This window comes from Chelon labrosus (assembly GCF_963514085.1).
Source record: "Chelon labrosus genome assembly, chromosome: 11".
In the NCBI taxonomy this organism is placed as follows: Eukaryota; Metazoa; Chordata; class Actinopteri; order Mugiliformes; family Mugilidae; genus Chelon; species Chelon labrosus.
The window spans coordinates 1,425,020-1,497,108 of NC_140344.1; the positions used below are offsets into that span (position 1 = coordinate 1,425,020).

A 72,089-nucleotide genomic window follows, 5' to 3' on the forward strand; every position below is an offset into this window, starting at 1 on the left:
CAAACCAGTGCTGTAATGATCTAGACAAGATGAAATGCAGATGCATATGCTAGGAAATGAAGGTATCCAAATTATTAAGATAAGAAAATGAAACCATGCCAGACCAGTACAATTTGGTTAGTCACGTTTTAGGTAATGATACAATGCAGTATAGTCCAGTTGATTGTTGACCTGTGAAATACACATCACACCACTCAGGTTATTTAATTTAAACCCTTAAATATCAGGCAGCTGGATGCAAGGTATAGTCCACTCCTAATCCATGTTTACGTGGATTCATCATGATGTGATTCCAGACCAGACTTCTGTTCCAAGGTAATCCATTCCTTTCTGACCCCTTCTATCTACTAGTATTCGAGTAATGATCAAGTTCTACTCAGAATACATTTATTCCTTTCTTCTTGTGTCCATTTTCATCCCAGTACGTCCAGATAGACTGGTGTAGCTTTCATCAGAGTAAAGAGGATCTTCTGAATGTCCTTAATGTTAAGGCGCTGTTGTGGCTCCCTCTGCCAGCAGCCCAGCATCATATCATACACTTCCTTGGGACAGAGCCTGGGGCGCTCCAGTACCCTGCCCTGAGTAATACACTCTATTACCTGGAAAGACACAGAAATAAGTAGATAAACAAAACATTGCCTTGTTCCAACATTGTCTCCTGTCAAGTTCAGTGCAATGACTGTCGCAGAGTGCTGTGACATTTGGGTGACAACTGACATATGGAGTGATGACTTGCAAAACAGACAGATGAAGTGGCCATGGTGCTGTAGACATCACACAAAATGTTTCATACATTTGCTCACCTATTCAGTCTCGGAACACATTGTTAAGAGTACAGATGATCGTGAAAAAGCCATGGCCACTTCAGGCAGCTGTGTATTTAAAATGTTTTTCAATATTGAATTGGGTGTTTTGCAGAAATGTTGACTTGCTACCGACTGAGATCTATAGCTTGGAATTGTATTGATTTAAAATCTTCATTACACAACAAAGATTTAAATAATTCTTTTATTGTAACTCATTTAGTTCTGTCCCAATTCAATCCAAGTTTAAGGACGTGAAAACTGGTCAAATGGAAAGTCTACTTCCTGGAGTTTTCTTGGTATTGGTTGGTGATAACAAAGGTCAGTCCATACTCATAGAATATGTAAATGATAGTGTACCTCATTGTTGGCGAGCTGGAACCACGGCTGTTTGCCGTAAGTGAAGATCTCCCAAAGAATAACTCCAAAGCTCCAAACATCACTCTCCGTAGTGAACTTTCTGTACATGATGCTCTCTGGAGGCATCCAGCGTATAGGCAGCATGGTGTGACCTCCCACCTACACACATACATAGACACACACACAGACAGAGGTCTAAATTCTGAACATTCATCATCTTCTGTAACTGCTTGTCCTGTAAAGGATCACAGAGGGGCCGGAGCCTATCCCAGCTGTCATCGGGCAAGAGGCGGGGTACACCCTGTATAGGTCGCCAGTCTATCGCAGGGCAAAATTCTGAACATTAAATCAAAATTATAAATATCTTACAAACTAAGATCTGCACTTCTAAGGTCTTAATACACCCAGGTTTATGATTTGGACTTGACTTTGGAATTTATAATGCAAAATTCTAGTATATGACTCCACATTAGAATGGGTCAAAGGTTTTGATTATTATTGGTCCACATATAAAATATCTGTCATCAGAGACCTTCGGACAAACAAATAAACAAAAAATAATATCAAAACAATTATATGACAGTATATGTCTATCTTTAGAGTTATGGTTATATATCTAACTTATATATAATTTCAATATACAATTAATGGTTTTGATACTGATTCATGCCGAAATCAGGATTAACACAAAAAGCATACAGCATAATATATATACAATAATTATATATAATATTATTCATGTCTTTAGTTTTGCCTTTGGTACATTTTCAGGAAAATGCATGTATGAAAACAAAGCTTATGCGATCAGTCTTTTGATTTTGATAAGACCTTCATTCCTTAATCTCCTTGTACACAAATTTTTATATCCAATATAGCAGTTGTTTTCTGAAAATACTACAAATTTTTTTATTTTTAATTTTTTTCTGAACGCAGCAGTGAAATGCTTCGTTCAGCAACAACCAAATAAGGAAGGTTTCCCACCCCAAATCCTCCAACAGAACTTGTATAACTAGTTTTTCTATTTTGCACTGGATGCAAATCCAAGAACACATGTCAAGTACAGCTGGTGGTAAAAATACTTTAACTGTAACAGTCATTTATTTGATCTAGTAACTTATAACAAGAATAATCATTTGATATATGAAGCTCATTTCTAAAAACCCAGATGACTGAGAGTGTATAGATCATGGGTCAGTAACTTTAACAGGTGGGAGTCATCCTAATCATGAGAATAAATAGAAAACTACGCTGATCAGGCATAACATTATGACTACCTTCCTATTATTGTGTAGGTCTCCCTTGTGCCTCCAAAACAATTGTGACTCATCAGAGAATGGACATGGGCCTTCTGAGGGTGTCCTGTGGTGTCTGGCAACAGAATGTTATTAGTGGGGGCCTTTGGGTCCTATGGGTTGAGTTGAGGGGCCTCTGTGGATCATCCCACAGTTACTTGATCAGTTTGGGATCTAGTGAATTTGGAGGCCAGGTCAACACCTTGTGCTGTTCTTCATGTTTGTTTTTTTAGTTGTTCCTAAACCGTTTTTGTGTGTGTGTCAGGCTGCATCCTGCTGGGGATGGTGTGAGGTTGCTGCACTCACTCCCTCAACTGCCAGATCTTTGTTTATTTATTTGAATATTTTGTTTTATTTAGAATATTTCTTTGTGTTAACTAAATATGGATCCTGTTTAGTTTAATACATTCACTTAAGTTAATATATTTTCCTTCATGTGTTTGTTTCATTGGTGTTTGTTCTCTCTTTTGGAGGTTTTCCTGTCAGATCTGGTGTTTAAGAAGTGCGCACTTGAACGCCACATAGCCACCAGGTGTTTCCAATATAGACTGCACCATCTAGAATTCAGGGCAGAGAGGGGGATTACTTATTTTGTATTTTCTTTTGTTAAGCCTAATGACATTAATATAAGATTAAAATATTGTTTTGAAGTTAATGTATTTAGAATGTTTTCATTTAAAAACCTTTGTTTACATTTGTAGTTTCTTGGTTTGGTTGTTTTCATTTCTACCTTTGTACCTTAAAGATGGTTTAGTCAAAAGATATTTAAGATCATGTGTTGAGGCATTCACTTCCTTTTTGTGTGTGGGCTTGGGAACCTGGGATCATTGACATCTAGAATCACTGCTGCCAGCTTGTAATTTCCTTTTTTTTGTATTAAAGCTATCAGAGCCCTGAGTTCTGCTGTTTTGTGGTCATCGTTTTGGGGAACTTGTGAGTGCCTTTCGAAACACTCAAGGTCACCTTACAAAACAACATTTGTCACACAGTAGTCAATGTTATTTACTTCTCCTGTCAGTGGTTTTAATGTTTTGGATGATCAATGTACATATGCATTTGCAAAATATAGCAAGAACATGGAAAATCAATCAATGCATTATGTAAATAGCTCTGTAAACTGATTTGAGGCTTCTACAGACAATAACAGGTCACAGTATATGTCCTGCTGACCCGCTCTATACACACTGGGGCATCAGATGTGTATTGATCCGTCTCTGAAAATAACTAAAAGAAACTGAAAAAAGCTATTTTTTGCTGTTTATCTGACCATAGCAGTTCACTTTGAAAAAAAATGTGGCGCATACAAAGAATTGTACTTTTGAAGTCATCTGATAAAGGCATACCAGAAAATAAAGCAAGAGTAGTTATGTGTGAACAAGCTTACCCTGTAATAATCTGTGCTGTAAATGTCTCTGGACATGCCGAAGTCTCCTATTTTCACCAGAATGCCATTTCCCACCAAGCAGTTCCTGGTTGCCAGATCACGGTGCACAAAGTGTTGAGATGCCAGGTAGATCATTCCAGCAGCAATCTGACTTGCTATGTGAAGCATCTGGGACAGACCCAGCTCACCATTGGTCTGCAAAGGCTGCCCATCCACAAGGATCATGGCGTCTGGCCCATGGGCTCTGAGGAGACAGTTTCAGAGTCTGTTAGAAAGTCAGGGCATACAGCTGATATTATGCCAGAACTTAAATGGAAACTGAACAGTAAATATCATCCGAAGCACATAAAGTCACATGTTTAAACAGTGTGTGGGGGGGGGGGGGCAATCCCAGCTGTCATTGGGCGAGAGGCAGGGTACACCCTGGACAGGTCTCCAGTCTATCACAGGGCTAACACAGAGAGACAGAGAACCATTCATACTCACATGCACACCTATGGACAATTTAGACTCACCAGTTAACCTAACGAGCATTCGCAGGGAGAACTCAAAAGTCTCAGTTGGCCCATGGATTCGTACACAGAACCTTCTTGCTGTGAGGCACTGTTAACACCACTAACTAACTTAATCACTTAATACTTCTACTTGAAGTGGTAGAAGATGTGAAGGATCATCACCTGTTCTGCTGAACTGACCTGAGAAACTTATTGAGATCCCCGTGCTTCATGTACTCAAACACCATGATGAGAGGGTCTCCGTCCACACACACGCCGTAGAACTTCACTATGTGTTCATGTTGGAGGTTGGTCAGCAGCTCAGCTTCACGCTGGAAATCCTTCCTGGCTGCAAGCGTGGGGTCCTTCAGAGCCTGGAAAGAGAGTGAGTGAGAGAGAGCATTTCTTTTTATTTCATTATCTAATTATTTCCATAATTATCCAACTAATTATGGTCAGTTCAAAAGTTACAGTTTGGCAGTCATGGTGACAGTCCTCCCGCCTGTATACATCTGCAGTTGTACCCTAGTACTTGCTATGCAAATATTGCTCCCTCATGTAGGTGTCCTAAAGTTATATACTAATTATCTATCTTGACATTGACAAAAAAGGAAAGACACATAAAACAGGTTTAGTTCATCATGGACAGGTTAATGTTCTTAAAAATGTTAATGTTCTTTAAAATTCTGATGTTTCTTGCTTTGGAAATATTGTATTCAAAATGTTAGTTTTCTTGCAATATTTAATTGAATCACAAGAATTAGAATACCAAACGTATGCTCTCTCTTCCTGTTGACTCTCTGGTAGCCCACAGTAGATACAGTGAACACAATGTTTTCTCTGCCTACAGTCATTATCCTTATCACTTATCTACCTTAACACTACAGTATGCTCAGATATCTTTCTAAACACACAAGTTCTTGGGGTTCAAATAAGAGTGAAATGCAACTCAAGGATACAGCATGTCAAATTTCGCAAATGATAATAATGGTTTGAAACCCTCTGATTACTGTTAATAGCTTAAAAACACTACTGCTGCCATAGCTACTCCTGTGTTTATCTTTCTCATTTATCTTCTCTACTCACTCACACAGTTACATAAAGTATTTGCTTTTGCTATCCTTTTTTAGTTAGCAAAAGTAATGCTGACAATGAAAAACCATAAAATGTTTAATTACTCTCTAATTAGATACAGATATCAGGATATGTTTTGTAGATGGTCTGGTACATTAGGCACTTCACAGTCACAGTGACACATCTACAAATTCGTTCACACAAACACATTCACACACCAAAGTGTGACCGGGAGCAATGTGGGGTTCAGTGTCTTGCTTAAAGACACTTCATGTGGTCCATATACTGGGGATCGAACCGCTAACCCTCTGGTTCATGGATGACCCACTTTACATACATTTTTTGATTTCTCCACATCTAAAAGTCATCTTACACCACCCTCCCATTTTTGTGTCCTCTGGAAATAAAGAATTTTAATGACCCTTAAGCTTTATTATGAATGTATGCCTCAACCTGACAATCCACAAACTGAATTAAACATTGTGTGCATCATGCAGGCTCTGCAGTGCCCCATGAAAAGACAATTGACATTGTTTCAATAAGCTTCTGCAGTGTCGCAAGATTTATTTCCATCCAGTGTTGCATTCATTTTTCACCAAGATCTTGTATTGATGATGGGAGAGTCTGACCACTCCACAAAGCCTTCTCCAGCACATCCCAAAGATTCTCAATGGGTTAAGGTCTGGACTCTGTGGTGGCCAATCCATGTGTGAAAATGATGTCTCATGCTCCCTGAACCACTCTTTCACTATTTGAGCCAAATGAATCCTGGTATCGTCATCTTGGAATATGCCCGTGCCATCAGGGAAGAAAAAATCCATTGATAGAATAACCTGGTCATTCAGTATATTCAGGTAGTCAGCTGACCGCATTCTTTGGGCACATAATGTTGCTGAACCTAGACCTGAGCAACTGCAGCAACCCCAGATCATAGCACTGCCCCCACAGGCTTGTACAGTAGACACTAGGCATGATGGGTGCATCACTTCATCTGCCTCTCTTCTTACCCTGATGCCCCCATCAATCTGGAACAGCGTAAATCTGGACTCATCAGACCACATGGCCTTATTCCATTGCTCAAGAGTCCAATCTTTATGCTCCTTAGCAAACTGAAGCCTTTTTTTCCAGTTAGCCTCACTGATTAGTGGTTTTCTTAAGGCTTTTTTTCCGACCATTTACCCATCCAACACATGTTCTTATATAAATGTCAACCTTATATAAATTCCAACTGTCCAACGCATTTAATAATGCTAAATAATGCTTAAATCCAGGTGCCAACTTTTCTTTTTGGCCAGGCAGTGTATAATGGATTCTGTAATATCTTATATATGAAATGTGTGTGCGTGTGCGTGTGTGCGTGTGCGCGTGTGCGTGTGTGTGTGCGCTTTCCTCTATGCTCATCAGGGTGGCAGCACAAAGACACGTACAGTCTCTTACCTTAACAGCTACCAGCATTTTGTCCTTGGTAGGACTCAGGTTGTAGCATTCTGCCAAGAAGACCTTGCCAAAGGCTCCCTCTCCGAGCTCCCTCTTCAGAATTATATCTCGTCGTTTGATATGCTGAACATCTGAGAGAGACAGAGAAATACAGGAAATGGCTGACTGGCTGGCTGAGTGGTTTCTGTGAGTGGTGAACTTTAAACCTAATTAAAGGTATATAGGGGAGGTTGCCAGATGCTAAGCTGAAGCCACATTGAGCATGCATTCAGTTAGAGGCCCAGGAAAGGGTACATAAAGGAGATTATGACCAATGGCTACAGGTTTGCAGGCAAGAGAAACAACAGCTTGAATTAGAGGCCATGGAATTTAGGGTCAAAAGTTACCCCATACAGTTGGGAACACAGCACCTTTACAGACGATTAGTAGTTTGGATGTCAACAAAAAAATTGCCTCAGTGAGAGTCAGAGATAGTTTGCTTTGCTCAATATTCTTTAATTTTCATTCAACTGCCATTTATTCATCCATGCATATTAAAGTTCATGTATTCAAAACACTTTTGTTACAGTGCAGCCTCTACTACTTCTTAAAAAGTCATATCAAAAGCACAGAAAGATGATCAAAAGCAAAGCAAAATCCTTTATAAATTGTACATGTGAAGCTTTAATTATCTTATCAGTAGTTTACCATTTTGTTAGATGAAAGTACCCCAATGTAGAGGAAAACAATGATCTTAATGTATGCTCATTACATACTGCACTGTTCATAAAGTCCTAACTATTTTATTCCCCAAAGGTGAATTCTTCCTTCTTCATTGTGGATAATGTTTACATCCCACCCCGACTGGGGGTGCACTGCAAGCCTGTCTGGCTGTTTAGATAAGCGGTCTGGAATAAAAGGTCGAGTCGAGGTCAAGTGGTTGTTGTTGTCATTCCGATCCTATACAACAGATGCAGTACAAAGTAAAATGAAAAAACTCCAGGACTGCAGTGCAGCATAGGACTACACACAGCCAGGACAGAGGAACACAGAACAACACAGGGATGTGTCCTCTCCTCTCCCCACTGCTCTTCCCTCTACTACACCAACAACATCCAAAGACTGAGGTGGTTGAAGGTAACACTACGGTCGTTGGACTTATCTAAGATGGCAATGAATCTGTACATTAGTGGGAGGTTGAATGGTTGGTGCTCTGGTGCGGCCAGGTGAACATATTTTATACTTTTAAAACTTTTAAAATGCTTTAAATGTCATTTCAAAAGCACATAATAGCCACTGAAAAGCCTCTAACCCCTAGTATATCACATCAATGGCCCTGCTACACTATGGCTCAGCCCACTTGCAAAGCCACAGCAACTACTGTAACTGCTGTAATTCCAAGGCAAATAGTCAGCCTTTTCTAATTTGCTATTTAAATCTTATAATTGGCTTCTTCTTTCCAAATGAAATTCTAAGTTCACTACTTTGTTTGTCATAGTTTAATTGAACAGGTATACAGTACCAGAGATTTCTTATATGTTGTAAGGAAGGATGTTTACATTTGATTTTTAAATGAAGAACTGTCAAAATACACTGAGTAGCACATCAACACATGTATTTATAATAACTAAATAAACACTCACATGTGGTAGGTTTGCTGCAGTTGTGTCCATGTTTGAAGTACTGTGGATTCTCTATAACAGGGATCCTGCTTAATCCAATAACCACTGCGTCCGGCCCCGATTCCAGTGTACACGGGGTGATAATCCCATGATTCACATGATGAAGGGGACTGGCAGAGTCTTCCTCACCACTTATCACTGCTACTGGACCTGGGAAAGAGAGGCACATTTAGACTGGACTAATCTCTCTTTATTGTCAGAGACACAGGCTGATTAGATAATTGTTTTTTCAATTCACAATTCAGACACTTCTACCATATAGATCACACTGAAAGGCAGGGATGGGTTGCAGGAATGAATATAATGCAGGGAGAATGGAAGGAATGACAGTATGATAGTTGGTTGAGTGATAAACAATGGATCCCAGCAATCAATAAGCAAACCACCAGACAAGAATCATCTCAGACACACTCTCAGATTCCCAGTCAGTAAATCATGTTTTCAATAAAGTTCAATAAACCTTTCTAATAAAGTTATTATTCAGTCGGTGACTCACCAAGACTACAGCATACTTGCCCATTGTATCATTCAGTCAACTAATTGTGATCCTATTTAAAACCTATTAGAGATTTGCATTGTTCTAAAGGCTTACTATTAAATCAAAATGTAACACAAGTGGAAAGAAGCTTTGTCATTAATGACTAATTTGTTTACAGCATACAAGAAACTGGTCTAACATAATCCACTTCAATTATATTTGATTCACGGTGCAGAATACAACACAATCAGAGAGGAGAAAGATGTTTAGGTATTGAGAAAAGTTCAGAGAGAGAGTTAAGAGAGGGTGTTTAAAAATAGAAGAAGAGCTTCAGAACCAGAGCAGAGGACTGGTGAAGAGGGAACCAGGGCATAATTTGTGCTTTCTGTGCTGTGCCACCTATTTATGAAGATCTGGTATCTCTTGTGGTGAAAATAATAATAATAAAAAACATAAAATAACAATATACTGTATATTTTAATGCACATACCAATTCCCAAGCGACCCAGATGTTTAATGAATAAAGTCTTTCTGGACTTCTAGATCTAAAAAGTTCAAATGATCAAAATAATTACAAGCAACTATTGTATATTCCTTTCTCTTTTTTTCTGCTGTATCTGTTCTGGTGGTGTTCTAATTGAATTCGACCCTTGATCACTTTCACACTCCTATAATACAGTTGTTAGATTGAATGGTGTATATGTGCAACCCCCCTGTCTGGAGACTCTGCTCTTGGGTGTCAACACACCAGCTGAAAACTTCTGAAATGGGGTCATCAGTATTCTTGGGTAGAACCAAACACACTGACACACTGTTAATATTTCTGACACAGTTGACTTTTACAGCTGACAGTGACAGACACGCGATGAGAGAGGAAAAAGAATAAAAAACATCAACCTTGGAAACCATGAATAAAGCGATAAAGAAAGATGTGGAGGAAAGAAACAGGCAGTGTGAGTAAATGGAAGGCTGGGTCTCAGCAGGAAAAGACATTGACAACAATTATATGTACTCTATATCCCTTCTTAAACTGAATACAAATAACAAAGGTTCAATCATGCATTCTTAACCTTTCAGTCAAAAATAAGCTGATGTCTGTGATCTGTGTGATGAGTAGATTTACCCATGAAGCTATAGCAAATCTGTGAGGTTTTGAGTCCAACTTTGCAGAACCTTTTCACATGAATGATTGATTGATATTTGATGAAAATGATCAGATGATTGACGGATTCAGTAAACTTACTAACCATAAGGCCCCTTTGTCCTGTTAAAAACTGTGCAAATTGAAGAAAAATGGACAGGAAATGGTTTCTCTTTAGTTACTCTTTATAACAGACTTGTTGGATGTTTGTTGTATGCTGTGAATATCAAAAGATATTAAGTAAATTGCAAGACATGGAAAAATTCTTGTGTCACCGAAACAGTGTGGCTTTTTAGTTTAACCCGCTAGCAACAACATTTTTGTCAAAAACAAAACTCTCTCTTAAAAGGGACACTGTCCTCTAACACAGAAAGACATACCTTATAACAGAACGTGAACATGCCCTAACTACCAGTCATGCTGAATTATGTGCCTAGAGTTTGGTATGCAAGATTATTTTTTTGCGTTAAGAACTGTCACCAGTGTGCCATATTAAGTAGTTTGTTGAAGCACACAATAAGAGAATACTAAAGCGTACACTGACTCGGCTAATATAGAGATGTTGGGAATAAAATAGCCCATAAGCTACAAGATGTCACCTTCTGCATGAGTCTGGGGCTCACCAGGTGTAAAAATCTGTGACTGAGGTCACAGGTTAAATGTAAGTTAATGAGAGCAGATTGTTGCAATTTGCATCCCAAACCAATTTATGTTTGGACTTAATTCAGCAGAGGCCAAAGCACAAACTGCAAATATTTACTAAGTAATCAGTCAAGCTAGCAGAGCTACCGTATAAGAATGTTACTATGCCATATCTGTTGTAAGCACCAAAATACATAGAACAAGCCGAGCTATGATGATTTGATTCACTTCTATCTCACTCTGCAGAGACAGATTTAGGTATGAGCCACATGGGCAGCCAACCAGGGCGGCATATTATCAGGATTTGGCAACTCCAAAATAAAAAAAATTTAAAAAGCGAAAAAAACTAATGTATTTAATTTGTTTGGATTGTTTTTCTATTACCCTGCAGGCTGCATTAATTTGATATGATTTTACTTTGTCTGTTGAAGAGGGGGACCAACTTTTGGACATTACACCACAAAACACAGTCAAATGAACTACATATTCATTCATTCAGTATCCTGTTAATATAGGACCGTAATTTCACTGAGCGAATTTTATGGTTTGTTATCAATACTTAAGTTAATACAAAAGCATTGCACACCATCAAGGTGAATTGGTTTAGTCCAGACTGTTGACTGATGGGTAATGTAGTGATTCTCCACTGACACATTAACACCATGGAGTAGAAGAGGTCAAAGTCATCAGGTGCCCAGGTTTGGAAAAAAAGAGAAAAGAAGAGGAGGAAAAGAAGGTGCAAGAGATAAAGATTTGGACTTAAACCTTGTAAACAATGGTCTGACATACTTGCTCTTAACTAACCTCCATTCTAATAAACCATTTCAAGGTCTGTGGAGCTGTAACACTGTTAACAGTACAAACACCGCACCTCCCTCCAATACTTATTGTGAATCCATTACCATGACAATAACCCAAAAGTAGTAAAAGTCATAACTTAATAGATTTGAATAGATATGATATTCTGCCTATGCCTGTGTGTTGACATTATGGAAAACTATTTGATAGTTTTTGATTTTGGATATACATTTTAAAGTCAAGCCTAATTGCAATATTCACTGTGTAATCATTTCTACATTCTAACATTAAAAAGAATGATCTAATCTGAGGTGCTCTTAATTTGCAATTTCTTGGGCTGGTAACTAATGAATTTATCCTCTGCAGCAGCATAGTTGAGTGGTTCTTTTGTTTACTACATAATTATATATGTGTGTTCCTTCATGGTTTTGATGTCTCAATATTAATCTACAACGCAGAAAATGATAAAACAAACAAAAAACATTGAATGAGAAGGTGTGTGACATTTTTCCAGTCATGTATCTATTGTATCCACTGTTGTATATACGCAGTGAGATAAACACATTATAATTTAAATGCTCCAACTCTGTAGGTTTCAACAGTCGCAGGTTTCAACAGTCAAATCCAAATGGCAGCTTTTGTAGAAGTAAAATTGTGTTTACCTTTTCCTAATACAGTTCTGTCCTCAGTGTGAACATTCCAAAATGCACCAATGTCTGCTTTCATGTCCGGAATCATAGCACACTCCTCTGGTGGGACTCAAATACCGGTCGTTCCAAAGTAAGTAAGTGAAGAAACTCCAACGTTAAAATAGCTGTAAGTACCTATGCCGATCAGTAGCCAGGAGTACTATATGTACTGGAGGACTCCTGTACTTCTGCTCATGAAGTTAGGAGAGTTGTACAAAAAAAAACAAAAGTCCATATCTATCTAACATGCAGCAAGGAACACTCTTCAGATTTCCTTTAAAACTGTGCCTTTTTGTCAGTCTTTTCAAAATGCTGTCTATGACTATGAATTCATAATATCCCATACTGTACACCCTGCAGATGAGGAAAAACACACCAGGTCTTTTGTGGGAGTGAGTCAGAGCCACAGCACAAATTTCTAATTAATAAGGTTTGCACTGAAAATAGAAACCTCAAATGAGGTTGGTGGCACATTGTGATGTTCATGTAGAGCTAAATATGAACAGTTTAGAATGAGCTCTAGTGGGTTACTGATGAAACCTGCGACAGGCTGTAACATGTAAACAACGGATAACCTCCTCGCCGAGTTTAGCAGAAATTTAGTTTGGCGTATATTTAGGATTTTGTTCTTCACCAAAAGACAATAACCATGCAAAACTGTGGAGCTATCTCTTCAGAGAGAACTGACTCATCGACCTTTCTTTTTCTCCCTCTCTCATCCTTTTTGATCCCTCTGTGGAAATGAGTCATCAGATAAGAGGCCTGGTGAAACTAGAATGTGCTTTGTGCAGTTTATTTTCACCAACATTAAGCTTTTATAGTCTTCAAACAGTCTCTTCTACCCCCCCCCCCCCCCCATGGGCAGACATTATCTCCAAATATTAATACATTTTTATGCAGCTGAGCAGCTAACTTGTCTTTTCTTTGGGTCAATTTTTGCAGTGAACATCTGTCGTGACCAGCTAAAGTGCAGTTTAGGTCAGGTTAGGATGATTCAGTGGTGTCAGGCTGCTAAAATCCTATCCAGACTGGAGAGTTATTGCTGTTGTTGGTGTTATACCTGTCCTCATTTATTGAGTTATTGTTGTCATGCACCACCGTGAATGCCTTTGTTAGTTTTAAGCAGTTGCAACTCTATGCTCAAATCACCCTCAAATTTATTTCTACATTAAGTCAAAGAATAGGTGAAATCATTTAATGAGGTGATTACAAAAATATTAAATCAATCCATGACTTTTGCGCTGTGAGTACACAGTGTCACTTCTTCCTTCCAAAAATACTGGTGCTGATCTTTACAGCTCCATATCAGTCAAACCTTTAAGCTTAATTCAAGATCAGTCACAAACTGAGTCCAAATAAAGACATGGCAAGACTGAGAAAATAGAAAGTACAAAGTTCTTACCTTTAATGCCAAACTTGGATCGTCGTCCATACTTGTTGATGACAAGAAAGAGTACTACCAACATCACACAGGCAAAGCCCGCCATGCCTACTGCTACAGAGACCTGCAAACAAGGTTGGGTGGGTGGAAGGTGAATAGAATACAATATATGTCTTTGACAAACATCTGAAAAATGAAACAGAGGATATTGTTTTTGTGGAGAAAGGACCTCAGCAGGTTTTTAAGTTGCTGATGTTGATTGGCCTGGATCCCTGTAGTTTAAGATTATGTTTTTACTATGTTTAACAGATTTTCCAGTATAACAACAAAAAACTATTTCCTGAAGTAAACCTTATGTTTATTGATTGACGCATCACAATGTTTACTGAAAAAGCCCTAAACCAAATGTCAAAAGTGAGGAAAATTCTTTCATAGACACTCTAGCACTTGAGAGACGCTAATTCAAAATTCCCCCAAGTGACTGAGTCTTTGTGACTAATTCCAAAATTCAAGTCAAAATTTCTGCAAATCAGTCACCATGTTTATGCAGTTCATGCAAAATTTCGTTGTGTTCTCATAATGTCAATAAAGACTCTTGATTCTTGATTCTTGATGTTTAATACTTTACTTACCCCAAAAGCATCTTCTTCAGGTTTGTGAGTTTCTGCAGTTGGAGTCACTGGTAGAAAAGAAAACACAGGAAGACCACTGAAGCAAACAGTTTGTTGTTATTCACCTGCATTTTATTTTATTTTAAATATTGCCACTAATGTATATCATCGTAACAATTGGCAGCTACTTGAAGCAAACTGAGTGAAAGCGACTATTGTTTGTGTTTTTTATTTAGGTTATACCACATCACCTAGTTCTTTCCAAAAACAAACAAACAAAAATGATTGATGTGAAAAATAAAGTAGTACTATCAAGTGCCTTGCTCCACTTTAACATGTATTTCTCAGAAACATTATCTTCAATATCAAATGTTTATACATAAAAGAAATCTGCAATACCAGTTGGACGTGTTGTTTTATGCACTATTATCCTTTCACAACATGCCTTTTTGAATTAATAAATAGTATGCCATCTGTCAGAGCTGGCGTGTTAATGTGTGTTTGACGTTGTTGTTTGCAGTGAATTATTATTACTAGTGCAGTGCCCGTCGGAAGTATGTATTCCTATAGTGGGAGCCTACAGGTGCTGTGTATGAGGATTAGTGGAAATATTAGAGCGGAGAAAATCTATTTTACCGATATATTTTACATTTCTTATCCAAACAACGTCAAACTTAGCAATGCACATCTTCGTGCCCGTAGCGAGACACCTGCCCAGTTTCAAATCAATCGGGCCAACGGTTCGCGAGATATGCGTGCCACAGACACACACACACACACAGACACACACACTCACACACACACACACACACACACACAGACGCTTCTTGATTTATAGATGGATGGCGGACTACATGCTAGTTTCCCTGCCGGAGAAGATATTGAGCCTATTAGGGTTACCAGGGCAAAATATCATTTCTCCTTGAGTTTGGTTTCTTCTAAAGCCGATTTGTAAACAGTGCTCAAGATTTGTGCGCATGCTCCGCCTCTTCCTCTCATAACATAATGTCCCATACCGTATCAGTCTCAGAAGATGATTGGGGATGAAGAACGTTTTTTGAGGAGTATCGGGATGTAGAGGACATTTTTAAAAGGCGCGGGTTATGTGAGCAGCGCTGTGTGTGGTGTCTGTCTCTAGGCAACAGTGACAGGGGGAGTGGCTACAGTCAGACGGAGCAGAAGAACGGTAAATGAGTAAATGCTTGTTTTAACGATATCTTTAGTGTTTATGGTCCAAAAACCAAAAACCGAAACTTTGCACTGCACTCCCGGGAACCATTGGGAAGATACATAGCAAATTTGAGGTGGATCGGATAAGTGGTTCGAGAGCTATGCGTGGAACAGACAAACAGACAAACAGACACACAGACAGACGCTCCTTGCATTATTAGATAGATTACACTATGTAGAATTAATGGCTTTTGTAAATAGATACATAGTCTGAACATTGCTGCACATGTGTTTGTAAAAATCTGAATCTGAATCTTGAAACTTGCACTGTTCTTTGAGTGGTGACTTTACACCATCCATTTAGAGATCCCTCTGACCACATATTTGCTGGCTTTTAAAGGGATTTTTGGCAGCATTCTCTCACAGCTCAATGTCCAATCATATGTATTTAATAGGTTGTATTGACAGACTGCTACAGACGCATTAGATATGTAACTGTATATACTGTACATCCAGAGGCTCTGAAGATGGTTTCAGGAACATTCTAAAATATAATACAATCACACAATATACAACAAGAATACAGTGCCTTGTATACCAGTAACCATTGGGCAGCTGTGGCTCAGTACCGGAGAGTTAGCGGTTTGATCCCTGGAACATACCGTTCAACTGCCTAGCCGAAGTGTCCTTAAGTAAGACAGAGCAAGCCCAAGTTGCTCTCAGTGCTTGGCACTGGTGTGTGAATGTGTGTGTGCTTGAGTGAGTGAATGGGTAGATGTGTCACTGTAACTGTAAAGTGCTTTGAGCACCAGTAGGTGCGCTACATAAATACAAGAACATTTACCATTCAGTGCCTGCTTTCTCACAGTACACCACTACTCCAATACTGACTTACTGATACAATACTGCAGAACACTTGAGTTATCTTCAGAACCAGTCATGTTCTGGAAGTCACATAAACCTGTCATAATAAGAATCACGACCATACTTCAGTAGTATAACCAGGTTCTAAAAAAGCACTTACCATAATCATAATCTGCTTCTGGATCTGTGGAAGAAGCAAGAGAGTTAGAGTAGATGCAAAATATAGTATAAAGCATACTATACACAAAGAAAAGGCACATATAGTACATGTTTGAGTATGATAATGAGAGAAAAACACCATATAAGAGATTAAACAAATAACAATATCATCACATCTTGTTTTCGTATAGCTTGCCTTTATTAACCACACACAGAGTGCTGATGGGAAGCTGACAGGGTCATGGGAAATCTGCCCAAGACTTCTGTGACATGTCAACCTGAGGCCTAGACCATTTTTGGGCCACAGAAATCCACAGATGCACTACCACTTTGTGGTATTTAAGTGAACTGTTACAGTAAAATTATTTTATTTTGACAGTCACACTTCAGTCACTTAAGGTCACTAATCCTAGCCCTTGATGGTTTCACAGAAAGCACTGCAGAACTTTCCATGAAATACTGTATGTCTACATTTATATATCTATAATATGTAGCCTAATGCATACTATAATAGAGGCCAACATGACATAAACTCAGCATGCTCCTCAGCTTACCATCAAAGGGTTTGTCAAGAAAGTGTCCATACACAGTACTAGTGGCTACACCCAAGTAGTTGGTGGCCTCCAAAGTGTAGTTGCCGTTATTGTGATGTGTTGGGTTTTTAAAGGTTAGGCAGCCCTCTATGTCATCCTGGTAAATATCCATATCAGGTCGCACATACTCAGTGTGGGAAATTTCCTGAATGGGGAGTGACAGAAGAGCAAAAAATGCAAAAAACAGTGATTTGAGGCAATGAAATAGTTTATCTCTCTCTCTCTCTCTCTCTCTCTCTCTATATATATATATATATGTACATAAAAGTATTTGCTCCCCTCAGAATGTTCTACATTTCTCACAAGTCCTGAAAGTAGACAAGCAGACAAATATAAACCAATCAAATAAGTAAAAGAGAAATATTATATTTATGTACTTGTTTATTCAAGAAAATAAATTATTTTACATATATGTGAGGTGCAAAAGTAAGCGAACCCTTGTTTTCAGTATCTGGTGTGATCCCCTTATGCAGCAATAACAGCAATTAAACATTTCCGTTGCTGTGGTCAAATGGGACCTGGACTTCTTCTGATATACAGTATGCCTTCCTACCAGGACCAGATAAATACATAATTCAGAATGGAATCAAACTCACCGTATCTTTGTAGAACCATCTTAAGGTTGGGTGGGGAGAACCGCGAACAGTAAACTCTATGCATGTGTCATGGCGGCGTTCTGGTTCCTTCAGCTTCACAATGATGGGAGGAACTTAAAAGATCAAAAAGAACAATTGGACACATGAGAATTGTTTTGCAATTAAACAGAGGAGGGCACAAAAAGATCTAGCTTTGTTTTGCTGTCACATGTACGTACCTCCATCACAGTGAAACTCATATTATCGGTAATGATACTTGATACCTGTCACAATGTTTAAATCAAAATCGAGAGAACCCAAAAGCAGGAAATCGGGCACTGAGGAAGGATGTAGAACAAAAGTAAACTTAAATCAAATCTTCTGGTGAATATTCAAAGAGGACAACTAAAGGTGATAGCAAATCCCAAGTCGGCAGGGTCCACAAAACACACCAGGGACAATAGGACACATGAGGAAAAAATGAATTTATAATCTACCAGGGCTGGTTGTGTTGTGTTGTGTTGTGTTGCTGTGTTGTGTGTATGGGTGCTTGGTCTTTCAGGCTCAATGTTAAAGGGAAATGTTAGGGCTATTGTGAAGGCAAATTTGTAAAACATGGATGTTTTGAAACCCCCACAAGAATCCCGTTTCAATTAATTTGTCTGCAGCTGTTTGTAAGGAGTTGCTTTATGCTTTAGTCTTAAATTTTAAACGACAGAAAGAACTGTTTCAATTGTGCGTGCTATTAGAGAAAGTTCAGAATAGTAAGACAGCCAAAAGAATCTGACAAAACCCAGTCAACAGAAAAATTAGGCAGCAAACAGAGAGGGCTCAAGTAGACTTAATTTAATCAAAGAAAGTAAATTCTATCAGGCAAGTCATTGATAATGTATATAATATTCGAGTAGTTTATGCTTGGTGAATAGATTTAGGAAAGAAAATATATTTCAGGAAATAGATTTAAAGTTTTTAGGAACTTAGTTCTTGACTGGGTGCAACCAGATTATGCAAAGACTGGTGTTCTGTTGGACTATGGATCAGTCCCTGAAGGTTACACCCAGCAATATTTAGGTATGGCAGCAGAGGCTGTTGCACTGGCAGCTAATTGTTTAGCATAGAGGTAATGGTGAGATCGCTTATGTTTTCTCACACATATTTTTTTAAGAATTATAGATGGGGGTTATGTGTCTGTGTGTGTGTGTGTACATGTACTTACAGTGAACAGTTAGCTGAACAGAAGCATTGGTCATGCCTACTATGTTGGCAGCAGTGCAAGTTAGCTGGAAGTTGTTGTCATCTCTGCTCACATTCACCAAAGTTATGTTGATGGAGAGAACGGTGTGGTTGTCATAGATTTCATCCTGGAGGAAAAGTAGGTTGAAATAAATTGGTAATATAAAAAAAGGACTGAACATGAGGCAGGAGTGTAGCATGGGAGCAGCTACGTGTCACCTTCATAGATCAAGTACATAGAAATGGTGTTACTTAGATACTAGTGCTGGAGACTACAATACTCTTAGTTTTGTGGTATTCAGGAAAGGATTAAGGATAGTGGGACTATAGCGGTGTCATCAGCTACACCATAGTATTATAGGGATGAAGAGGGTGAAGATGACTGGCCCTACAGGCCACCTGTATTCAAGAAGAGGGTTAAGCATGCATTCTAACATGGTGGGACAGTGAGTTGGTTGATTTTCCAATTGTTGATTGTGTTCCAGTTCATGGGCGATTTTAGAATTGAAAGTGGAGCTAAAGAGTCATTCATTCATTCTGTAATTCATCTTCTGTAACCGCTTGTCCTGTTAAGGGTCGCGGGGGGGCTGGATCCAATCCCAGCTGTCATCGGGTGAGGGGCGGGGTACACCCTAGACAAGTCGCCAGTCTATCACAGGATGATAATGATGATATTCTTGACTGTTGAGATAATACAATTCTCTCAAAGCACTTCATGATACAGGCACAATGTATCCAACTTAAGTATGGACCACTTCTTCCTCACATTGCTTTGATGTATACTCATTGATGAAACTGCAGACTCGAAGGCCAGATCACAAACCAGTACCAGATCCAAGCAACTCCTGATGTGGTGGCCAAAGAAGTCTCATACATACAACAGTGCTTCACTGGATTGGTCAATCTATAACCACTGAGCCTTAGCCAGGTTTAACCCAAAGCATGAGGTGTAGTTACTGACCATAATTATGATCATATAATGAATTTTCTTTGAGCTCAAAGAAAAATTCCCTCAACAGGATAAGCCATAGTAGATAAATATCAGATGGATGGACGGATGGACGGATGGATGGATGGACAGATGGACGGATGGATGGATGGATAGATAGTTAGGTCAAGGTAATTGACTGTATCAACGAGACCCTCTTGCATCACCAGTCTCTACAGCTGAACAGTTTTCATCACATAGGAAATAAAAAAAAAATAAAAAATCCTACTATTTTGACACTTTCAATAACATATTGATATTTTGCTTCTCAGAGTTCTCTGTCGGGTGAGGTGGTTAGCACTGATGCCTCACGGCGAGAAGGTCCCAGGTTCGAATCCATGGGCCGACTGGGCCTTTCTGTGTGGAGTTTGCATGTTCTCCCTGTGTCTGCGTGGGTTCTCTCCAGGTACTCCAGCTTCCTCCCACTGTCCAAAGACATGCTGGTTAGGTTCATTGGTGATTCTAAATTGGCCGTAGGTGTGAGTGTGTGTGAATGGTTGTCTGTCTCTCTGTGTTAGCCCTGTGATAGACTGGTGACCTGTCCAGGGTGTACCCCGCCTCTCGCCCAATGACAGCTGGGACAGGCTCCAGCAGACCCCACAACCCTTCACAGGAACAAGCGGTTACAGAAGATGAATGAATGACGAGTTCTCTGTCAGTAATCATAAAAAAGTTCTTATTGATTGGGTTGATGAGGTAAGGACTATTAGGCCCAGTGTTCATGCTGTTACTAGCCATTCCAGCTCTACTCCCACTTCCACCTCCTTCTGTTATGTGTTATTTTTGCAAAGATTTAGACAGCCTTGACTGTCAAAATGATAACCCACCATGATAAGGCAAAGTCTTGAGTCTTGTCCAAACTCCCAACTCTATTCTTTACTGTTTGAATCAACACTCTTCCACCTAAGAAACACCAGTACTATCAGGCTTATAATTTTGTTATAATAATATAATTTTGCTACGGATACATGGCATGCTGTTTCCTGTGAGAAACACAAACATAAAACCTGTGTTGTTAGTTTACCAGCTGCACCCCCCAACCTTGATCACACCGCTACATTAATTTGCTCTGCTGTTGGTAGCTTGCACTGGTCATTGTTGAAATGAATTGTCTATCTATGTTATCTATGTAACTTTGATGGGTCCCTCCATATGAGCTGTGTTGCCTTTGTGCTTGCTCTGGGGGTCACAGGCTAGGTTTTGTAAAGCATCTTGAGATGATTTGTATGGTAATTGACGCTATATAAATAAAATCTAATTGCATTGAACTTTGCTCTGCATAGAAAATCTGTCCCTAAAATTTTATTTAATGAACAACAATCTCATACAGGGCTCAGACTTGGTTAAGAGTTGAGAATTGTCATTTACAGTGTCTATAAAAGATATCAATTGATTTTCACAAAAGTCCTTAAAGTAAACAAGAGAACCCAATATGTATTTGTTTAGTCAGTAAAATAAAGCAATATTACTTATATGTGAAGGGCAAAAGTGGTGGTGGGCACTTTCTTGCACTTACTGCACCTCACATACATGTAATATTGACAAAAGTTCCTAAATAAACAAATACACAAGTCTCATATTTCCGTTTCATTTGTTTTATTGGGTTCTCTTTGTCTACTTTCAGACCTTTTAAAAATCTGCTGATATTTTGAGTCATTTTTATGACTCTGAGGGGCGCAAATATTTATAAGCGACACTGTGGATTGAGGTGCAGTTGTGTGTCAGTATTAAAGTTAATGACATAATCATGCGGCACATAAATAAAAGCAACAGCTCTTAATATAGTCATTACCTCATCAGCCCAAAAGCAGGGTGATACATCTGTTATAGCTTGAGCTGGTGTGGCTACAATGCCATTTACTGTAGATTTTACTGCTGGCAGAAGAACCAGGATAGATGCAGATGAGTATATGATGTGTCAGATTTACTCAAATGCAGCAAAACTCAATAGACAATAATTCATCTTTCAGCAGCATTATAAAACTACCCTAAACACCTGGTCAAAGAAACCAAAGAGTTCTATTTCCTACTGCTGTCACTGTTGAGTCTTCGCTTTGTCCACCACAGGCCTTTCTTAGGTCTGCATCCACTAAATTTAATAATAATAAAAATAATAATACATTTTATTGTATGGGCGCCTTTCAGGACACTTAAGCTAAAACACAATTAAAATACACAAAATTGTTAAAATAAAACACAATTTAAATACACACAAACATATATATAGAACATATAGTTACATAAAAATGACAGCAGATAGAAGTGACACTATGGAATAGAGTAGGCCTGGCTGAATAAATACATTTTAAGATGAGATTTGAAGGTGGTGACAGAGTCTGAATTTTATAAGTGTTCCGGGAGGGCATTCCAGAGGCAGGGGGCTGAATGACAGAAGGCTCTGGACCCCATGGTGGACAAGCGAGCAGGTGGGAGGATGAGTTGGATGGATGAGGATGACCTAAGAGTGTGGGCAGGAATGTTTATGTGGAGCAGGTTAGTGAGGTACTGAGGGGCGAGGTTGTTTAAGGCTGTGAAGGTGAGAAGTAGGATTTTGTAGGTGATACAGAATTTGACAGGAAGCCAGTGGAGTTGCCGCAGGACCGGTGTTATGTGACTCATGGAGGGGGTTCTAGTGATAATTCGTGCAGCGTAGTTTTGAAGTTGTAGTTTATGGATGGATTTGTACAGTAAAACAAATAAAAGGGAGTTGCAGTAGTCCAGACAGGACATGACCAGGCTATGGACCAGAGTGACAGTATTGTCAGTTGAGAGGGATGGATGGAGACGGGAGATATTGCGTAGGTGAAAATAGGCTGAAAGGGTGATACTGTTAATGTGAGAATGGAAAGAGAGAGTGGTGTCAAGGATGACACCCAGACTCTTAACCTGGAGGGAGGGGGAGACTGGGAAATTGTCAATTTGAATGGAGAAGTTATTTATTTTAGATAGGGTGGGTTTGAGAAGAAGAGAAGAATTTCAGTTTTGCTACTGTTAAGTTTGAGGAAGTTGATGGAGAACCAGGTTCTGATTTCCTGAAGTCAGTCTGAGAGGTAAGTGGGTGGAAAGGTGGAGTTGGGTTTGGTGGACAGGTAGAGCTGGGTGTCATCCGCATAACAGTGGAAATGAATATTGTACCTATGAAATATCTGGGCAAGGGGGATGAGGTAGATGATGAATAAAAAAGGCCCAAGAACATAGCCTCGGGGGAACACCAGAGAAAAGGGGGATGGGTGGGATGTAAATGTCTTTAAGTGAATGAACTGAGTGCGGCCAGAGAGATATGAGATGAACCAATCGAGAGGTGTGTCAGAGATACCAAAGGAGGCTAGTCTATGGATGAGAATAGAGTGAGAGATGCGGTTAAATCAAGGAGAATGAGGATTGAAAGGAGTCCCGAATCAGCAGCCATTAGGAGGTCTTTGGTGATCTTCAGCAGAGCTGTTTGTGTGCTGTGTAATGGGCAAAAAACAGACTGAAATTGTTCATATAGGCTATTGTCACAGAGGTGGGCATGGACCTGAGATGTAACTCTTTTTTCAAGAACTTTAGAGAGAAGAGGAAGATTGGAGATTGACGAAGGCTATTGAAGTTGTTGGGGTCTGTACCAGGTTTCTTGAGTATAGGGGTGACTGAGGCTGATTTGAGAGATGACAAGACCAGAGGTGAGAGAGGAATGAACAAAGGCAGTTATAAGAGGGGTGAGAGAGTTTATGGAGGCTTTAACAAGACCAGTTGGCAGGGGCTCGAGCTGGCAAGTGGATGGCTTAGCTTTCCTGATGAGGTCAGATATGTCAGAAAATGAGGGTAGTTTGGAATTGGTAGTTTGGATTAGAAAAAAAAAAAATTAACTCTGTGTTCTGAGTTCTTTGCCTACTTCTTTTCACTTTTCCTCAGACCACCATCTATGCCGTGAGGTTTGCCTCTCTTCTCTTAGACCACTGTTCAACTGAGATTCCTGACATTCAGAAGGAGGGCCTTGACAACACAAATCTGATGGCTCAGCTCTCTCAGTCGCAGGTTCTCTTTCCTAGTCTCAATCCTCCCCACTGGGAAGAAGCTCAACAATAAAGGGAAAATGTGCTCTGCTTTTGAGGCTATCTCCAGCTTCACCATGACCAGGCATTTTTGTAATGCTACAGTGACTCTTATTTTGCTGCTAGCTGCTAACAGCCATATTGCTCTTGGTCTTGGTCGAGTTTGGTCATGACAAACTCTCAGTTTGAAAGGAATTGACTGGATGCTATGCACTTTCAGCACTGTGGCCCAAGCTAGCTATTTCTGCCCTCCCCTGGGTTATGTACTTGCTTACATGTAAAATGCAACATTCACAAATCTAGCCAATATTGTGTTCTGCCTGGTGTGAGTTAATGTGTGTGTGTCCTCCATACATCTTGTGTAGTGACGGAGTGCAAGCCGTTGACGGACCAGTCCACCTCAGGTAAGGGGGATCCAGAACCATTACAAACTGCAGTTATTCGATCACCTTCTACAACTGTGAGGTTGCTGTGGCTGACACTGATTTCAGGGAGGTCTGCAAGATAGAGACAAAAAGTCACAGAAACTGAGTGTTGGTACTATGTCTTTCATAGTACAAAGTATTTCATAGTACACACGTGTTGTCAAAATCATCATATAATGTAATTTGCCCATTCCATTACTTCATTATTTAGGGTGCATGATGGTAAATGATAAATGGTCTTGTATTAATACTCATAACACTTTGCAATCAGTTCACACAAGTACACATACATTTACACACCTGTGCATAGCATTTGGAGCAACTGGTGATTTAGTGTCTCAAGGACACTTGTGGCATGTACTGGGGACCGAACACTCTGCTTTGTGGACAATCACCTATCTATTGAGCCACAGATGCCCCAGTGATGATCAGAGGTATCAGCTGTGAATAATACCCAGCTGAGAAATTGTTGCCTTAGGCAATGGTCACAGCCAGTAGGCAACAAGGTTGTTGGATTAAGACTGGTCAAACAAGGCAATCAGTGCTGCCTTTAGATGTTAAATGATTTAATACAATGTCCAACAGAAACTGGCATATATAGGAATATTTAGGGGGTGGCTGTGACTCAGTAGATTAGTGACTCAGAACATGTCACATGCTGAACTGGCCTTGAGCAAGACACTGAACCCCCAGTTGCTCCAGTGGCACTGGTGTGGCAATGTGTGAGTGCTTGTGTGAGCAAATGGGTGGATAGTTCAATATGACTGTAAAGCGATTTCAGTACTAGGTACACTAATAGGTAGATACGCTCTATATAAATACAGTACCAATTACCGCATTTAATCATCAAATCAAATCATGTGAAAAAAAACAAAAAACAAACATTGAATATGCAAATATTCTTTCTTAAGAACTCATCACTGGTTCTTTTCCTGGAATGCTGTATTTAGTGCTCGCCAGTGTTGGGTACGTTACTTTTAAAAAGTAATTAGTTATAGTTACTAGTTACTTCTCCCAAAAAGTAACTGAGTAAGGAACTTACTCCACCATGAAAGTAACTATTGCGTTACTTTTTTTTTTGTTTGAAGTTTAAATATGTCTAAAAATTTGATTTTTTGCAGCTCTTGCTTGTGGCTGGCTGTAGTCTGAGAGCCAAGTCGGATGTCTTCAATAGAGCTCAGGGCATCACGTGACTTTTTTGTTGACACCGCCTTGGCAGGAAAACTGAGGAGGTTCATGACAGTAACGCAACTACAATAACAAGTAACTGTTTAATCCTGAATTTCTTTCTCATTGTGAGTGGTTTTAGTGCTGAATGAGCAACACCCCTTTCTAAGCCACGTTATTAACATTAGCCTAATTTGCCTCCATGAAAAGACATCTGTTGGACATCGTGTTGGTGCTAAATAAAAATTAAACGTTTTGCGCTTTGGGGGACGAAGACGGCGCTGGATTCTGTACCTGATATAAAGTGGTTGCTACACAAGCGAAACCCATTTCTTGAGGGATCCCACCGCTCCGTTTTCTCGTACCTGCTTCTTGAGCATTTTATTGCAGTGATCCACATCTACTGTCTTGCAGTATCTTTGGGAATCCTATAAAATGATTTCTCCTTTGCTTGTCCCCAACTATTCAGACATCCTGGGGCACCACAGCTGACGACCATTTTTGAATGCAACTGGTACAAGGGCAAGTTAGTTGCTGCAGTTGTCAACCGAGTGGTGATGAGCAAAGTGCGCTTTCCTGCCAATATGGCGGTGTTGTGATTGGTGCAGGGTGACGTCAGCTACCGGAGCTCTATTAGTTGCTTCACTTCACACTTCATAACGCACCACATTTAATTGTTGGTAACAGCGGTAACGGCATTACTGACGTCGGTAACAGCGTTGTAACGATGGAAATAGTAATTAGTTAGATTCCCCATTACTGAAAAAAATAACGCCGTTAGTAAAGCTGTTAATTTTAACACGGTAATTGCTATCACTAGTGCACGGCAAACATGTCCTATGTTCTTTTGTCCATATAATTCAATTTCAGACTCATGTGTCCAAAGGACATTAACCAGAAGTTCTGGTCTTTGTCTACAGTCTCTCTGGCAACTTCAGTCTGGCCTTCATGTACTGTATCTCTCAGAGAGCAATGGTTTCCTCTTTGCAATATCCAGTTTTTCCTGCAAAGTCGGTACATTAAAATGTCTTTCTAAGAAGATCTGCAACCAAATCGATAGGTTCTCTTTGTCTACTGTCAGGACTTGTGTGAAAAAGCACTAAAGTTCTGAGCCATTTTTATACAGAAAGGGAAAAAATTCAGAGGGGTGCCAATACTTTTAAACAGCACGGTACACTGACCATGCTTAACATTATGACCACCGACAAGTGAAGTAATTAACATTTACCATCTTGTGACTACACATGTTCTGCTGGGAAACTTTGGGACCTGGCATTCCTGTGGATGTTACTTGTACCACCCACCTAGACCAGACCAGGCACCCCCACCCCATAGCAATGACACTCCTTGATGGCAGCAGCCATCCCCAGCAGGATGCAGCCTGGTAGAGGCACACACACAAAAACACTTTAGGAACAACTAAAAAAACATGAAAAACACCACAAGGTGTTGACCTGGCCTCCAAATTCACTAGATTCCAAACTGAGCAAGTACCTGTAGGATGCACTGAAACAAGCTTGATCCGCAGAGACCCCTCCCCTCAACCCATAGGACCCCCCACTAACAACATTCTGTTGCCAGACACCACAGGACACCTTCAGAAGGCCCATGTCCATTCCCTGATGAAACATAACTGTTTTGGAGGCAAATGGGAGACCTACACAATATATGGAAGGTGGTCATAATGTTATGCCTGATCGGTGGACATGTTTGTGTGTTATTCTTCAGTTTCTAACCACATCTGCTGACGTTCATATCCTGAAGCAGTATCTTCCTGCTGCCTTCAGCACAATATAACTGTTGGCTGTTTAGTGCTGCATCCCCTCGCTGCTGCCATAGCTGGAGCCAGCGGATCCCACAGCCACAGGCAAACACCACCTCCTCCAAATGGCTGGAAAGAAAAGAGAATTGACAGTATTAGCATGACACATCACGTCATGTATTTACCTTCATTGCATGCCAGAGGAATGAAACATATTTGTCACATCAAAATTCTGTAGGAACGTACAACAAAGGTGAAATTAAGGTGTGGCACATTCTACCGATCTCTAAACTGAGACTGCTATGTGTGCAGAAGGTGCATTGTTCCCCAGGCTTCCGATACACAAGCCCAAATACACTCTCAAGCCCTGGAATCCATGGAAACACAGATTGATGATTATGTAACACTGCCACCCTCTGGATAGTGTTTTTCTATGAATTGTGCATTTTCATTCTGATCAAATGATCATTAGGTAAACTTTCTGAAATCCACTTAGAAAGTTTGAAATATTTATTCATGGAAATCAGTAAAGCAGAGATTAAAGAGTGTTAAATATGAATTACATTTGGTGAGCCATTTAAAAATAGACGAAACCTCATGGACCAGAAATAGAAATCAGTAATTTTGGACTAAAGAACTAAGTAGCTAAGTAGACCACACTGGACCACATCCACATCTAAAACCACTATACTTTCACAAATCAGAAACTTTGGAACAGTCCTCAAACTATTTAATTAGGCTATCTTTATTTTATCAGCTTTTACTTGACTGCATGTATTTCATACCCAGTCAGTGAGCCACAAAATTGTACACTTTTCTACGAGCTATGCCTAAACATATTGAACTAGTTCAAGTCCTGCAATTTGTAGATGTACAAAGCATTGTCCTCCTTAGTCTAAATCTTAATGTTAATAAACTATGGACTTTGGATAGCTGTACTTGACCTTGGAAATAATTGTATTGTCCTGCAAAACATTTAGTTCTTGGCTACAGCTGACTTCTAGTGCATAACCTGATCAGCCAAAAGTGTGCCAAAATGTGACTAGGTAGTGATAATTTTTGTCTTTATATGATCTATTGTTGTACTTGTAAGACATGCTCTATTTATAAAATGATGTATTAAAAATAAGTTCTTTAATTATGTGACTGGTATATTTCCTAAAAGAGACAAAATCCATTCATTTGTTGATTTTTTTTTTTGTTGGCATTTTGCATTTTGCATTTTGATACTGCTTGTCAGTAAATTTGTGAAATATTTTTGTTTGCCATTGTCATTGCAAATGGAAAGAAAGAGCAAAATATATGCAGTGTGAATGTTCCGTTAACATCGCAATCTATTTCAGACTATTTACTTTAGATTTATGATGCGCTTGCCTAAAGAAATTAAGTAAACTAACTACTAGTAGCAAAAACTCTCTTAACCATTTATAAGGCACTCACTGAAATTCTAAAGTTCAACCTTAGAATGTAATTATAGTGCATAAGGACTTTTTTTACTTTGTGACATTTTTCAAACTAATTAATTTTCATGTAGTAAATCAATGCCAGTGAAGTTATCATATATGCTTCCTTGCCCTTAAGTGGTAAAAAAATGTAAACATGTATTTAGACCATTAGAACATAAGTGCTGATTCAGGCACTTGTCAACATAAACATAACCTCGTTAGCCAACATTATTCCTCTTCTTCGTGGTAGTGGACCTTGTAGACCACATTTGACCCTGATTTGACAATGTTGCCTTGATCTTCTCTGATTAGCTGGGTGAAAACCACATGCTTCTAAACTTCACTGAGAGGCACAGGGATGCAATTTAAAATGTGTGTGGAAGTTACCAAATATGGTATATACTCATCCCATAAATGTTAATATACAGTATTAGTGGATGCTACACAAATATGAATCAGGGACTGGCCAACGCTATGAGCTCCACATCTGCTAATATCACTGTACAAACACTCACACCACCTTTATCTGCCTGTAATGGCTTTATCATGGCACCAGCTGCTACGTCCTTCTTGTTAAGAAAGTCCGACATATTTCCATCTGCATTTAAGTCCTAATTTACAAACTTCACAAGGCTAACCTTTCCAAAGTGCAGTTGCTTAAACACCAGTGACCGATATGGAACATGTGACCACAGCAGAGAGCAAGTCATTCTGTCACATACGGTGGCAAACTAAAACGTTTCCCAACTTGTAACAAAGAAACAAATGAACAGTTTCCAGGATTCTGATGTCAAACTGTAGGCATTGCCTCACATCCTACATACGCAAAAGACATCACATCTATCGGTTCAGTACACCACATTGTTGGAAGTGCTTTCCTTTTAGGAATATGGGAAAAACTCAAAAACAAAATTATGATGGTGTTGACAGAGAGATATTGGTGAGGGCACTCACTCATGCATGTGTGCATGGGAATCCAAAACAGACATGGTTGAAATACTAGATACTTGTACTGGAAACCTTACACACAGATAGAGTAGCATGTTAAGTTTTGTGATTTTTTTGTGTCACTTTGGCAACCTCTTTTCCAGGCTTACATTTACAGGTGAAAACAGTGCTACCTTGATTTTTTTTTTGTCCAAACTTGCACGGATTGATTGTTGGGGGACTCAAAGTAACCCCCAAAGGGGAGAAGTTGGTGAAAAAACTGATATTTTGTATGTACTGTATGTGAGAATAGATAGACTCAGAGTTACAGCCTGACTATTGACCTACATTGCTGTAATGTTTTGACAAGTAAAGAAGCTGTGGAAAACTACCATGCTACTGTGCTATGGAATGTAGGATGACATATTCCTGTGTGCCAGGCACTGACAAAATAGGACACAGAAAACACAGATCACAAGCTACAAATTTGCAGGTGTATATCAAGTAATATTACACAAAATATTTGAACCCACCAGAGACTACAACAATCTCTTTTCATATGGTTGGTGATTACTTTCAGTCTGCTACAAGAATTCAGTTCTCATTGGTATATCTGAGGTACACTGCAATGTTTTCAGTTATACAGGAATCAGAGTTATCTCTAGAAGTGGGATAAAGAAACCCTGACAACCTCACTTTGATATACCTCTTTGTGTGCAGTAAAAATGACATACAGTAAATTATCAATATAGAAAGAGAGAGAAAAACACAGATTAAATTGGATAGATAAAATAAAAATCAAGAGAGACAGAAAGGATGTTTGTGTCAACTAAAACATTCACAAAAATGGGTCAGGTGTGAGATCACAATGGCCAAAATCTAATCAACCCTTGAATCCAAATCAATATTTATAACAAATAAAGAAGAAACTGATGATGAAAATGAAGAAATTCCCAGAAAGGCATTACTGACGTAATGTGTTCACTAGATTGGGGATTGGGACAGATGGACAACCAGAAAACTCAATGACTCCGACTGCAGCTGCTGCAACTGTGGGGCCATGAGGCATATGTTCTATAGATGACTAGCAGACTAGGTGTAAAGATGTGAGGTGAGCAGAGGCAGTGGTATGAAGTACTGGATTCTGGTGAGTAACTGTTGTGGTTTAGCACTGCCTCTGGTGGATAAGTCCTTTTCTATTCCCTCGTGATGTAGTTTCATCTTCCACTGTAAATGATCTTTTTCATATGTGAACTAAGACTGTGTCACTGGGAGAATGAGAACGATGCACATAATGACTTACTTTATGGAGGTGGAAAAAACAGGTGCTGGGTAATTAAACAGGACTTCTCAGATCCTCACCCATGAATAATTAAAGTAGCACTTTCAACTGGCGATTCATCCAACAGTACACTTGTCTCTATGTGAAACCCTATAAGCCCAGCTTGATTAAAGCCCTGTCAATAGTAAATTCTCTAAGGTCTTAAAATGTTGTTGTTACCTCCCGGTTGATTTGAGTTTATTTGACAAAACGCAGAAAATGTGATAGCCATATTTGGTCTTGTCTGTGATACAAATTGTAGTAGCTAAACTTAGTTCTTATCAGAATGTATGTCTGATAACAAGGCATTTGGATTTCATTATGGGGTATATTTCATACAACCAAACAACTTTGTTGTAAACAAATTCAACTCCATGACACTTATATGATGTGTATGACTACATGGTTGTTACTCTTCTGTCCATCACCACATAGATCCCACCCAAACGATATGAACAGGAAGGCTTCCTGCCTTATTTTGTCCTCTATTCTGTTTTTCCTGCTAATGTAGATGGACGTTTTGATCACTCCCTCCACTATGACATTTAAAGGCATCAGTTCTTTTGTAGGATTTTTTTCCCTGACCAAACCAGACTAAAACATTCTGCAGTGCATTAACAGTATTATTATTTATTTAATATCAAGTGCCCTCTCACCACTGTCTGTGTCATTTTTTTCTCAACATGGTATCAACTCCTCCACAAGTTTACATTTGTGTAGGGCCTTGAGATATTTTAGATTGTTATCGATTCTGTTTAAATAAAATTTTGCTAAGTGACGTCAAAAAGGTGAGAAAAGAAAAAAATGTGTGTAACAAGTTCAATTCAATTCAATTTAATTCTATTCTATTCTATTCTATTTTATTTATATAGCGTCAATAACAATACAAATCGTCTCAAGACGCTCTACAAAACCCGGCCTGAAACCCCCAGAGCAAGCCTGAAGGCAACGGTGGCAAGGAAAAACTCCCTTTTAACAGGAAGAAACCTCGAGCAGAACCCAGCTCATATGGAGGGACCCATCTGCCTAAGGCCAGCCAGGTAGAGACAGAAAAGAGAGAGAAGAGAACAGCAAAGAGAGAAGAGAAGAGAACAGCAAGATAAACATACATCTGTCATAGATACACATATCTGACTAAAGCGTACATGTGGAATCCTATGATATAAACTGATGATGTTACATGACAGTTTGAAAATATAAGAGGAATCACAGGCAGGATGGAAAATTATTCATTCAGGTAGGAGTGGATAACTGCAGGAGGCCATGAAGACTGGGCAGGTTGATGAGACCACGACATCAACCTGCCATAATATCTTGGTCAAAAGCGAATTTAGCCACTTGACTTTGGCACTGCCTTATGAAAAGCTCCTAATCTGTAGTGACTTTATGTGTCTGTCAGTATTGTTATGCTTTGTGCGGAAGAAAATAAGTGTCGTATACTCCTGTATACTCCTCAGCTGGGATGGGTGGGGGTCAGATATGGAATACACAATATAATGTAAATCTAAAAACAGTTTAATGCTAACCAGATAAGAGTATTCATTTGTAGATAATATTAAAGCAGGTGCACAAATCAATTGTTTTCATGGACTTTATGTTCTGGGAGTAGGGAATTGTTTTAATGTATGATTTGGTTTCGTTTTGAATAAAGCTTTATTGTTACTGAATTTGGACGGGTTAGGGTTAGGGTTATGTTGATTATATAGCATTCATTTTGTTTCTACAACGTTTTCATAGTGTTATCAGTAATAGATTTAGTACTTTTCCTTGCTTATTCCAAAGTGTTGCATGAAACATTTTTAAGAGTTCTCTAACCTCTAAAGCAACCAGTTTTGCTGGCATCAGTGCAGTGAGAACAGGATGTAGAAACTTACAGTTCTGAGAGCTGAAGATTGTCAAATATCTGCCAGGACAGTGTGGTCAACATGGGGTTCTTGGAAAGATTTCTGAGGGAGAAAACGAGAAAGAGAGGTAAAACAGATTGATTCAGAAACTTAGCTTCCGCATGACAGTGGGAGGTCACTGCTGTTATACTTGTTACACAGTTGGTGCCACTCTGAGCTTTGCAACTGCTAACTGTGCTCTGTCACTTAATAGCAGTTGCATGAACGTGAGTACAGTACGTGAAACACACATATATACATATATATAAGTAAGCAGTATGTATATATATACATACATACATATAAGCAGACAAACAATAATGATATTGTTGCCTTGTATCCTTGTATTCTCGCCTGAGATGACAGCTGGGATAGGCTAAAGCACCCCCCGCAACCCTTCACAGGACAAGCGGTTACAGAAGATGAATGAATGAATGAGTTGTTTATATATGCCTTTACATCACAGATTTTTTATCAACATTTACTCATTAATTTTACAGTAATTGTATTACGTTTCAGTTATAAATTGTTGATCTTATTTATGTTAAAAACAAGCAGGTTAGCTAGACTAGGTCCACCATTGATTTTGATGATTGGATTACACCACAAATCCACATGAACATATTTAACTGTAATGATGCAAGATGCTTCCATCACATGTAGAACACATTTTCTAACATTTTCAGCTTTTTGGCCTGAAATCTGACATCAGATGTGAAGGGTTTACTATGTACGTTGGGCCCCGGTGTAACTGGATTCTGCAAATTCTACTGATGCTATGATTCATTTATTCATGGTGGAAGATTGTAATTGCAGGTTGTTTACATCATGACACGGACATGCACATGTGACCACAATATGTGTCGAGGTATGGATGCTACTGTTGTCATCACTTCCACTGCCTTCGTGACTTTCATATTTTGTGCTCTCTTCTATCTCTATCTCCCTATTTGCTCTTGTTACTGCATAAATTATAGGACTCTCTGTGCTTATTATCTGTAATGGCACAGATGGAACTCTTCAGTAAGGATAACACACACACGCACACATGGTTAGTGCGTGCTATATTCAACTGACAGGCCTGCAAAATGACAGGTGTTGCCATGGTAATTAAAGTCAGTCAGTCTGTGTGGATGTGACGCAGCGTGGTGCAACTTCATAAAATAAATAGTGACTGTGAGAAACGCTTTAAAAGTTTACATATATACACATATTACAGTTTTTGTTTCCACTGATACACTCAGAAATTGCAGCCTAATTCAGTAAATAATACATATTACTACAATCCCAGGTGACACTGTGGAGGGGGTTGAGACATAGACACAGACAAGCATTCCCACTCACATTCACACTGATAGGCAAAATACATTTATCCACTTGGTTTATACTGAATGCATTCTGATTTAAAGGCAGTGGTAATGGTGATTGTTTGATTATACTGTGGGAAGTGTTGATAAACTAACAAAATAAATACACATTGTGCAGTAGCCAATTTGGAATCTGTAGAATAAATGAACTGTGACGCTGACACTGACTTTTAAGTTGATATAGCACTCAGTTTATACATCCAGCAGAAAGACGAATGTGACTCCAGTATTCACTGTCTTAGCTCTGTGTTTGGCATCTACCAACCGCTAAAAATCTAAGTCTATCTAAAACTAGATGGCAAAATTCCCACTGCTGCCATACAGACTGTTACAGCCGTGGGAGCTCAACAGGAAAATGCCCCAATAAAAAGGCAAGGGGCCTTTGTTTTTGTAGTTTTATTTACAAGTATGGTGTTAATGTTTGCCTTCGTGTGGAAGTACTCACATGTAGCGTAGGTGAGGGTTCTTGGAAAAAACACGAGCATGGATCGTATGCAGGTTGCTCCTCGTAATAGTTCTGTAACACAGAGAGAGAAAGAGAAAACGAGAGAGAGCAAGAGAAGGGAAAAAAAGAAGGTTGTCTGTCTTAGATAAATAATGACTTTGAATAGTCCTCTATCAGTCTGAATTGTAATCAGAGGGAAGATAGGACCGGTTATTAAAGAGAACATTTCAGGCCAGAACAAAAGATGGAAAGTAAGACAGGAGAAACAGGGAAGACAGAATGAAATAAACACAAACGAAACAATGCACCACAAGGATGAAGATAGTAATATATAATCTGCATCCATTTCCAGTGACACAGCACATACATAAGACTGTGGATAAAGACTGGCGAATCAAATGAATATCCAAACTAGGATGGATTCTGTGTGATGCAGACAGTACAGAACAACCGTGGTGTGCATGAGGGTGTGCTATCTGGATGTACTGTATATTGATTCAGGAAGAGGGTATATGTATGCAAAGAGGAGAGAAAGATAGAAGGGAAAAGAAGTAGATGTATCTTTTGTGGATTATGATATTAATCCTATTAATAAGCATTTAGACTATGATCGTTCTCATGAATATGGTCTAATAACATATAGACCAGATTAGTAATACGTAATATGAATGTGGTCAATATTGCTGTATTACAATAGTACAATGATGGCCTGTATGAATATAATAGTGTCAGTAGGTAATGGATGACATGTGCCATGTACCTATGTACTGTGATGACCCCTGGTGTCCTCTTGAGGTATGTTAGTGTCTGTCTGTTCTGCAGGTAGCTGACTGGTGTGATCTGGAGCACATGTGACACCCAGTGTGCCAAGGTTACGTAGGTCCTACCTGTCTAATGAGTCTCTCTGCTCTTTTTCCCAGGCACTTCACATTCCAGTTTGGTTCTATTTTTTTTAGATTATCCGTATGTTTTCAACACTCAACATTTACACACATCCTCTGACTTCCACATCTCGTATGTTGACTTTTAATTTGGTAAATATATCAAGTATTCTTTACTCAATCTATTGGTGCGTCTTCCTACTGTTTTGGCCACCTGAGCCGGGTCATGACAGTACACATGAGAACAACCAAATGTCACAATGTGTAGCAGGAAGAAAGGACCCAATTCAAACCATAGACTGTATATAAGTATGAACTAACTAAAACGAAACTTATCAGAAAAATGGACACTTAAGTATGGATCAGCATTATGTTAACTAGAATGACAAAAACCATCCTTTGAATTATTTGACGTGACATCCTGGCAACCAGGATATTTTTTAAAGACATGCATTAAATGATGGCACCATTTAATACTTTGGGAACATTACAACACTGAATGAAATGACACACAAACGAATGTCTTGCTACTTACAGCTTCTGTAAACCGGTGTAGAGCGCCATATCAACCTCCCCCAAGGTCTGCAGATTAGGACAGTTTTCAATGTGTCTGGAAAGCAATGACATATTAGTAGGGCAGCAGCTTGTGAAGAAGGGCAGAGGTTTATTTCATGTTCTTTTAAATCATTAGATCAAGATTATAATGCTATTTTTCTGAGCTTTTAGTGAAGAAGCTAACTGGTCCTTTTTAGTTAATGAAAGTTTCCCATTCTGATCAAATTAGGCTTTGTGATTTGCTTAAAGTACATTTATGGTTTATGGATCATAATTGTGGATGAATTATGAATTATAATGGATGAATTATAACTGAAAATACTTTTCACCACTCAGTTTCTCCAGTCCAACACCCCCCTCCCCACCAAACTGTACTCCAACAGTTCATCTTCATCACTTGGGTGTGGAGCGTTGTTGACTCAAACCCCTGCCTTGACTTGCAATAGCAGTATCTCACCTCACCACTAGTGTGCCACCAGTCAGCCTTCTACCACTAGAATTTATTATTAGAATTGATTTATTATCATTATTATTATTATTTATTTTTTGAAAATGCATTAACACAATTATGAGCATCCAAAATTAAATATGCTAACCACTACAGAACAGGAGATAACCTAAGCTGCCAAAACCCAAGAATAGTTGACCACAGAGGTGTTCAGAACAGAGTAAAGACATCCCTTGGTGACATCCAATTAAAAGATACAATTTCTTTTTTCTGGCCCTCTGTCTTGACATGGGAATATGTTTCTCCAGCTAGCAAAAATGTCAGCCTCCAGGCTGAACCATTCCTCAGCCTCAAGGAGAATGTGCCTTGAACTGAACACATCTCACTGGCATGCACTGTCATATTGCTGTGCTTGAAGTCAGCAACCATCATCCCAGTCCACAAAAAGCCAGTCTCTGAGGACCTGAACAACTCCAGACTGATTGCACTGACACCCACCGGTAATTATGAAGTGCTTTGAGAAACTGGTCCTACATCACATCAAGGCAAACCTCCGACCCTTCTTGGACCCACATCAGTTTGTCTACAGAGCCAACGTCGCCTTCACAGTCCACACTATGCTGAAACACCTGGAACATCAACAGACCTATGTGAGGATGCTCTTCACAGATTTTAGCCCAGCTACCAATACAGTCATTCTAGACATTCAAGTAGAGAAACTGTTGGACTGGATCCTCTCTTTCCCTATCTGCTTTTGGATCCAACAATTCCTGAGTCCAGTTCTCTATTTTTGGTGCACACGTGATTTCAAACCAGCTCACTCATCCTGGCACTGAACATTACAAAAAAAATCTGAGATAATACTGGACTTACTACAACAGAGAATGTGTGTAAAAGTGTAATGTGTGCATCTGTTTCTCTCAGGAACATGGTTGCCTAACACCACAGAAACCATAAAGAGAGCGCAACAAGACTCCACTTCCTCAGAGTGCTCAGGAGAAATTGTGTGGAGTGGAACTTGTTGACATTGTCATTGCATACTTAATCACCATGTGGTATAGCTGCTGTGCACTGGCTGCCCATTGCCCCTACTGGCAGACCTTGTTATGTTGCACTACGGAAGTACAGCCAAAAACATCATTAAGACCCTACTCACCCTGGACACCACAGTCATCAATGAACACCAAATAAACGATTGGTTTATCACTGTGAAAGCTGCTATCCATGTTCTACGCTGCACTCTGATGTTATAATGTCCTGTACTGTACATTTTATAGTGAATAAAAACACCACTTAAGATACGACTAATAATTCAACTGCATACATTTATACAGTGACTTCTCATTATGATTGTTATTCTGCATAAATACATAAACCACATGAGATAATTGTCCCTCTCAAGATGAAGACTTAACTTTAACTGCCACTTGACACCTTTATATGCAAAGTGTCATATATATATCACATCATTATTGCATCTTGCTACTGAATGACACCATTATTACTGTTTGTTGGGAAAACGTCTTGGTGGCTGTCTTGAAAAATGCAGTGAAGTGGTCAAATCCAAAGTCATAACCATACAGGAAGTGAACTCTCTCCATTGTTGGATGCATTTGGAAGCGTGCGACTGCTTCAGGCTGGATGTGAACTAGGGATGGCTGTTTTGTTTCTAGTCTGGAACCAAACACTCAGGAAGCTGAGATGGGATAAGTACCAGACAGAGAGCGAAGATGTACAGATATGTGTACAGAAAGAGAAAAGTGCAGGATAACAGTGGTTTGTGTGACAAGCTTATCAAAACAAAAGGGGCTGTAACTGAACAAATGGCCTTCTCTATCCACTGTAATTAGACTGCTGATAATTGCATGCAAGGGAAAAAACTTCTGAAACCCACATTAAGATCAAATGTGCTGAAACATTACATATTTTATAGTACTTGAACACAGATGTGGCAATACGGCTTGATAGCATCTCAAGACCACACCTTAACTGATGCAATGAAGTCTGATGGTAGACAGGACAGGAGGGAAATGAATGGAGGGATGAGAGGGGTTGAGGGGACGGATGAAAGCGGTCGATGGGAAGGGATGATAAGGTTCGAGAGGATGGGACGAGAGAAGCCAAATGGAAGAGATGAAGGCAGAGAAATGTGTACACAGATGGTGGTAGAGGAATGCAGGGAGAGAGACTCAGGGTGGGGGCACATCTCAGAAAGCTTTGGCTCCTTGTCCCCCTAGTTCCTGTAATGAAAGGTGGAAGAGGGAGAAAATAAAAGAGAGGGATGGGGAGGGTGAGGGTTGAGAACTGAGCCGAACAGAGAGGGAGAGGATTAAAACAAGGAGAATGGCATGGGCATGGTCTTGTTCTGTCTTGAACTTGGTTTAGTTATAAGACCATCATAAGTTGCAGACATCACATTAGGTTTCACCTAAATGTACTAAATTTCCTAGGCACAAAAACTATATCATGTCCACATCACGAATCCTTTTCAAGTAATTATCTAATCCACAGGACATCAGATGTTTTGCATTCACCGAGCCACTTTTGAATCAGTGTCCTCCTCACTAGTTAACAAGTACAATTTCTAATCTACAGACAACCACATCCATTAATAGGAAGAACAAACTCCAACACCAACCCTCAAGAATATCCACTACCAGCAGTAGCTACTGTTTTCCAGAGTCCCATAACATATGTAGAGTACACCGTACTGTAGTAAATCAAAGATCATCTTCATTTACTCAGCAGAGTAAAACATATAGCACTGACCAAAAGGGTGACTGTAGCTTAATTATAGACCATCATCCAACCAGACTGGTAACTGTGGGAGAGACTGTATTATATATGGTCTCCAGCATTGAGTCCCATGAACCCCATGGATACATATACGTCAGTGTAACCTACATACACATACTCACACACTAAAAATGAGGGCTCATGCAGCAAACTGACAGCCACACTGTGAACCATCCATCACCTTCTATGCGCACTTGAATTACTGAGAAAGAACACTAAAACGACTTCACTTTTCAGTACAGTGATGATTGGAGAACAAATGCCCATGTACAATGTTGTTTATTGATTTATTGCAATCAGGGAATAAGTTCAATGTGGCAAAAAAAATAGTTTTGTCATCTTACTAAGTTTACTTACTACGAGTTTTCTGGTTTGAACTTTTCTGGTATGTTGCCATGAGTTGGTGTCTTCATCTGGATTGTTTGTGCCGCCTTCATTAGTTTCACCAGTGTCTTGTTTTACAATTAGTTCTTTCTGAATGAATAGTTCTGTTTCTCCATTCATCCTTTGTCAAGTCATCTTTGTTCTTTCCCAAATATTTTGCCGGTGTTTTGTCCTTGTGATTCGTTGGCCCTGTTAGTTTCTAGTTATTTCTTTGTATTCTGTTTTTCTGGCTTTCTGGATGACTTTTGTTGGACTAGTTTATGTTGATATGTTTTTGTTCTTTCTATTTGGGATTAGTTGTCATGGCGGCAGCACTGTTTGTTCATCACAGCAAGTCATATTAAAATGAACTTTTATTATTATTTCATCCTGCCTTGCCTCCTTGTGTGTGTCCTGTGCTTGGGTCCATCTCCCCATAGGAATGCTACTGTGTATGTTCTTTTACAGAGGTGTTAAAATTGTTCATCTAATGGAAAAAGACGTGTAATTTTAGCCCGTGGTGTTGGCCGTGTGAACACGGACACATCAGACATCCGCTGACCTGTTTGTGAGCCGTAATTCCAGATAATACTGACTTTCTGAGGCAGCATTGCAGAAGAAAATATTGACTACTTTTGCGTTACCATAATGGACAGGATTTTAATATTGACATTAGCTCAATATTAATTCTCAGTTATTGATGTTCTGTCATAATGTGTTTCGTAAACAGTTCTGTTGATGAAAAGGAGGGCAGAGTAGAGTTTGGCTTGCTTCTTTTTTTGCCTTCCTCATATTGATGTGAAGCATACTTTGGCAAAAACACATAGATACCCATATTCATATGTAATTGAACAGGTGTTTTTGGATAATGACTAGGACCATGACTATGACTATTTCCTTCCTTTAGTAAATTGCTTGTATTTATATAGTTGTAGGAGCCATTATTAATGTTTAAGCGCAAGGCTTCTCCGAACCACTAAAGTTGGAAAAGACTGGATACGTTTGTTCGAGTACATGTCCAAACAATAGGCCCGTTATCAGCCAATAGTGGCTTCAGTATAGGACTCTGTCACTACACTTATCACATTTACCCACTTGTTCACACAAGCACACACACATTCAGACACCAGTGCCAAGCACTGGGAGCAACTTGGGGTTCAGTGCCTTGCTCAAGGACACTAGGGCATGTGGTCCCTCTTTATCCCCCACTCAACTGAAAACATTACCATATGACATACATGGTTGATTCCATAATAGATTCCTTCCATAGGAAAAATATAGCCAAGTAAAACTCATTGTAACATTATTACCCCAGGCTGTCTGCTTCTCACATGCACTCATACATACACTGTTGTATTATGTAGGCTGCCTCATTGATGTGGTACATAATGGCTGCTAATGTTATTGGATATTTTAACATCAAGTAAGCACAGTGCACGGCCAAGGTGAATGGTAATATCATAAAGTTCATTACATTCTAGACCAATGTGTCTTCAACACTTAATGGGAAGTGATTAGGAAATGTATGTGCTTTGCCTGGCTAACATGCAGTAAATGGCAGGGTGGTGAGGACCTAAGTCATCTTTTATTCTGCAGAACTTACAAAAGTTTGTTGTTTTTGCACTCAAAAACAAAGTGTAAAATCTGTGTAATTAAACTGTTTGCAACAATCTCAAATATACTAACATACTTTGCAATGGGACAGCTGGGATAGGCTCCAGCCCCCCCTCGACCCTTCACAGGACAAGCAGTTACAGAAGATGAATGAATGAATGAATAACTGCAATGGCTTATGCCTCACAAACCAAATTCTATTCAGTCCCGTTGTTATTGGGAAAGTCATAATACAAGAGATCATGTCCATGAGCTGTTCGGAACAAATTCCAGCATAACTAAATAAAACCAACTGACTATAAATCATTTTAGCACAGGTATATTTTTGTGTGTGTCCCCACATGAGAACTGAACTTGTTATTTACATTAAGCAATGACAGATAGAGAGTTCCTCCTTAGCGAAAGATTACTTTCATTCATTCATCTTCTATACCTGCTTAGTCCTGTTAAGGGTCGCGGGGGCGAAAGATTACTATACCAGAAAATACTTCTTTGTTCACAGAAGCACCACACTAGCTATTTTGTTTGTTTGTTTCAATGTATTCTGTAAAGCCCAATTGCCAAAGCTAAAGCCATCACATTTGACTTTACTACTTATTATCACATGTACATTATCAGTGGTGTACAAAGGAGTAATTAACGCATCATGACACAGAGGCACAGCAGTGCCATGGATAGCAGTTACTTTAATTCATCAATTATCTTTGATTAACTCTTTCCCTCTCTTCCCAATTAATAACACCCTGGTTTATCTCAGGTCTATTGCTTCACACAGAGAGAAGATGATCTGGACAAGACTGTCTTGCTTCAAGGAAGCAGTGAGAGCTCACACTCAAAACAATCAGGACTGGTGCTGTTGAGGTGTAGAGTGTGGAGCAGAGAGCATGAATATGCAGCAGAAGCCAGTTCCACTTCTATGCACAACAAAAACCTAATGGACTACAAAGGCTGATTGGAACTGGGTTAAATGTTTACGCAAGGCGTCTACAAGAGCACAAAGACAGATACACCCTCATACATGCAGTCTCCTACAAGTTTGTTTGTCTGTGAAGGTCCTCAGTCATCCAGGTCATGGTATATTCAAAAAACGTTACAGGAATGCAGCTGTACTTGTAGAGGTTTTTTTACACTCTTTACAAGTTTGTTTATCTTTTATCGCGATCAAAACTGTACAGATTTCATTCTGATGCTGTGAAATCATTGTGTAACGCCACTGCTACTGCATATTTTGCTGTCATAAAACTGCTGTCAGGCCTTTGTAGTCAGCGACATACTGTTTGGAGACAAAATGTTACCATCTTCAAACTGGTCAGAAGTCAATTGTTGAAGCATGTCAGTACTGTTGTTGACATTTCAGCATCAGTTATTTAGAATTTGGCTATTTTTAAATCAAATAGATATGCCTCGTCATCTGCTACCGGTACAGCATTTGCAGAATCAAGTCTCAAAGCTGCTTATGATTGGCTTAGATTTTTTTCAAGTCCATCACAAATACTCAAGTGCCACATATTATGGCATGATTATGATGTGATAGGGGAGGGGAGGGGAGGGTTGCAGCTTCAATTAATACCTTGTAGTGAAATCCCACAGTCATAATTCAATCAATATCAATTTCTCTCTTTACATTTCAACAGTGTTGTCTTACTAAGCTATTGTGCAGGGACACTCCCCAATACATAAAGCCTCAAGCACATGAATGAGAAGGAAGATGCCTGTTTGTTTGTCTCAATCTGACTGGACTGGTAAAATCTAAATTTAGTAACTTGTAAAAAAAAACTTTAGTAAAGTGCATTCACGAGTTTTAAAACGAATTATGTTGAAAAGTTGGAAAGCATAGCCTAGTGAAAATACAACTAATATTCACTGTCTGTGCACTAACAGATGTTGTACTGGCAATCTAACTGTAAGACAGGATTTGGATGTTTTTAATCACAGTGACTGCAGTGCCACTCCCAGCAGAGGATGTCTACTCACCCCAGCCTTCATAGTACTGAAGATCGTCTATGATATTGGGCATAAAGTAACAAGCCAGGGTGCACTTTTCATTAGCTAAAACAACTCAATAGTTTTTTAGTTTTTTATTAGGAAAGCAACACCACCAGCATCACTGCAAACACCACTGTGAAGTAAGTAATATAAGATAATAAAATTAATCTCCAGTTTTACTGTATTTTTGGAAATTCTTATGATTAGGTTACAATCAGTGTGTTGTATCCAATTTCCTAAAATCAAATTTAATTTTTGTCCGCTTTAGAGGAGTATACTTAAACCCAGCCTAACTTTTTTTCTGTAATGTCTTTAATCAAAGCACGGATGTTGTATTACAGTTAATGTGTCATGCGATATATTTTGCAACTCGCTGCCTGAAAAGTATGGAAAGGCAGTGTACGGCAACACCGGGTGTCCAGCTGTCACACAACCATCACACTGAGCATGAAGAGCACTTCTGAAGTTAGACTGCTCCTACAGGAGAACAAACACACACGGAGATCTGATTCGGGAGGAATTCATGTTTGGTCAGAAAGCTACACTTTTCATGTAATGAATCCCACCGAACTAATTCACTCTGTGGTTTTGGGGTCTTTGTGCCTCTCTATTCAGAAGGATGAGGAATTTCTTGACAAAAAATCATGAGTCCTAGGACAGTCTCCCAAAGAAAATAATATATGTTTTGTGGTTGATTTTCTAAGTGGATGGGGGTACCCAGACAATGACTGGATGACTGGTTAGCTGGTCATCCCAAGAAAACCTGACAAGACATGTAGACTTGGTATGTGCTTAATAGACTCCTGACTCTTTTTTATCTTCCAATTTAAAGAAGATAAAAATTGAGCTGCAAGTATCAAGTGGATCAAACAGAACACGGTAGAATATATTATAGCAGCTCAAGGGGAACAGAAATAATTATATTTAAAACCACAAATTGTGTCTGTGTTCCACTTGATTCAAAAAATCCTCTACCTTATTAAATTTTAAAGGACTAAATGACATATTTATTACTTTCTGTTGTTTTGGCAGTGGACTGATTCACATGATTCAGAATCTGAACATTATTATATTAGTAAGTTTAGTCAAGGTCTGCCTGACCAAGAAAGACCTGCCTATTACCAACGATCCCCCTGAGGCTGGATAATCCATCTCCACTGTGTCTTCCAAAAAAAGAAATAACCACAAGTTCACATTTTGTATATTTGTCCATGAAAAGCGCCTGTTTAACAAAAAAGGGGGAAAAAAGGATTTCTCTTCTACTACTGGTCCTGATCTTTTTTCATTGTTATCATCAGTTTTTCTTTGTCTCAACAAGTTGTTTCTGTTCTGCAGATAAATGACAAAACGATTTTGTTTCTCTCGTTAAAAAAAAAAAAAAAGAACTTATAAAATCTAAATCCTGTAATCAACCCAGTAACTCGCGTTAATGCGCATTTCCACGCACAGCTGCGTTTAAAAACCACCTAAACCAGCACTTACATGGAGGTGATGTTCTGGAAAAGCTCGGAGACCCCGGTATTGTTCTCAGGACTCTCGGCGCCCAGCAGCGGAAAGAATTTGTCGTCGGACTTATTGCAGTAGATCTCAGTGGGCGAGCAGGTGCAAGTGGACGGACAGTCCAGCATGGAGCTCAGGTAGTTATGAAAGAAAAGGCTAAGCAGAATAAAAATCTTCCAGATGCAGAATATCCTAGGGGGGCGACGCAAGCCGAGTGTTCCAAACGTTGCTCCAAATACATCCATGCTGTCACGACTCAAGCCTGATTTCTTCGCAACTTTGCAGCGCATCAACGAACCAACCAAAAAAAAAAAAAAAAAAAAAAAAAATCAAATCCTCAGTCCCCAGTCCGCTCCGCGCGTACGTGGGCGTATGAGTAGGGTTGTCCTGACCTTATATTTCAATGAGTGTGTGTATATGTGTGTATGTGTGTGTGTTTGTCAGGGGTTTTAATGATGCTAGTCACGGCCCACCTGCTCGTTTGAGGAACGAAGGAGGAAAAACGAAAAATCCCTAAAATATTTTTAGCCACATGCCACCAATCGGGGTTAGCGCGCAGTCCTGCTCTCTCCTCCTTTTCTCTGCATCGTTTTATCGTTTTATGTCATCCCTCCATCCTCCTCACTGCCCCATTTTTTCTAGTGCTGTTGCTGTTAGAAGGCGTCGGGAATGTTGGAGAGACTTAGAAAGAGACTGACTGGTAACGAGAGGGAGAGGGAGAGAGAAAGAGAGAGCGAGAGAGAGAGAGAGGCTCCATCCTCCAAGCTTCAACTCCCACCTTCTGGGCAAAGTGGAAACTGACATGCACGTAAGACTGCACATGCGCAGTGGCTTTTGCTTCCAGTGGTAGTAATAACAGCAAAACATGAAGGTTGGTTATAATATGCACGCACAAACACACAGGGACACCAGTTGCGGTAAAGAATAGTACAAAACAGCAGGAAGAATACTGTACCAGCAAGGTACAAGCACACAGCAGACGACACACTACACCGATCAGCCACAACATTATAACCACTGACAGGAGAAGTAGATAACATTGACCATCTTGTGACAATTCAGTGTTCTGCTGGGAAACTTTTGAACCTGGCATTCATGTGGATGACCCACCTAGATCAGACCAGGCACCCCCACCCCATAGCAATGACACTCCTTGATGGCAGCAGCCATCCCCAGCAGGATGCAGCCTGACACAGACACACACACAAAAACAGTTTAGGAACAACTCAAAAAACATGAAGAACAGCACAAGGTGTTGACCTGGATTCCAAATCCACTAGATCCCAAACTGATCAAGTATCTGTGGGATGATCCACAGAGGCCCCTCCCCTCAACCCATAGGACCCAAAGGCCCCCACTAACAACATTCTGTTGCCAGACACCACAGGACTAGCCTGGCTCCGCCTGCCTACGTACTTCCGCTCATTTGCATTCCCTACAGTACTCCGTCTGGAATAGCTTGATCCGCTAACGTTTACTCCGGCCAACTGGTTGGCGAACCAATCAGCGAACAGAGGGCGGGTCTGAGAGCGATTACGTTTCAGTTGCGCGCCAAGTTTGAAATGTTTACACGAACGGAGACGGATATACTCGAAGCCATTCGCTCCGTTGTGGATATGCTTCCTGGCATTACAGCACTTTTATTCCAATTTCGCGTCCTTAGTTTCAATGGGGGATGGTAGAGTAGCGATTTGTTTACTTGTTGCGTTCTTGAAAGCGGAAGTACGAGGCAGCAGAGCCTGAAGGCTCCGGCGCATAACATACGTCATTACCAAACGTTAGTGATTGGTTAAAGGAACTCCGATGATTTTAAACCTCAAACTGTGCCCTCCCACCAGGAAATAAACGTTTGCCAATGGAGCTAGGCCAGACTCTCTGCGAAGTCAGAGAGTCTGGTATCCAGGCTACCACAGGACACCCTCAGAAGGCCCATGTCCATTCTTTGATGAATCACAACTGTTTTGGATGCACAAGGGAGACCTATATAATACTAAGCAGGGCATTATCCTGTTGGAGGACACAAGACCTACGACTGAGACCAAGCCTTCTGACACACTTCTGACACATTTTACTCCAGAATGCCTAGATTGCCTTGATAGTCTTGAGATTGCACTGTACACTGCACAGCTTCAAAACCCACTGTGCCACATGCAGCAAAGCAACCCCAGAACATAACCGGTCCTCCTCCATGTTTCACAGAAGGTACAGTGTTCTTTTCTTTGGATGCTTCATTTTTTCATCTGTGAACATGATGTGACTTGCCAAAAGCTTTGTGGCTTGTTAATATGCATTTTGGAAATTTCTAGTCTCAGCAGTGTAGTCGTCCTCAGTCGTCTTCCACTAAGTCCATTTTGACTCAAAAAGGGACTGATGGTGCCAGACGTTGCGCTAGACTTTTTCCATTGTCCGTCATTTTGACTGACAGGGTCATACAAATTCCGTCATAATCCATTTTTACCCGTCACTTTATTTTTTAAATGATAATATGACATTCAATAGCATTTAATTTTTCATTATCAATTAATATTCAGTAGCGGTGTAAGAGCCGAATTTTTGGCCGGCCATCAAAGACGACTCAAGAATCATGAATCTAGAGTCTATTTAACCGCCTCAGTTGAGTCCTACCACGTTTGATTGATATAATCAATAAACGGCACCATTCAAACATCTTCATCTCACTCGGCAGAGAATCAAAACTTACTACCCGACTTGACCACTTGCAAACTAAGGCACTCAGACACTCACTCACTTACGCACAATACGCAGAGAAACTAAACTTAACCGACTCATAACCGCTGCTCGTGGATCCCTGCTTAACTGAGAGTGGGCAGCCACTCACTCGGCCGGCAGATAAACGAAACTTAACCGACTCTTACACTACTAATCAAGAGAGACAAGAGCCAGTTAATATGCTCACTCGCCACCAAGTGGTCTGGGGTGTGAATTGCAATCTATCAAAATGACAGATTGCCTTCAGATTTTTCCATCACCGTTCTAAAAAAACGGTCAATGACGGAAAATATTCTTGGTTAACGCGACCCTTGGATAGTGCGATCTGACACTGATGTACCTTGACCTTGGAGTTCACCTTTAATCTCTTTGGAAGTTGTTCTGGGCTTTTTTGTTAGCATTCGTATTATCCTTCTCTTCAACTTGTCGTCAAATTTTCTCATGCCGCCATATCCGTGATTCTGTTGAACCACAATTCAAAAGCAAATGTTAATTAACTAATTTTTATTTATTATTACTCTTGTCAGTTTCAAGTTATTTCAGTGACGCTTGCGGGTTTTTCTTTCTTTAATGTAAGGGTACCAAAAATCTTGTCCACATGTGTACAGTTTTTTTTGTCTTCAGGAGCTTTTGTAAGGTAGGCAATTTCTTGGAGTGGGTCACAGGGGTCCTGGGATGGAAGCTATTCGTTCTGGGCAATTTGAACGCAAGTGGCCAAGTACACTGCCTGGACAAAAAAAATGTCGCTACCTGGATTTAACTAAGCAAATAGGTACGAGCTTGGATAATTACTGCGCGGGTGATTATCTTTCAGCTGACAAGTTATTTAACCCCAACTGATGCAATGAGTAGCTTCTCATTTCCTAAACAACCATGTCGAAAGACAGATCCCGTGGTCATGGAAAAGATGTTAGTCTGTTTGATAAGGGTCAAATCATTGGCATGCATCAAACAGAGAAAACATCTAAGGAGATTGTAGAAACTATTAAAATTGGGTTAAGTACTGTCCAACGTATTATTATAAACCAGAAGGATAATGGGGAACCATTGTCTTTAAGGAAGAAATGTGGTCGGAAAAAAATCCTGATTGATGGTGATCGCCGATCACTTAAACATTTGGTGAAATCAGATCGAAGAAAAACAACAGAAGAACTCAGGGCTATGTCTAATAGTGACAGTAAGAGCATTTCCACACATACAGTGTGAAGGGAACTCAAGGGATTGGGACTGAACAGCTGTGTAGCCTTAAGAAAACCCCTAATCAGTGAGGCTAACTGGAAAAAAGGCTTCAGTTTGCTAGGGAGCATAAAGATTGGACTCTGGAGCTATGGAAGAAGGTCATGTGGTCTGATGAGTCCAGATTTACTCTGTTCCAGAGTGATGGGGGCATCAGGATAAGAAGAGAGGCAGATGAAGTGATGCACCCATCATGCCTAGTGTCTACTGTACAAGCCTGTGGGGGCAGTGCTATGATCTGGGGTTGCTGCAGTTGCTCAGGTCTAGGTTCAGCAACATTATGTGCCCAAAGAATGAGGTCAGCTGACTGCCTGAATATACTGAATGACCAGGTTATTCCATCAATGGATTTTTTCTTCCCTGATGGCACGGGCATATTCCGATGACAATGCCAGGATTCATGGGGCTCAGATAGTGAAAGAGTGGTTCAGGGAGCATGAGACATCATTTTCACACATGGATTGGCCACCACAGGGTCCAGACCTTAACCCCATTGAGAATCTTTGGGATGTGCTGGAGAAGGCTTTGTGGAGTGGTCAGACTCTCCCATCATCAATACAAGATCTTGGTAAAAACTGAATGCAAGACTGGATGGAAATAAATCTGGTGACATTGCAGAAGCTTATTGAAACAGTGCCACAGTGAATGTATGCTGTATGCAAAGCTAAAGTCGGTCCAACAAAATATTAGAGTGTGTGATCTTTTTTTTTTGTGGCAACTTTATTTTTAGCCAGGCAATGTATTTAGGTTGCATTTGATTGATCCAATGTCACATTTGGAGATGGTCTGGAATGTATTTAACTGCATTCTCTTGGTAGTGTGAAAACAATGTGTTCTGAGTCACACAGGAGACCACTTACTCATCAGGGGTGCTCTTGCTTAACCATGTTTTACTACATTAAATCAGAAACACAGAACGTGCTGATGTACTATAAGGAGCCATGTGGAGTTAAATCACAAATTTCTTCAATATTTGCCAGTGTTTTTATTTCCAGAGACTTTTCTGGCACTGCTTCAAACCACAAAGCATTGAAAGTAAAGTGTATGGAAGATTCCAGGGTTATAAGTGATCTTTGTGAAGGTAGTAAAATAACATCAGGGCAGAGATAAATAACTAATAATGTGTGTACTTTCAGTGTGTGAGAGAGACTTCACAACTTGTTCCAAAATATGTATCACCTACTTTTCTTGTCGTGGTTGTGATACAGCAATAGTTCAATTGGAGACAGCAGCTGTAATAATATTGTGACCACATATACAGTAGTTTAAAAATGCTTCTCCCACAGGGTAAAGCAGACCAATGAAATGACAGGTAGGATGCACCTTTTTGTTACCTGTAGGAACTTGTAGGTGTCCACTATCTCCACTACTGCACCCTTAACAGTGACAAGTTTGGGATACCTTTTGCTAGAAGTTGGTCTTATACTAATATTGAGTCAGATGGTTGTTGTTTCACCTTACTTATTTAACTGTAAGGAAAAAGGCTATTTCAAAGACAAAGATACAGCCAAGAAAAGATGTTGGTAAGGGGTTCTAGACTAAAAAATGGTAATCATATTAGTTGGTTTATCTTCTTTGTCTAACTACAACAGTCTATTTGCTGTCTGTTATTGTATAAAGACAGCTGAGAAGCAGCCATATACAGACAGCAATTAACTTGTTGAGTAACATGATGGCACAGTAATGGCACAGGACGGGCAAAACACTATAGCAAAACATAGAACAATGGAAGTTGGAAGTGCTTAAAGTTATGCCTATAAAATAAAATGACAGAAACAACTATAAGAGAGATGCTGGCTCGCATTAATGTGTTCCTAATGTCGTACTTGGTGCAATAGTGGTTGTCTTGTTTTTTTCATTTTACCCTTACTGTAAATCACCGCACTGCTCCTTCAGCTACATTAAATCCACTGTGGTTTTTGGCTAAAAGGGTTTGGTCCCACCCATTCAGATGACATCAGTCAGTCAGTTAATGTCATGACTTCTTAATGTACCTACGCTATGACCATAATGCATTATGGATGAACCATTGATTCCTAATGGCTAGTTAATGTACTACATGTGACTAGGCTGTGGTTTCATGATAGATGGATAGAAACAAACCTCTCTTTCTTTGTCTCTTTCTTCCTGTCAATGTCTCTTTCCCAACACACACATTCACAGTCATATCTCCATATCATATAACTTAACCCCTGCCTTAAAACATGTCTTCATCTTTAACTTTGATGATTTACATCATGGGAACTGTTGATATTTGTCCCTGTGAAAAAGACTCCATTATGTTTTCATAAACAGATTAATGTCCCCGCAACCTGAGTAATACCTGGACCACATATACACGCACGTACACATTGTGAACACTGACTGCACCTCTTTGAATGGTCACTTGAGGCTGGCTCAAAGTAAGAGTCAATCCCAAGAGACAAGGCCCAACTTTACAGCAAAAATAAAGATGTTTACAACCAGGTTCAAAAATGGTTTTGGTCTATACCAATTTGCTTTCCCCATTCATGGCAACTGATGGGACATTTTAGAACAACATTAAGACAGAATAAACTGATTTAAACTGTTCCAATCATACAATTCAGTGATTAATGATCCATTTACAAACTCATGGCTCAACACAGGAGAGCCAGTTGCCAGGTTGTCACGCAACCAAAACTCCCACAATGCCATGGAGACTATGTCCACTCCCCAACCACCTCAAATGTACAATTAATAGACAGAATAACAACAGAAAACAACACAAAAGAAAACAGACAATTAAATGTGGACTATTAAACACTACATATCCCTTGTCTACATTGGGCCCTTCCTTCGAAAACAGGTTCCAGTTTCATGAGACAGAACTGTCCCTTCTAAACTTCCAAATTTTTTGCTAAAGGTTGCCCATTACTACCAAACAGTTATGTTTTTAAAAAATATTTTTTATATAAATATTTTTTATATAAAGCTTCAATAACAATACAAATTGTCTCAAGACACTTCACAACATCTGGCCTGAAACCCCCAGAGCAAGTGTGAAGGTGATGGTGGCAAGGAAAAACTTTTGAGCAGAACCCAGCTCATATGGAGGGACCCATGTGCTTAAAGCCAGCTGGGTAGAGACACAAAAGATATATATTTGTCATACGTACATACACTACATCATACATATAGAATCTTATTGTGATACAAGTACAAGATCTGCTTATTTTATAGCTGACGCACAGTACATGAGAGATTTATAATGAATATAAACCAGAGCATAGGGGCATAAAATTGTTAGTGCTCTATTACAGGGGAGTTAGCTGCTATAATGATTGAATATAAGAGGTATCATAATATAAGAGGTATTAATATTGGGTCATTCTCCTGAAGCAAATACCAAAGCATAATATTTCAGTTTAATATTTCAGTTTATTTAATTTTATTAATATCCTCTAATTGTGTGTCTAATGTATATACGTATATATATGCCTAATGCTATTATGTTTTATCATGACAAATGTATGAATTTACCTGCCAGCTGCTATTCTTTCTCTTTTTCTTTTTTTTTCTTAGCAAGTGTTTTTATTTACTTGACAGGCAAAAGTACATACAGTGAGAAATAAAGACTTTTTCCTTTTCCAAGAACAACAACCACCCCCTCACCCCCAATTCCCGGTCCTACATAATCTTGTTACAGATCAGTAAAAATGAGAAATAATACACACTCTTCCTTCACAGAAGATAACAACATGCAAAGAGGTAGCATTGTTTCTTTCTCTTTTTCTACAATGAAATAATGCTAGAATGGGATTTTTTTCCCTTTAAATACTGAATTGAACTGAACTGAACTGAACTGAATTGAATTTTATTTAATTTCGCTAGCAGAGCAGTGTGTCCAGCTTTGTTGTCTTTGACAAAGTCCAGTGTGTGCGCTGCCAGTGGCTGCTGTATATTTTTTCATTACGCTGTACATGCAAGTGTAGGCTGCAACACAAATTTAATTCCCTGTATTGGAACTGTGTTAAATTATATTGTCCCACTTGAATGAAATGTAAATAATAAACAATCTTGAAAGTTATGCTTAAAGGAGATCATTCAAAAGTCAAATTATATAATGTGAAAACATTTGAAATAGACTTTATTAACATGTTATTATTATAAGTATCACATACCCTGTCACTTGACTTTGTTTCCTAACCCTAAAGCTAAAGATGATAAAATGCCCCAAGAGTATTCCGCTTTAAAGTATTCCACTTTAAATTTAAGACACTGTATGTACAATGCACTCTAAAGATTCCTTGTGATAGATTTTATTATTTATATTATTTTTTTTCAGTTGTCATCCACCTCCAACAGTTTAAGAACCAGTCTATCACCTGCCTATCATGACCAGTATGATGACAGAGCATCAGCACAGGTAGACCCAAGTAGTCCAAGAACCTTGGATTTTACAGGCAGAAAATGAAGAAAAGCTAGAAATAGAGACATAACATCTCTCTCATCAATTCCCTCAGTGCTGTCGCTGCAACATTTTGGATCAGTTGGAGGCTTTTCAGAAAACGGTTCGGACTTCCCGATCAGCATGAATTACTGTCCAGGCTAGAAGTATTAATTGCATGAATTAGGTTTACAGTATCTCTTTAAGACATAATAGTCCAAAATCTTGCCAATACGGTGCAGCTAAAAGAAGAAATTCTTAGTCATTTGTGTTATGTGCACTTTAAAACACATATTTTGGTAAAAATAACTACAAGGTTTCTCACACTAGAGACCTAGGTAATGCCATGCAGAGTAACTATTAGACTGTGAGTAACTGTGGTGCTTACATATAAATACAATGAGCACTGAGATGTAGCAGACAAGTGTGTGCTTTCTGAGACAAGGAGGACATCCCTAGTAGGTTAAACCAGTGCTGTGTCTGTCCTATGATGTACTCTAAAATCTCACTGAAAATCATCAAAAAAAACATTCCTGCTTAAACGGTCATATAATTGATGAAAACAAATTTTTAATCATTTATTAAAAGGGATATTTGGGCAAGATTGCATTGTAGCACCCTCATAATATTATGATATAGAGCCTTTTACTAAAGATAGCTTAATGTAGTTTAATGGGGTAGTGTTAATTAAGGGTTAAGTATCCTTAAGCAACTTGTGAGCAAATTGTTAAAGGCAACTCAGAGAGATCTGTGGGAGGGAAGTCAACCAAATAACATTTGGTCCGACTGATGTTCCTGATGTTAATGCCTCCGTAGTTTACATTGACTGCTGTGGGAAGGATGTCTTGAATTTATTTTCTTATAAATTCTTTCTCCAATGTTTCAGATTCTATTCATATGTCAGAGGGAGTGATTAAAACAGTGAATTGTTTTGTTTTTGTTTTTGAAAGAAGCCTCTTGTGTCTGGTAAAGATTTGAATGAAGAACTGAGGATGTCATTGTCAACAGCTAGATGAATGTTAAAGTCTCCGTTATAATTACTATATCTGTATTAAGCACTGAAAAAAAGATTGAACCAAATAGTATGTATTTTTTCCAGAAGCTAATTCACCTGTAATAGTGATACTATACAGCTTTATTATATTCATTATCAAACTGTCATGTAACATCATCAGCTGTACGTTGTATTTGTATCATTATCAGATTCTACATGTACGCTTTAGTCAGATATGTGTATCTATGACAGGTGTATGTTCATCTCATTTGTCCTGCTGTTCTCTTCTCCCTCTTCTGTCTATACCTGGCTGGCCTTAGGCAGATGGGTCCCTCCATAAGAGCTGTGCTCTGCTCAAGGTTTCTTCCTGTTAAAAGGGAGTTTTTGCCACCGTTGCCTTCAGGCTTCCTTTGGGGGTTTCGGGCTGGGTGTCAGACGATGTTGTAAAGTGTCTTGAGACAATTTGTATTGTTATTGACGCTATTGAAAAAAAAAAATGAACTTAATTGAATTGAACAGTCTTGAATGTGTTCTGGGACGCCATGGTCTAGCTTATTGCACGCCATCTCAGGTGGGTTTTCGTAGGATGATTGTGGTAAATGGTAAATGGCCTTGCTTTTATATAGCGCTTTTCTACCTATTTGTACTCAAAGCGCTTTACAGTCTCAGACACATCTACCCATTCGCTCACACAAGCACACACACATTCACACACCAGTGCCACGCACTGGGAGCAACTGGGGGTTCAGTGTCTTGCTCAAGGACACTTCGGCATGTGGCACATTCCGGGGATCGAACCGCTAACCCTCTGGTTCGTGGACAACCCGCTCTACCTACTGAGCCACAGCCGCCCTTGTGGAGGCCAGGAGATCTGATGCAGCACTCCATCACTCTTGTTCCTGGTCAAATAGCCCTTACATAACCTGGAGGTCAATGTTCTGCTGAAAAACAAGTGATGGTCCCAATAAGCACAAACCAGATGGGATGGCACTGGTTAACAGTGCCTTGAATTTAGAATAAATCACCGACACCTCCTCCTCCATGCTTCACAGTGGGAACCACTTGACCTTTTCTATGTCTCACAAAGACAATGCAGGTGGAACCAAAAACCTCAAATTTTTACTCAATCTTTACCAAAGTAAAGATTACAAATACTGAAATGTCCATTCCTTGTGTTTCATGGCCTAGTCAGCTCTCCTCTTGTTGTTGTTCGTCCTCAATTGTTGCCTGTTTGCAGCAATTCATCAATGATGATGTAGAGATGTGTCTGCCACTTGATCTCTGTGAAGTATGCATATGGACTCCATTCAGAGGTACTGTTAATTTCAACTTTCTGAAGTTGGCATTTTCGAATAGAATAGAATAGAATTTATTTGCCATTTGCACAGGTACATTACAGTACAGGCACAGTGGAATTCTTTCCCTGAGTCAAGCTTACTAAAAATGTAATAGGATAATCAAAATAAAAAAGCAGACATACAGAATAGGCATAGATAATTATATCTATGTGATGCATTCATATTCGCAGTATGACTGCATGCACCGAACCGCGACGCCCGTACCGTGACACAGTGGGACGAATACACATACTGTTACACCCCTACAATATATATAATATAGGCAAAATGTGCCTAATATAGGCAGTCAGTATCAGAGATAATCTTGGGGTCAACTCACTGACGGTGTACAGGGTACACAGTTCAGAGTTATTAGGATGAGATATGGGATATGAAAAGGTATTGCACATTGTTAATTGTAGCTTATCTTTTAGCTGTGTTGTAAGGGGAGTTGTGACACATGGCAGCTGCTTCCCGCCTTAATATCCTGTGCCACTATTCTGACAGTGGCTGGGAAGAAGCTCTTGTGGAGGCGGGCTCCGTGGGAGCTGATGCTCACCAGCCTGTAGCCTGAGTCCACCCACTGGAATGAGCTAGAATGATGAGCTGGGTGGTATTTGTCTCTGTCAGCAGCACCGGGTGTGTATAAGATCCAGAGGGGGAAGAGAAGAACCAGTGACCTTCTTGTGTTTTGCACTCAAGGTAACATTCAGTTCTCAAAATTATCCGACCTGACTGACTTTCATGTCTTACAGTAATGATGGACTGTTGTTTCTCTTTACATAGCTGATGTCACTGACTAATCCATATTATGGCAATAACCATTACCTGATATAAATATTACCATCTGGCATCCCAGACAACCATTCACACTCACACCTACAGCCAATTTAGAATCACCAATGAACCTAATGAGCATGTCTTTGAACAGTGGGAGGAAGCTGGAGTACCCGGAGAGAACCCACGCAGACACAGGGAGAACATGCAAACTCCACACAGAAAGGCCCCAGTTGGCCTGGATTCAAACCCAGAACCTTTTTGCTGTGAGGCCTCAGTGCTAAGTGTGTCACCCTGTTTCCAATTAATAGAATAGTATTATATATAATAGTATAATATAATACAATAATTGATCAACCATAACCATGAATTAACCAGACCACCCAGTCTGTCTGAAATGCAATTATACTGTGAAATATCAGCTATGAGCATAAAAACCCCGACTCAGTATACGATGAACAAAAACAACATAAAAATAATCTTAAGCTTGCCAAATGTATCTACAAGGAAAATGTAGAGAACGTTGTCAGTATGTATGGGAGGACCTGAAGTGAGTGACGGGAATGCAGTATTGAGTGTCTCTTGACAAGAAGTCTGACCTTGGCCGTCTTAATGAACGGAGCACTTCGATTGTTTTAATGTCCACGATTTTAGAGAGGATCTGTCAGTCTACAAAAATGATGTCCCAAAGCAGAACAGTGTGCATGCTGCAGGGCTCACAGTGCCATAACATTTTTTTTTTTCTGAGGAAAATCAGGGTTATATACTAAAGAATTGTGCCTAAGAGTTGCTAGATGTGTGCGGTTTTATCAGAATGCTGTCACTCTCGGAAGGATTCCATCATTACACTGCACCTGTGCCAAAAACGAACTTTCTTATGTTAATTACTACAAGCTTGTAGCAATTATGACTTCTGTTATTAAGTCAAATAGCAAAATTGTGAGGGATGCACTTTTGGACGAAGGTACAAGCAAATTTGCACCTGTTCTAGTTTGCTTACAGGTCGAACAGGAGCATTGATAATGCCATAAATCCCTGAAAGGTTTTGATCAATATATTGACTGTACTACACGATCTGGGAGGACATTAGACAAACGCTATGGTTCTGGTCCCAATGCCTACAGAGCTTACCCCCTCCCTCCTCTAGGCTCTACAGACCACCACAGCATTTTGGTTGTACCAGCTTATTCACCTGCAGTCAAGAGGACTGATTAAATAATTAAGAACATCAAACTGTGGACTCCAGATAGCATTGATAGACTACGAGGATCTTTTTGTGCCAGGACTTCCTTATTTTTGGTTGTTGTTTTTAAATGAAATATGTTTTTCATTGATTGAAAAAATACAAATTGATGATTTTCACAACAGATTTTGAAAATCTTTTACGAATTTTGGTTAGTGAGTGCAAGAGAGTAGTTTCTTATTTCAAACTAAACCACCAACACGCACACACAGAGCACACGTGCACACAAGCAACACAAGCCCACATTTTTAATGGAACAGTATTTCCTTTTTAAGGGAGCAGTAAAACATGAGTTTCCCGCCTGTTCTGGGTCCATTTGTCCTCAGGGTCCTCTGTGGCTATTTGCTGATGAACTGTGGCCTGCTAAAAAGCTAAACACATCAGGGCGTGGCCAGAAACCACATGCATCTAAAACCACAGGCAGCCGCCCAGGAGTATTATGTGCAGCACATCATGTTGTAAAACACACTCATCTAAGAAGCAAAGAACGTAACATTTGTTGACTGTTTGCATGCAAGACCCTACATCTCTGCAAATCTCAAAGAGCAAGTCGTACAATAACACAAGTTAGGATTTAGGTTTAGCTGCAAATACACAATTACTCTGTCTTTGTGACCAGTCTGTGAAAGGTTGGCGTTCCTTATGGCTGTTTCTGATGTTGAACACTATCTTTTCCCCACTTGTTCCAATAATGCAGGTAGGTGGGAACTGGTTGCTCCTTAACTCTCCTGACAGAATTAACAGTTTGACTTGCTTTGTTGCTCCCGCTGAAGTGACTGAAGTTGAGGTTTTACATTTCACAGTTAATATCATAAAGTGACTAAATAATCTGTAGATCTGTGGATGTACAGAGTCTGTCTGTCCAGAAGTGTTTCTAATCAGTGTAGACTTAGGTGTTGTTCAATGCCCTGTTTTGTTTCTTTTAAAAAATGAGATCCGTCACGGTCCTATCTTCACAACACATTTTTAATGTTCATGAATCCACCATCAGGAGAACACTGAACAACCATGGTGTGCGTGGCAAAGTGGCAAGGACAAAGACACAGAACATTTCTACCCATCTGCTGTTTGTTAAACATTATGTGGACAGGACAGATCAAAGTAGAATTGTTTGGTTCAGATGACAGGCTCATGTTTGGAGATGAAACAACAGTGTAATGCATCAGAACCTCATCCTGTCTGTGAAACATGGGGGTACTAATGTCCTTGTTTGGGCCTGTTTATTCTGCATCTGGCCAGGAAGGCTTGTCATCATTGATGGATCAATGAATTCTGAATTATACCAGTGAATTCTAAAAGAAAATATCACAACATGCGTCCATGAGCTGAATCTGAATCTGAATCTGAAAAAACTGGGTCATGCAGCAAGAAAATGAGCCCAAGAACCCAAGTTATGAAAGGATAATTAAAGCAGAACAACATTAATGTTTTGGAATGGCCAAGTCAAAGTCATGACCTTAATCCAATAGAAATGTTGGAAGGATCTGAAGCAAATAGTTCATGTTAGGAAACCCACCAACATCTCAGAACGGAAGCAGTTCTGTACTGAAGAACGGGCTAAAATTCCTCCAAGCTGCTATAGATGACTGATCAGAAGCTACTACAGATGTTTAGTGTCTGTTATTGCTGCACAAAGGGGTCACACGAGATACTGAACAAGGGTTCACATACTTTTGCACCCCACATATATGTACAAATACATTTCCACTTTACCTTACTCCAAAACTTGACAATGACTGAACAATAACGGGAAATGATTAAGAGTAAACACAGTAGTATTCTGCAATATTTCCGAATGCAAAGCTCTTAAGATTTGCAAGTTTGCAAAAGTGGGGAGTCTGCAAACCACTTGAAAGGACTGCACCCCGCAAATTGGCATCTTTGGTACAAGTGGGTGAATACATTGGACACACACATTTCAAAAGGTACCCAAATGAATAAAGCAGGATGAAAAACTAATTTAAAACTTTGTGAAGATAATTTTGGGTAGGTAAATCTAACAGATGAAGACTAAATAAAATGGGAGATCGCAGTTTACAGTGCAGGAACAATGGGAAAGCCATAATTTCTGCAGAACTTCTAATTAGAAGGCAAATTCTGAAGTGAATGAAAAAGTGAAACCATAGAACAGCTGGAGTTTCTCAGTGGTTCCTTGATAGCACCTTTGATATTCCTTGCTGTGAGAAAGTCATACCAAGGAGTTAAGAAAGATGAGTGAAAAAACTGATCCAAAAATTATAAAAGTGAGGGAGGTTATGGAATAAAAGAAAACGTAATCAGCGAACCACCACTGGGTCCCATGCCACCACCATATCCCTTCAGACTGGGACAGGGCGGGGCAGGGTGGTAAATCGGCAAAAGTCTGTGCAGCAGCAGTTCATCCGGCTTGTTGGCCAGAGAGTGTACTTTTAGTAGATGTTTGATTTTGTTTTGAAAGTTTCTTCTATGGTGTTTTGCTTTGCTTCTCATCTTAGTCTTTTTTCCCACCTCTGTGATTTTCTGCTTCCTTCATTGGCTTCCTGTAAAATCGAGAAAAGAATTACATACATACAAGCCCTCCATCGTATCTTAAGCACCGCAAAGTACCATGTTACCCCAATAGACTGCTTCACTCTCAAAGTGCGGGCTTGCTTGTGGTTAAAGTATGTAAAAATGGGAAGTAGAGTCTTCATTGGCGCATAACTTTCCCATAACTTTGGAGTCCCTTTATTAAAAGTCCATAGAGTCAGAATACTGCCTGTTCAGTGCATAATTGCATTTTTGTATTTTGCTTGTTTGTTGTTCTTTACATTTTTCTTTTGTGAAGTTTGTTGTGATGTTTGTTGCATGGCTTCGTTGAGTTCTTGAATCCTGCTCTCATAGTTGCAGTATGTTTTGTTCCATTATCTAACTTTACTGTATGCTTGCAACTTCCTATTATATATATATATGTGTGTGTGTTTGTGTGTGTGTGTGTGTACATAGTATATACAGGGGTTAGAGTTGAAATTATGAAGCTGACATGGAGAAGAAGAAGACGTTTACTTCACATAATGGATGGCACCAAAAGGCACTAGGAGTGGAACAAAGTATGTTACACTTAGCTTCAGCTCATAACACCTGAACTCATCTTGCTGGAGCGCAACAGTGCTTCTTTAAAATGATTCATATAGCTGGGAGTGAGATTAAGATAGAGATTCTCTCTGATATCTGGTTTGCTTTCTTCATAATTTTACCCCAAACAAATATATTTATAGCCAGTTCATTGGATTATTTCCCTTTCTATCTGAGACCCTATCGAGGTAGAAGGACAGATGAGTCCATTTAGGATGTAATGTCTTAATGCTTGTCATGATTTGTATACTCAAAAAGAACACACACATACAAAACTACACGCACACAAACACACACGTTTAACACCATTACTGACTGTGTTGTGCCCCTGGCGGTAAAAGCCATCAGCCTTTAGCCATTAATAGGGTTTTTATGGACCAGACCACCAGCCAGAGATCCAAATCTCTGAAAATCAAAAAATGCATGCGCACACACACACACCCACACACCCAAGTTTGTATGGCTATCTTTGTGAGGACATTCATTGACATAATGCATTCCCTAGCCCCTTACCATCTCAACCAAGTGCCTTACCCTAACCCTTACCCTGATGATAACCTAACTGTAACCTTTACCCTAAACTCCACCTCACTCCAGTGGTGTACAACTTAAACTGGTCCGGAAAGATAGCTGTACAAGAGCACACACACGCATGTACACAAACACAAACATTTCTCTAACTGAAATGCACAATATCCACAATATATTTATCAGTATCAGCATCCACAGTATCAGCTAGCCAGGGTGACTTTACAAAGGCCTACAACAAAACAGTCACTGCCCATAAGAAAGCACTGTCTTCCTTCATGTTCCTCCACTTCTTTTTCCTTGTTTTGCACGCCTTCCTCTGATAATTTTTGTCAATAATTTTCATCTTCCAACACACTAGAGTGGCAGAGCTACATATTCTTCTAAATTTTAATCATTTTAAAATTTTATAGATACATATTCTCCCAATGAGTCAGCTGGTCCTCGTTTGTTGCAGTCACCAATTACAAGCTGTGGAAGTCTGAGTCAGGCAAATCAAGCAGGTACCAAGTCAAGTTAATGACTTGACAACAAAAGTTGTACAACCAATGTACTGTACAATTTCACCAGCAACATTCATACAACCACAAATGAAACACAGAGACACAGAAGAAGAAATTGAAAATACTAGGAGCTCTTATACCAAAATAAATGGACAACTGTGGCATATTGATGACTGGTACAGCCTAATCTACAGAGAGTTACAGTAGTCTAAGTGAGATGTAATAAAAGCGTGAATTATCCTCTCAAAGTCATGTGGGGGGAGGTAGATCTTCACTTTACTCAGAAGCCTTATATTAAAAAAGCATGTCTTGACCACTGAACTAATCTGCTTATCAAATTTGAAGTCCAAAATCATACAAGGTTTCTCCAGTTGTTCAAAAAATAATTTGTGTTTACTTCTTATTTAGATTAAGGAAGTTTGCCTCCATCTATGTTTGCACATCCTTCAGACAATTCAGCAAAGCCTGTATAGAGGCACTGATGTTAGTCTGTATGGGCAGATAGATTTTTAAATCATCTGCAAACAATGAAACAAGATGTACTTTTCAAAAATGGACCCCAGGGGAAGTATGGATAACGAAAAAAGAATGGGGCCCAAGATAGAGCCTTGAGGACCTTCACAGCTAGGAGAGGGGACAAAGTTGAATTTAATGATGACCTAATAAGGAAAATAAAGAACAAAAGATGGAGGTAAGCAGACACAACAAAAGGTGAAACCCAATCAAAAGAGGGACAGGGTATTCCAATGTGACAGGTACACAGAATCAGGAAAAACAGGCAGGAACAACTAGACAGGAAGCAGGTAACTCAACTGAGGACGTGACATGGGATGAGAGGAAAGACGGGGCTACAAATACACACAAGGTGAAAGACACAGGTGAAACCAATGAGGGGAGGAGCGCAGACAAAAGACACAAACATTACAGGTGAATGGAATCACAGGGGAGGGAAATGACAAAGACATGAAGCAAAACAAACTTAAATCCAAAGGGAAAAGCAATCACAAAATAAAACAGGAAAACAAACTGGATAAAAAAGCTACCAAAACACAATAGCATGACACATCCTGAGGCAAATTGTTGTTTGTGGGGTGCAACTTCAAAAGCATGATCTACCCCTGTGCTTCAACCTAGTTCTTGGGATAAAGAGAAGCAAGTGGTCAGTCGACCTGAATGACATAAATAGAATGTAGGCTTGTAGGACATCAGAGGAATAACTTCGAGCCAATCCATTTAATGATTTGTAAGTGAAATCTTAAAATGTACTGGGACCCAGTGATGGGAGGTCAGTACATGGGAAATGTCTTCTTGCATGCACCTTCCTGCAGCAACATTATTTTAGTGTAATGATTCCAAGTTAGACATTTTACCTTGAATATTATTTAGTTGTTTAAAGGAGGACCTTTGGGTAACTACTGTACATAAGATTCTTTCATCCATGCTTCTTGTCACCCTCTTGCTCCATTTCTGCTTTTAAATAATGTGATTTATGACTAGTACATAAATTCATTTCTTCTTCAACTGTAGCCTCAGGTGTATCTTAATTTTCTGAGCTGCTGTCATCAGGAATTCCCAATATCAAAGAATATGTTTGGTCTGCACTGTCATGTTACTCTAATAGACTGTTATTATAACATGCTTTCATCATTATGTCTGCAATGTCTTTCAAGTAATGAGACTATAGCACTATTACTCGCTAAGTCATAATTACCTGCAATTGCAAACCAAATCCTGTGAATACCATATGATACCCCTTTTGTCAGAGAAGAGGACTACAGAGACCTAATTGAGAACTTTATAAGATGGTGCAGCAACACCTTCAGCTCAGTATTGGGAAGATCAAGGAGCTGGTGCTGGACTTCCAATGCGGTAGGACGACACCCACCCTTGTCACCATCAGAGGGGAGGGGGTGGAGATGTTAGACACCTTCTAATCCCTTGGGGTGCAACTGAACAATAAACTGAACTTTTGAAACTTTGCATTAAGACCTGATCTGGCCTATACTATCGCAAGTGACCAGCTTTAGGTAAGTGTGATTAGACCTGACATTAACATGCATCTCCAGATCCAATTTCAGTTTTGCGCTCTGTATAAAAATAAACTCCGACATTATCTGGGGCACATTAGAATATTTTAACAGTGTCTGTCTCTAATGGATCTCCAGAAACGAGAACAGTGCTGTTTTTTGTGTGTAAGTCATGACTTTGGCACACATGTTAGGTTATTATTTATTGATCTCCACCCTGACGTTGGTTAGACCTGCACAAAACTCAGATTATAACTCTAACCCTGGAAGTCTCCATATGCACTGTAATCTCTGGTAATAAACCTAAATAAAGACATCTGTGATTGAGGAAATGCATAGCTTAACTAGGATACTCAGGTCCTTTATTGGATGCACTGGGCTGCTATAGATGATCTCCCACTGTAGTGGCCATTGTCGTCTTCTTTGGTGTGATGTGCTGAAGAGATGGCATTGCAAGCTGATGTGTCAACACACTGGGAAAGCTGGTGAGAAAAGCCAGCTTCATGGTGGGGATTGAACCGGACAGCATAGAAGCAGTGACAGAGAAAAGGATAAGGGGGAAGTTGAAAACCATTATGAGAAAAAACCCTCTCATCTTCTGTTGAGTTGAGGCAGCTCAGGAGTACGTTCAGCCACAGACTCATACAGCCACAAGCCTCGAAGTGTTTACATGGGTCTTTACTGACAACAGCCTTTAGGCTGCAAAATACCACATCACCCAGTACCTCTAGCCTCAGCTGACAGTGATCTGATAACAGATTTTTAACTATGCTTACCACAGCCATTGTGCATATGATCATACTATGTATTGTGTACAATAACAATATGCTGCCACATCTACATACAGATCTATGTACGAATACACACGATGTACACATATATTATATAAGTCCTTTTTTGTTATTTTCTGAGAAACCTGCCTTCTCTTGTTCCCCTGCTCACACTGCACCTGACACCGATGCCTTCTCCTGCAGGTGGTGGGTCCACAGGGATGCAGCTCCATGTCGTTCCTTTGAGCTGAGCCCGGCCGAGCCAAATGGAGGAAAGCCTGGCCACTAGATGCTTGCCAGAATTTACCACTGGCATAGCAAACAGGTTGTAGACATGTGGAACATCACCTCTTTGGAGGGTAAGAAACCCGAGGCCGTTCCAGGAGGTGAAGAGGTGAGACCAATTATACCTAGTCTGTACTGTTTATCTACAAGTATATCTCTATACAAGTATAGAGGAAAACCTGTTTTCTGAAGCCTTGACATCATTAGTTTAACCAGTGCTGTTTCTGTACTATTATGCACTCTAAATCTGAAGATCCTTAAACAAACGATTCTACTTAGATAGTTTTCTCTTCCAGAAAAAGAAAAAGCTGAGGAACTAGGCAGTTATCGGAGAAAACTATTAAATATAATCAACATCATAGAGTCTGAAAGCCTCAGATAAGGCACTAGAGAGATCAGTGATGACAAATGCAACACTGAGCTTTTGCAGGACACGTATAAATATGGATGCATTGAGGCACTGAGAATATACTATATATTTTAAGAGTTTTAGAAATACTCCAGAGGTTGGAAGTATTTCTATAGAGTAGTGAGCTAAAGCACCAGTGTCAAGAGGAGGCTTCTTTAAAAGTATATTATTCTCAGAATGTCTGTGGTTTGTTGGTCAGATTTATTATGAAGTTTTTACGTATGGGTGAAACCTTGAAGGAGCCTAGTTGGGATGATATCTAAAAGACAAGCTCACTGTTTGGATGAAGTATGTCTGGATTTTGACTTACGCAGACTTTACTGATCCACAAGGGAAAGTGCTTGGTCACAGTAGCTCAGTGACCAAAATAAATAGATAAAAATACATAAATAAAATAATACAAAAATACATATATAATAAAATAAAATAAGCAAATAAAATATATACCTTTTTTTCATTTCCTTGTCGTCACTTGTATCATTCTTAAGCCAAATTCAATTGAAAAATACAATGAACAATACAAAACATGACTTTCTTTGAAAGTAATTCTACAGTCATGAATACTATTTTTTTTCTAATCCTAATTTTAAAAATGTATATAAAACTTGTATATAAAGAGGGTAGCCTTTTATTCATCAAGACAAAGAATTACTAATAAACAGTTTTATTACTCTCTCAGGTTGTTTTCAGACACATTCTCTGTATACTACCTAGAATCATCATATTTGAGTTTGGAAACAAGCATTTCCTAAAACCTGGTGTTGTCAGACAGCTTCCTGATGGATATTACTCGCATTAATGGTCAGTTAGTATCCATTAATGTATTTAGTTTCGTAAAGATTTTTAAATATATATATATATATTAGCGAGCAGTTTTTCCTAATTTAAATTGATCCTTTTTTCTCTCTCTTTTTTTTTTTTTGGGATAAATTGCAGAAAGTGCAGTCGGAGGCGTAAACCAATACTGGATAACCTGATTATCTGAGGTCACTTTATCTTTTAAGTCGTCGATGTGAGGCATTTTATCCCTGCCTTTATTGGTAGAAACAAGACAGTATGTTACGTTGATATAAGGATGCCAACAATCCTCCTTCTGCCTCAGCGTGAGACACACATGCACAAACGTTATACCCTTCAGTGTCTCATGGCACACACACAGGCATTTATTCTTTATAACTTATCAATTTTATAACTTATCTCTTCCCATTCAGTCAAGTTAATTGAACCACAAACCAGCACTGTTTTAAATCCCACTGTTAAGCTGTAACTCTTCACTAATGCTTCCCCTCAATTTACTAATGCTCCTTTGCCACAAAAGCCCACGAGTCAGCAGCCCTCAACACCCTCCTATTACTCACACACACACACAAGCCACAATAGCCCATTAAGTGGCATTAGAGCCTCTTTCTGGTGCGTTATCCTGACTTCATGGCACCAAAGTAGCATTCCACAGTCACCCTGTAAGACTCTAAGTCTCACCGCACATTTCCCATCACAGACCACTGCTAATGCACTGGTTACAATATTCAAATATTTTAGTGTTCCAGCATTCTCCAAACTATCACCTGGAACCCTTGATATTCTCTTGAATTTGTTGCTCACTCTGATTCATCTGTTTTTTCTTCTTTTTCTGTGACTGCAACTGTTCTTGTTCCATGTTGTGATCATGTGTAGAGTCCATTAAAGTCCTCCAACGAGAGGAAGCAGCTGTAGTATTGTGCCATGTTTTTCATCTGTATGGATTTCCTACAGGTCTGGGTCTCACAGTTTGCCTCCCATTTCTAGAGGACCTTCTCTTCTCAGTGCGACCATTAGCCTCTGCTCCAGGTACGTGCCTCAGTGAAAAGGTCCTACTGAGAAGCATTATTAGTATCTGGAACATAGTCTGCATCTGGATAGATGCATAAGATGGTCAGTGCCACCTGGAGTCGTGATGTTTTGTTTCACTCTCACTGCTCCCGTACTCTCTCAGACCCCATATTGGTAGTAGGTAGAGTGGTTTGTCCACGAACTAGAGGTGTAGCAGTTCGATCCCTGGTACATAGACCACATGGTTAAGTCCCCTGAGCCCCCCTATATGTGTGTCTGTGTGTGTGAGAGAGAGAGCGAGAGAGAGCTTTAACTCCTTTATAATGAGTTAAGGAGATGTGTTTTCATGTGTTGTCCCTCATGGGATAATACAAGACTACCAAAGCAAAAAAGGCCTGATTGATTATTGATTCAGGAATTTGCATCCTCTTTTATTGTCTCACTGTAAAGATTGAATGTGTCTGCTAGGTATGACATTTTAACTATTGTTCTTGATAGCTTCTCAACATAACATATTTTGGTCAAGTCCGGTCCTGTCCTTAAATGAAACCAAAATGAATGGAACTATAATTGTATTTGATATGAGCAAATTTAATTTTGACAAACCCAAAAGCAGACAAAGCCTTGTGAAGGATCCTGGTTTGTAACCATAACAAAAGATTGTCTCTCAATGGCCGAATGTACATTGAGTAATGAATTATGAAAAAACAGAATTCATTTGTGGCAGGAACCTGATTCATCTTTGACCTTAGCCAAATACCAGATATAATCTGTCAGCTTGAACTGGATGGCTACTGTTGCCATTTTAGTTTCTGTGGTAAAAGCTTTAGAGTAAGTTTGATTCATCTGCATGCTCATGTTGAAGGATTTAGTTGTGGTGCTCTCAAGTATTGCATTAAACAGAGCAATGTTTCTGTTATTCATCCTGCAGGAGCATAGGTGCACACACAGCTGATTTGTACACCTACCCATAGAGTAAGTTAATGCAGCGCAATCCTGTTCAGGAGGATGCAGTCATCTGCTGCTGCCGCCAACCTTGCTGTTTGAAGCCTGATGCTGGGAAAGATCAGTGACTAAGACATTGCTCATAAATAATCAGAAGCAGTAGCAAACATTGGGGAAACTGAAGTCATCATGGAAACTAACATTTGGTTACATGTTTATGCATTGTTTTGCAACATTCACACTGAATATACCTATTTTGATTAAATAAAAAATTAACATTTAGTACTCTAAAATAATTATTCAGGATTAGTAGGAAGAATCCCCCCGACAGCCATGACCTCTGACATCTGCCAGGGCTACAGCTGGCGCCACAGTTACTGAATCTCAGGATCACATGGGAACCATCAGCCCTTGACCTTCATCATCTGTCAGGGAGCTCTGGGTTTCAACTATCCTGTTTCAACAATAAGATCCACTTCTGAGAAAAGACTGGACCTGATGAGTCTTCATTGCATAAATTCACTATCACTGCAAGCTGCATTCATTCTCACAAAAAATTTAAAAATTATTATTAGTCTTCAGACTGTAGGAGCAAAGTGGCGCATCCAGAGAAGAATAGACAGGCGCAGTGAAAAAATTGATAGTTTTTTGTTTTGTTTTTTCAAATTAGTGTATATATTTTTATTTTTATTTAGTTTTAGCCTTAAAACATATGATCATGTTTCCAGCAATGCAAATCTAATTCAAAGCTTGGACATTTGTCTGTCCCACCAGTGAGTTGATTTTTCCTGGTATCAGATTAATAGTATTTATAGTAGTATGTATGTATGTGATAGATATATTACAGTAGACTGTAAAGCAAGTCAATAATTTTTTTGGAAAAATTGTAGAATCATCAATGTTCTCTACTTCTCAACTAGTATGAAGGAACTTTGAAATACTCCATGTTCATATTGCATTCATATTGTTAGCATCCAGTATACAGAAACTGAATCACACTGAAATGGAGTTCAACCAGAAGAGAGAATAATGTTGCAGGGTTCCAGTTAAGATTATTGAGGATCATTGACCTTGTGCTCAGCAGCAGGTTTCGACTTCTTCACCGTCAATACGCAAAGTCCCAGCTGTAGCACTGAGTTCATTTACCCATGCTGGAGCAAGGCCATATAATACTGGGGCTACTGACCCTGTGAGTGCATGGCGTCATGGCCGTGCTTCAGTTACAAACCTCAGTGTGTGTCCGTCTTTTTGCTTTGCCTCCATATGTCTTCTCAAAAGTCAATTGACCCACACAAACGATGCTTTATCAGATGTGTTCTATAAACGTGCACACGCCCACTCATTAAGACAAGAAGGTTTACTGATGAAGTACCTTTTAAACTCAGTTCATAAATTATTCATTCAATTTTTTTAAGCACTAAGATGCAACGAGTGTAGAGTTATGGTTGTTAATGCTGTGTGTGTGTGTGTGTGTGTGCGTGTTCCCATCTTGTGTCTTACAAAAATATAGTGTGATGTAATTAGAAAATATAAATACACAGAAAATACAATAAAACATGTTTCTGTCACTTGCTATTATCATAAGTCGAGACAGGTAATTGTGTCCACATCCCATATGTTCTTATATCAATTCATCTATGAAATAAGGATTATAGAAAAGTGCAAAGATAAAAAGTGAAAAAAAACAAAAAAGATTTGAAGAAAGAAAAGGTCCAAAAAGATGGTTGGTAGTAAGAGGATAACAAGGATAATAAATTGCTGTAAAAACATCAAATGGTTTGAATAACCCTGGCAATTCCACTATATTACCGGCTATTAGGAAATATATAGGGGTGCAGTGGACTGGTGGTTAGAGAAGCAGCTTTGGGACTGTGAGGCCATTAGTTTGATCCCATTTTTGTCCATGGTTGAGGTGAATCAAAGAGATTTGATACAATTTTTTGATATTCAAGGGTTTTATTTGATCTACTGGGCTTGTAAACCATAAACATAATGTTTTTCTTTTCTGAAAGATTGGGAGATATCTGGAACAAATCTAAGCAAAGAGCTTTGTGATGTTATAGGAACTATTAAAAATGAACTTAGTAGCCTTTGCTTTAAAGGCTGTGCAAGAAAGCATGATACCATAATTCACAATTTTCACTAAAGATTACAAAAGGTGTACAAAAAAAGAATTTGAGCGTGATGTCATTATATATGTTTGAACACTAACATACTATTATTATTTTTGGCTGTCCAACAAAAACATATTCAAGTTACGATAAAGTTTTATAATGTGAACAGTCTCAGCTTTATTTGATGCTCTTGTGATTACAGATGACATCTAACATATTCAGTTAAACAACTAAAAGGTCCTACTTGTTTCCAGGCATTTACATTTGTGTCAAGAAACTGTTGCTGTGAACCCACAACATGTGTTGAAAGGAGCTGACATTGCAAAAAGGCATTTTTTTAAACTGGAAAACATAACATCAGAGAGATAGCAGAAACATTAGGAGAGGCCAGTTTCTCTTAAAAAAAAAGAAAAAAGAAAAAAAACTCACGGGTGTGCTGTACAACAGAGTACTATAAAGAGAAGTCTTCATGAGAGTAAATACCATTAACCACAAGGTGGAAACCATTCTTAAGTCTCAAAAACTGAAAGACCAGAGCTGCCAAAAAACAAAACCCATTCTAAGCAGCTAAAATAACAAAAACATGCATATACTGTAAGAACCTATTATATCCCAAGCTCTGATATAGAAGTTCAAATCAGAAGTACTCAAATCAGCCTGACAATAAGACTAATTTGTTTATAGTGTTTTTTTTTTCTGTGGTTACCTGCAGCAAAGTGCAGGGGTGTCGATTTGCGTCCAGCCATGTAATTGGCGTTCACTAGGGGTGGGCAATACTGAAATTTTTTTTATTGATCGGATACCAAGTAAATACAGAGCCTGTATACCTATACCGATACATTTTACTTGAAACTTCATGATCATTGAATGATTTTTGTCATTTTGCCTTTAATTAGTTGATCATGATTATGATCAGTGGAGTAGTGGTTAGCGCTGACGCCTCAAAGCAAGGAGGTTCCGGGTTCGACTGGGCCTTTCTGTGTGTGAGTTTGTATGTTCTCCCTGTGTCTGGGTCTCTGGGTACTCCAGCTTCCTCCCACTGTCCAAAGACATGCAGTGTTAGGTTCATTTGTGATTCTGAATGGCCATATATGAGTGTGAATGGCTGTCTGTCTCTTTGTGTTAGCCCTGTGATGGACTGCCCTCCCCGACCTCCCCCGCGACCCTTCACAGGACAAGTGGTTACAGAAGATGAATGAATGAAACACAGGACAAAGATTTTAGGCAAATAAAAATATTTTTTATTAACAAACTGGTTGCAAACAAAACTGGAGAACTGAGAAATTTAAATTTAACAATATATTTACAACAATATAAAACAATAATAATATCAATGTAATAAAATAATTCCCTTATTCCCTTTTATTACACGCAATTGAGAGAATAGAGTAATATAATAATAATAATAGCAAAATAATAAAAGCAAGAATATAACTAAATATGTATAAATATATCAATAATAACAGTATCGACAATGGAAAAATATCAACACAACAAAAACTTGTTTCCTTATCCGTGGCTGTAAAATATCTCCAGACATTGCTCCTTTTCCTCTCCGCCATCATGAGGTCGCTCGGTAGGGCACTAGAGCCTTCTATCAGGACGCAGCAATTAGTTAGCAACTCCGTCTCCTGCTCCTGCACAGCGGGAGAGGAGGGGGGCAAAGTGAGCCTGAGCAGAGTGAGAGAGGAGCGCTGTTTCCGCCGAAGCGTTCACATTCACCGCGTCCACGACTTTCTTCACCCGAGAAACACTCCCGTTTCGTCAGGCTTCAAACAGCTCCCTAAAAGCCCCGCACCGCCGCTCTTGCTACTGTTGTTACACGGGTTACCACTGCCCGAATCGGGGGTGGAGCTGGTCCCGCTAACCTCGGTGATTGTTGGGGAGCTAGCACTGCTGCTGCTGCTGCTGCTGCTGTCGCCTCCGGCAGCGAGGGCCAGAGCTGGGAAGGACTTAGTTGGACTTAACTGCTTAGCTTACAAAACGTACGCAAGTTATCACAGGTAATTGTTTGGTATACAGTTAGAAATACAGTAGGCTAATACAGTACTAAGGAAAAAAATATTCAGTAATATAGTAACAATCACAATGCAAAGAAAAGAAAGCCCAAAATCCGAGGAGATGGTGGGGGTTAC

The 72,089-nt window shown here is 39.4% G+C and overlaps 1 protein-coding gene across 1 annotated transcript; it reads right to left on the bottom strand.

Annotated features, from left to right (window-relative positions):
- Positions 1–348: 348 nt before the first annotated feature.
- LOC311496231 (NT-3 growth factor receptor-like) lies at positions 349–45,036 on the bottom strand (the record flags this gene model as incomplete). Its single annotated transcript, XM_084555993.1, has 18 exons — positions 349–599; positions 1,164–1,322; positions 3,840–4,083; positions 4,535–4,707; positions 6,845–6,975; positions 8,467–8,655; positions 13,656–13,758; positions 14,267–14,313; positions 16,440–16,463; positions 16,993–17,176; positions 17,628–17,740; positions 18,823–18,967; positions 24,216–24,358; positions 27,190–27,344; positions 32,783–32,854; positions 34,604–34,675; positions 36,020–36,094; positions 44,729–45,036. 18 exons carry the CDS (start codon positions 45,034–45,036, stop codon positions 414–416), a joined length of 2,523 nt encoding a protein of 840 aa, XP_084412119.1. The 3' UTR covers positions 349–413.
- Positions 45,037–72,089: the final 27,053 nt, after the last annotated feature.